General features: G+C 44.8%; 1 protein-coding gene across 1 annotated transcript; it reads right to left on the reverse strand.

Moving 5' to 3' along the window:
• Nucleotides 1–13,220: 13,220 nt before the first annotated feature.
• LOC134934191 (extracellular calcium-sensing receptor-like) lies at nt 13,221–59,425 on the reverse strand. Its single transcript, XM_063929681.1, has 7 exons — nt 59,280–59,425; nt 41,180–41,471; nt 29,723–29,936; nt 29,106–29,599; nt 26,387–26,614; nt 25,191–25,314; nt 13,221–14,122 (listed from the first exon to the last, which is right to left on the reverse strand). Exons 1-7 carry the CDS (start codon nt 59,423–59,425, stop codon nt 13,221–13,223), a joined length of 2,400 nt encoding a protein of 799 aa, XP_063785751.1.
• Between the last annotated feature and the right edge of the window lie 12,664 nt (nt 59,426–72,089).

Consider the following 72,089-nt stretch of genomic DNA (forward strand, 5'->3'; position numbering starts at 1 on the left):
GGGCCATAGGCCCTCATTCCGAGTTGATCGCTCGCTAGCTGTTTTTAGCAGCCGTGCAAACGCATAGTCGCCGCCCACGGGGGAGTGTATTTTAGCATAGCAGGAGTGCGAACGCCTGTGCAGCAGAGCGCCTGCAAACGCATTTTGTGCAGAACTAGACCAGCCCTGTAGGTACTTAATCTGTGCGATGATTGCTGCGACGAATGACACGGTAATGATGTCAGATACCCGCCCAGCAAATGCCCGGCCTGCGTTTTTCCAAACACTCCCAGAAAATGGTCAGTTGCCACCCAGAAACTCCCTTTTCCTGTCAATCTCCTTGCATCCGCCAGTGCGACTGACAGCGTTGCTAGAACCTGTGCAAAACCACGATACTCATTGTACCCGTACAACGCGCATGCACATTGCGGTGCATACGCATGAGCAGATTAGCCCTGTTCTGCCATACTCGCTGCACTGCAAAAATTCGTAGCGAGTGATCAACTTGGAATGAGGGCCATATTTCCATACAGCGTACATCCCTGTGCAGAGAGTGACACATCTGTCACTAGTGACTCTTAATGCTTAGAGAAGAGCAACAGGGGAGGGTAATACAGAGCAGCTTAGTCCAAGTATTGCAATTGTGTCAAAAGGGGGTAGCACCCAGTTATATTTCTGTTGGGGGAGGGGTGTATTTATTAAGGATGCATAAGTCCTGATGGTATATACTTAAAACAGAATGATCATCCTCATCAGCACATATTTTGTTTGATTGCCACTATAAGGTCTGGTAGAGGCACTTTCAGAGCACTACAGCACAAGCATTAGGCTATTTCAGGCTGGCCGGATGTCACTATCACAAGGATACCTGTATAGTGGGTTCTCCTGCTGAAATGTCAGACTTTACTATCATGTTAAATATGGGCCTGAATTACCCAGAATAAATGCACTTGACTTAAAAAGTGAAAGTATACAGTATGTTGGTTAGGGCTTGCTGGGCGTGTCTGCAACTACAGTAAAAATAGCCAATTTTTCCAACTTTCAATCATTTGTTATCCCAACCCCTACAGGGGAAGAGGCCTGTATATTTTTGCTAGCCTGATCCCTACAAGGAAATTAGGGCCATGCATTATAGGTTAAGAGGATGTAGTCATCAGGATATATCAGGGGGATGTAAAAAACACCATTTATTTAAAGGGGCAATACTTCAGTGATTTCCTGGAAAGGTCAAGTGAAATACAAAGTCACCAAAGAATGAGAATGTGTGAGGAAATGAGAGGTCTATGACAATTAATATAGTTTTACCTCATTTCTCACACCAACAAAACTTGTTGAATATGTACTTTTTATCGCAATGTCCCCCTATATAACTATCTATGTATGTGTTCATTCCCCATAGCACATCACTGTTCACCCCCATACTGTGTTAGAATCAGCCTTAATGTAAGTAATATATGAGACTGTGTTATCTTATCTGTTACACGGTATGTAAAGTATTCCTGTTAGGATTAGGGATTCCTTTTGTTTATGCCAAGGGGATAAATCCATGTGTATTCTAGATCTGTGGAGACAATACATAAATAATTAGATTATCAGGTCAGGTAAACCAGACTATTGTTCAACAGAAATTTACACCCTATTGTTTTACAGACAGCCAGGAGTCTGACCCAACAAGATGTCACCTGAGAGATGACACTCTGGGATGTAGAGGAAGTTGTATATTGCAAAGTCCACACCAATCAAGACCTTTGGTAACCCCCCCCCCCCCTGGGGTGGGCATTCCTACAGAGGGATTAGGAGGGTGATAAAGGAGGGCTACCATAAAGGCTGGAGAGATGGGTCACGGCTCCTAGGCTAAGAGGTGATACTCTGCCAGGGATTCATTGTGGGAACTGTCATGTTGGATTGTTTACTGAAGAGGACTTTGCTGTTTATCACCCACTCTGTTCAATAAACCATCATAATTTTTTATCTACTGCTGTGCCCAAGTGATCTGGAACCCTGTACCTTCGCATTTGGTGGTGGCAGATGGGGAACTCAAGTTAAAAGCACTGAAGCCAGAATGGAAGCAAGAATCACTGGATTATGGAGACAGCAGCACAAAAATGCTTACTGAAGGGGTTCTGAAAAGACACAAGCAAGGTGCCATGATATAGGTCCACTGCAAACTCAGCAGCACCAGAAGACATCTGGGAGCCACATTGCCAGGGGCCAGGCTGTGAAACAAGCAGATTACTGGTGAACGTCAGTGTCTGGGAAAGATGGATCCACGTAAGCGGAGAGGGCACCACAAAGACCCTACAAAAGTGGAGATAGCAAAGATAGGAACCTCCTTATGCTTTCACAATCCTGAATGGTCATTGGCATATGAGGTGGAGTGGACCCCATAGCCTTGGGAGTTCTTTGAGGCCACTTGGGAAGATATTCAATTTGAATGGTGGGCAGATAAGTGGCAGCAGATGGTGAAGATAATGGATTCCTTCCTCAGATGCCTAAGGCAGGCTAAAGCTCAAGGTGAGGACCAATGGCCAGCCTAGAAGTCAGTACAAATGCTGGTACAACGAGAGATATTGCAATTGGCCTAATATATCAATGAAGATTGTCCATCCTTCAAGCCAGCCGTGCCTGTATAACTTTTCCCTTCCCTGTCCTTCCAGATGAGACAATGAGTAGTTACTGTCAGTATGCAGAGGACACTGCCCACCAGGTGGATGCTAGGATGCACCACCAGCAACCCCATATCCCATCCATGGGAGAAGGTAACAATGAAACACTCTGTGACCAGCCTGGGCTATTTTACAACTGGCAATTTGCGGGTTTGGAGTATGAGATATTGGCAAGAGAATGGCAGATAAGAGAGGATTTATTGGAAATCTCAGACTAAGGATGTTACAATGACCCATGTGAGTATGAATCCTATAGCTGGGTTGATGTCAGGAAACATCACCTGCAATTTCTTTTTACAGATGAGGGAGAAGTAGCCACACATCCTGTCTGCAACACTGTCACAGTGCAACAGTCATTGAGTTTCCTTTATGATGATTTTGAGGATACAGAAGTCATTGCAGAATATGAGCAGAACATTGGGGTAGAAGTCAACATGATCATGCTACTACCAATTGAGCAACAGAACCTCCAAGGGAATCCCTCAGGTGAGCACGAACCAGACATGGTTACTGAGCCATTCACAGTGTTAAGTATTGGGAAGAGGGAGATGGCTATTGAGGGAGAAGACCAGAACAGGAAACAGACTTCTCTAAAGCCACGTAATGGATATTCTGAGGGAACAGAATATTGATGAGGAAGAGTTAGAAGATAAATTGTCAGATCTCACTACTTTACTCCAGTCTGAGTTTAATTTGTCTTTCGCTCTAGGGCAGGAGCCCCAGCATTTTACTGCCATTGGGCAGATTTTGTAAATGCAATCTGAAGAGGTGGGAAGATAGGCCCACACTGGATCAGTAGTCATGTGCCAGCATGTGTCCATCCTTATGCAACTGACATATTTATGTTTGGAACAGATGTAGAAAATACCTCCTCCTGAAGTACCAGAGGCGAAGTATGTAATGTACTACCAGGAGGGAAACTGCTCTCAGCCAACATCCTACTATTTGCTTGACCTTAGGTTGGAGCCCACAGAAAAAATGTGAGAGGGACACCTATGTACTGTACAAGTGTGTTTTGGACCCAAAATTATTTAATACCGGGGACATTTACAGTAATTGGGAATCTAGTGGAGGACTGCACAATTGTCAACTGCTAATCATAATTCCACCATACACAAAAGGCCATTAACTAGACTCTTCAGGTAGCATGGCCTTCAGTCATTTTGACACAGGTAAGGTTATAGCACAATGTATTTGTACTGTCTGGACACAGGGCTAAAAAGTGTGGGGTGATTTGGATATGGGAACCGTTGATGTGAGGATCCCACAAACTTGGGATAGTGATAAAGAACTTAGGAACGTGTTCAATTTTGGGCAATACATTATAAAAAAGATATCGGGGAACTCAAAAGAGTTCAAAGGCGAGCTACTAAATTGATCAAAGGGTTAGAGGCACTGGAGTACGAGGAAAGGCTTTCTAGGTTAAATATGTATACACTAGAAAAGAGGCGTCTAAGAGGAGACATTATTAATATCTTCAAATATGTAAAGGGTTATTACAAGGAGTTAGCAGGGGATTATTTAGTAAAAGAACTCTGTATAGGACACGTGGGCACTCGCTGAGGCTAGAGGATAGAAAATTCCATACACAATGTAGGAAAGGGTTCTTCACAGTAAGGGCAATACAGATTTGGAACTCCCTGCCGGAGAAGGGTGATAATGGCGGACTCTGTAAATACATTTAAAGATGGATTGGACAAATTTCTAACTGGAAAAGGTACCAAGGCTATAGCATTTAATATATTGACATTAAATATCTGGGAGTGATATGAATTATAGTTGTTAATTTGTACTAAACATTACTACAGAAGGTACATTATAATGTGCACAGCTTAATACGGAATACAGGTAGAACCCGGTGGACATTTTGCCTCTTTTCAACCTCACTATGTTACTATATAACTGTGAACCACTTATTAGCTTCCCATCACAGGAAAATACTTACTGCATTGTCCCTGCAGCTTTGCTTGGACATTAAGGACCGTACCTACAACTTTTACATTCAACATTGGGTCTAAACATAGACAGACTTAAAAGTGGGAAAGAAATGTGAGGAAAGGAGGGGTCTGTGACAATTGATATATTTATGCCTCATTTCCCATGTCAACAGTACCTGTTTTCCCCCCTTGTCTCCCTGTATAACTATCTCCATTCACTATACAGTATGTATTCATGCCCCATAGCATGTCCTTGCTCACCCTCCCATACGGTTTTTGAATCAGCCCTAATATTATTAATAGGGTATTCCTGTTAGCAGAAGAGCTTTCTTTTGTTTAGCTATGCCTAGGGAATGTCTGTGTGTATTATAGGGGATCTGGTCAGCATGATCAGCATTTGGTAATAGAGCCATGAGGGATCTTGATAAGATATTCAAGAGCAGATATTTGTCTTTGCATACAAAGCTATAGTTTTTCCAGTATCATGGTATGGGTATGAAAGCTGGACAGTCAAGAAGCAAGATAGGATTATTGATGCTTTTAAATTATGGTGCTGAAGATGAATATTACGTATACCATGGACTGCCCGAAGAACAAATCAAATGGTATTAGATGAGTTAAAACCTATGCTCTCCCTAGAAGCACAAAAGACAAGACTGTGTCTTTGACACTTTGGACACATCATGTAAGAACAGGATCCCTAGAGAGAGACATTATACTTAGTAAAGTTGAAGTCCAATGAAAAAAGGAGAAAACCAGCAGTGAGATGGCTTGATACACTCACAACAACTATGGATACCACAATATCAACACTGAGCCACTTGACTAAAGATCAAAATTTGTTCAGGGCAACTATCCACAGGGTTGCCAATGACTAGACGGCACTTGACAACACAGAACTTTATTAATGATCTTCTAGCACTGTAGGTAATTGGTACTTGTACAATACTTAAGCACAGGTGTATACTATTATTAAAGCCATGCCATTGGACAATGGACCTTTAAATAGGAAGTCAGAAAGATCAGACCACACACATCTTGTCCATTGAAGACACCGCTGCTGGCTAAAGCGGAGAAATGCGTCAGTTTCACGCTGCTTGCCGATTTCCACAACTTTATTGGACTACTCTTTGCCATGGAGCCGGAGTGACTATTTATGTTGGTGCACTCCCTCCCCTGTGTGCGACCAACCTACCTGCAATACCTTATACTGACAGTGGTACTAACATAGGGTGGTGGCTGTTGTTTCCCCCACAGCTCATATGAATGGCCCTGCTGCTCTTTCCAGTGTGGGATGCTGCCTAGGTCACATCTAAGGGACGGGTACTTACCATTTAACATGGGTAGAAGTGGAGTAAAGTGCACATTGCATGGCTAACCTGGCATCAACTAGAGGTATACACATGTTGATGACAACTGGCATGGATATACCGAGTATTTAATTTTATATAAGTGGAGCAACTTTACATTGGCACCAAAGATATATTGGCTATTTAGTGCCTACATACTTTAAGGACTTTACCTTGAGAATCCACATTGGAGTTTTGCACTTTATTATTTGGATTTCTAATTGGTCTCTGATACTTTTCTGGGACTCTGTGGTTTTTAAATATATTTTTTATTGTTTGTCTTTTGTAATTGATTAAAATGTTTATACTGTCGCCATAAAATGTTACCACTTTTTATAAAAGTCTTTATAACATGAGTATTACTTTGGAGTAGGAGTTGCACAATTAATAGGAGATCATTGGTTTTACATACTTTTTATTAAAATAGCACCTGAATTTATTACAGTAGTTTTTGTATTATGTAAAATAGTTATTTGAAAAAAATTATAGGGAATCACACTGCACAATTGTCAAACTGCTCATCATAATTCCACCAGACCCACAAGGCCATTCACTAGACTCTTCAGGTAGATGGCCCTCAGTCATTTTGACCCAGGTGGGGTTATAGCACCATGAATTTGTACTGCCTGGACACAACAAGCTGGTGAGATGAAGAGCTGTTTCATAGCATGTGGTTACAATGAAAAAACTGTCTCCAAGTCTTTGGTTGTTGCCCTTAAGACTAATATGAATTATTTTTTCCTATGGAAAAAAGAAACAACAATCATTTTAAGTTGGCTTTCACTATATACATCACAACGTTGACAAGTTAGACAAATTCTTAAAAGGCACTGGAATTTGCTAAGGAAGGATCCGGAGATAGCTAAATCCCCAGTATATATATTTTTAGGAGAGCCCCAAACTTAAAAACTCAACTGGTAAAAAGTTTTGTCCACAATCACCAAAAGCTCACACTATAACATCTAAGGGCTTCTATAGATGTGGACAGGCTTGGACTGGCCCACAGGCAGAGCCGGCGCTTCCATTAGGCAGCTTTAGGCAGCTGCCTATGGGCGCCGGGACCTGAGGGGGCGGCCCGCTGAGACTGCCTAGTAGAAAAATGAAGGATGTCTCTGAAATAGAGACACCCTTGTTTTTAGATTAGGGGTCGGCGGGCATAGGAGCAGCGCATGTGTCGTCAGCTGCTCAGGGAGTCAGGCACATGTGACTCCCAGCCATAGAGATCGGCGCCACTGCCAGCAAGAGCGGATGCACAGCTCACAGGCAGACGCCAGGGACAGAGAAGGACAGCGCGTTACCTGCCGCCGGAACTTCCAGGTTCCCTGCAGGCGTCTAAGCGGCATTGCGCTTGCGCAGAAGCTGCAGCTGTACCCGGCCAGCGCTTTCAGCTGCATGTCCTGAATTCTTGGCAGCAAGGACCGCCGGACAAACAGCGCTTGACCTGAGCCGCCCCCACAGCACAGTATAGTCGCCAGGCAGAGGAGGAGAAATGAATCTGAGGTGAGGGTAAGAATCTCACACACAACACTGTATTGCCAATGAAGTGCGGGATCTTGTATCCCCCCGATGCTCTCTTCCTCCACGATGTTCCCAGGTGAGGTCCTGTGTCCCAGCTCCCCCCCCCCTGATGTCCCTAGGCCCAATGTACCTCCCCCCCTCCCCCTGATGTCTCTAGGTCCTATGTTCCTCTCCCCCTCCTGATGTCCCTAGGTCCTATGTACCTCTCGCCCCCCCTGAAGTCCCTAGGTCCTATGTACCACTCGCCCCCCCTGATGTCCCTAGGCCCAATATACCTCTTTCCCCCCCTGATGTCTCTAGGTCCTATGTTCCTCTCCCCCTCCTGATGTCCCTAGGTCCTATGTACCTCTCGCCCCCCCCTGATGTCCCTAGATTTACCTCTCTGCCCCTGATGTCCCTAGGTTCTATTTAGCTCCCCCCCGATGTCCCTAGGTTCTACGTACCTCTTCCCCCTCCCCCTGATGTCTGTAGGTCCTATGTACCTCTCCCCCCCCCTGATGTCCCTAGGCCCCGTGTCCCTCCTCACCCATCCCCCATCTTGTGCCCAATGTCCTGTGTCACCCTTTCCCCCTCATGTACTGTACATGTCTTGTGTCACCTCCCCCCACGTCCTCAGTTCCTGTGTACCTCCTCTCCCTCTCTCCACCCTCATGTGCCCAGGTACTGTCACCTTCTCCCCCTCATGTGTAAATGTCCTGTGTCACCTCCCCATGTCCCCAGGTCCTGTGTCCCACCTCCCTCCCGATGTCCCTAGGTCCTATGTCCCTACTTCCCTTTCCCCCATCTTGTGCCCATGTCCTGTGTCACCCCCTCCCACTCATATTCCCAGGTACTGTCACCCCTTCCCCCTAAAGTGTCCAGGGCTTGTGTCACCCCATCCCCCTCCCATGTCCCCAGGTCCTGTGTCCCTCCTATCCCTCTCTCTACCCTCATGTCCCAGGTCCTGTGTCATCTCCTCCACCTCATGTGTACTGTACTTGTCCTGTGTCACCTCCCCCCATGTCCCAAGGTTCTGTGTCCCCCCTCTCCCTCATGTGCCCAGGTACTGTGTCACCCCCCAGGTCCTGTGTCACACCCCCTCATATCCTTAGGTTCTGTGTCCCTCCATCCCCTTCTACCCGCCTCATGTCCCCATGGCGCCCCTCATGTGACCATGTCCTGTATCACAGCTTCACTGGGCTTCTCCATCCCTTCAGGGGGGCAGAAAGCTCAAATTTTGCCTTGGGTGCTTAGAAACCTTGCACCGGCCCTGCCCACAGGGGTACAGGGGAAACCACTAGTAGACCCCATTACCTGGGGGGCCCTCTTCCTCTAGGGATCAGGTTCTAGACTGTGCACTTGAATTATATATTATACATATGTTACCTTATACTGCACAGGATTGTGATGTATTCTCTACAGTACATTGCTGCCACTAATCTGGCACATTATAATGCATGCACTAGTATTAATTACTATATAAATTATCAAGGAGACCAGACCAGGTACTCTAAAATGGTTAGCCAAACCTCTGTGGTGGCTGGCCACACCCCCTTTGTAGGCTGGCGACACCTCTAATCATGGGCCCCTACCACTGCATACCCCCGGTGGGCCCTTCATGCTCCAGTCCGACACTGGATGTGGATGTTGTATGGGGTTCAAGTATGTAAAAAAACACCTTTAGTCATAAAAAGGTTGAGATTAATGGTAAAATGTGGAAAATGTAAGAGTTCATAACTTGTAACTCTAATAATATTATATACAGTATAGAATGCTCCTGTAACCTATTTTATACAGGAAGAACAAGTAGATCACGTAAAACTCGCATCAGCAAGCATCTATGCAATATTATAAAAGGCGTAGAAACACATACACTATCTTTGAATTTCAAGGAGAAGCATAATAGTGACACCAAATTCATTAATTTCTATGGCTTGAGGAAAATCAGTAGGGACGTTAGATATCAACAAAAGACTAGCCAAGAATGAAATTATATTATTTATCATTTCAAAACACTGGTTCCTAATGGGATCAATAAAGATTGATTGATTTTATTTTATTCTATTATGCTTCTCTGTCTTGTTTTGAAAATGTATATTTTGCTTGGAATGTAATATGAGTTTTGATTAATCTATTGGAGTGTGTTTTATTTATACATTTTTCCTCTGTCCTACTAGAAATATATAGGGTCTTCAAGAAAATGGCCATTGTGGTCATTGATTTTGAGATTGTCCACTCAAAGATGGCCACTGTCATCACATCAATAGAGACACTAGGAACATATCGGTTTGTATATCCACAACCCGCCTGATTTGTGATATGACCGATAGCTCACATGGCATCTGATAGAGGAGAGATGCATCATTATCGTACGGACGCGGCATCTGCTTCCGGCCACGACGAAGATGGTCCTAGAGTGTGGCAGGGATCTATGTAAGCTGAAACACATACAACTTCCGGACGCCGCATTGTGCTTCCGGCCGCAGGGCGGTGTTTTCCGATTATGGTGGGGATGTTGATGAACTGTAGTACAGTCAACTTCCGGTGGGGGCACTTTATGAAAGTGGACACCACCCCTTATAATATGGTTTTGGCAGGCCTTTTTAGAAGTATAAACAGGATGTGATGCAGTGTATTTTTTTTTACCATGAAATTATTTAAAATGTGGAATGGACTCCAGAATTATATTTTTAATTATGGTTGATATATGGTAGTTCAGGTCACATTTTCCATGTCTGATTTTAGTTTTTGCTAAAGTTTAATATCTGTGGGTATAAATTCCCCACCTGTAGAACATTCCATATGCCTTGAAAAAGATACAAGGATATTGAAACGCGTTGGTCAGGAAAGATTTACAGATGGTGGAACACTTACCAAATGATCCGATGGACGATATCCAGGGACATCTGTAATCTCCCATGATTCAAGCTTGTATGTCTACTTACCCAGTGGACATTGCTATCTGGTAGGATTCTTGCCTTCTGTATTTTAACATTCGATAGAAATATATTGTACATTTTTACACTATGGAAAGTCTTTTTTAATGTACATATCATCTGGAGCAATGATGGTTAGAGATCTGGAATAACAGTGTAGGATTCACCCAGCACAGTCAAGATTTGTTCCCGAGTTCACTTTGGCTACCAATACCAAGTGCCTTTACACTCTGGAATGAGTTATTGACCTCTCATATGTTATTCTAAATGAAGTTTTTGTCAGTATTACACAATGTCGTGTGTTCATCTTTTCTTTTTGAGGCACTGAGAAAACATCCAAGGAAGTTAGTGGAAATCTTCCAAGTTCACAATATGCCGCACAGTAGTGGGTGACAGGGAGAGGCAGAAGATGACAGAGTAAGGCAGGGGAGGGCAGAGGGTGACAACAGAATACAAGTGGAGGCAGGGGGCGACAGTGGAATACAGGTGTTGGCAATGGGTGACAGGATAGACAGTGGGTGACAGGGAGAGGCAGAAGATGACAGAGTAAGGCAGGGGAGGGCAGAGGGTGACAACAGAATACAAGTGGAGGCTGCGGGCGACAGTGGAATACAGGTGTAGGCAATGGGTGACAGGATAGACAGTGGGTAACAGGGGTACAAGCACAATGTCCTGTGTGGTGCAGAGAATGGGAGGCATGTACCTTGGTGGGGGCAGGAACACAGTAGCATCTGCTCTATCCCTCACAGGGTTCCCCACCCCTTGTGCTTTTCTCAGTTTGGCATCTCGGTAAGGCAGACTCTGACAGTGCCAGTTACGCTGGTTATGAGCTGCCTTTAATTCGGAGACAACGGTGAATCAGAAACAAATGTGCAGCTGTCTGTTAATTAGAGGCAGTAAGTGGCCGTGATCATCACCATTAAGAGGTGGCAAGATTCCTCCATCAGTCCAGCACATACAAGGTCAACCCTGCCTACCTAAGGTAAGGGGCAGGTCCCTTAGGCACTGGACCATTCATGGGATTTTGCTCAGAAAGGTCTGCGGTGGTGGTGGTGGGGAGGTATGGAATTACTTATTGCCAGTCTGGGCAGCATTTGGCCCCTTAATTCTCAGGGGCCCTGGTGCAATGCACCTGCAGCAACAATGGTGGATCTGCCTCTGGCTGGTTTTATGCTATGGCAAGGGGACTCTATGCTGTGTGATTCCCTATTCTAGCATAGGCCCACCGCCTGGTTCAGCCTGGTGCTGGTTATTGAAAAAAAGGGTAACACCAAAGCTGGTTTTTCCCACCATTTTCCAGTACCAGACTGAAAGGTCCAAGGCAGGTTACTGATTTTAGTGGGTACCCACAATTTAAAAACAAAACAAAAACATTTTAACCATTATAGTAAAGAAGCCTCCACTGACCATTCTGTTTTGCCCCATTTTGGCTGTATTTGCCATTATGGGGGTAATTCCAAGTTGATTGCAGCAGCAAGTTTGTTAGCAATTGGGCAAACCACGTGCACTGCAGGGGGGGTGGGGGGTGGGGGCAGATATAACATGTGCAGAGAGAGTTAGATTTGGGTGGGTTATTTTGTTTCTGTGCAGGGTAAATACTGGCTGCTTTATTTTTACACTGCAATTTAGATTTCAGTTTGAACACACCCCACCAAATTCTAACTCTTCTCTGCACGTGTTATATCGGCCTCCCCTGCAGTGCACATGGTTTTGCCCAACTGCTAACAAAGTTGCTGCTGCGATCAACTCAGAATTAGGCCCATTGTTCAATATGTTGTTGGTGGTATTCTGAAATATGCAATATTAAAACTGACGGCATTTACCGCTGCAATGACAGACTTCAGCGGTTTCAACTGAGGCTGAAACCCAATGGTTAATAAATCTACATTTTGAAATTGACAGCAAACCAACCTTTAGTAAATTTACCCCTAATGCTGGGTACACACTAGAGCGATGGGGATTTGTTCCGACATTGGAACGAATCCACATCAGCCCTAGATCTGGGGCGATGCTAATGAAGGTCAGAACAAACATATTCCGTCCTCCAGTAGCAGAATACAGGACACTAGCGACAACGCTTGGTTGGACGTGCATCACATCCAACCAAGCATCCATTGCTAGCATCCGCTGGAGTGCACAATCCCACGTACACACTGAGCGATGTAGGCAATATGTCGTTACGAAATGTTATATTGTGCCGACATCGTTCTAGTGTGTACCTGGCTTTAGCCTACACTCTAATGAGCTAACATCCACACTCTAATCAACTGCAGTGCAATGCTAAACCAGCTTTTGTTGGTTTGTAACTCTTTCTGTAACCAAAACCATGTACAGTTTTGGACCCTTCTTATATCTTTCTTATATCTCCTGCCATTGACTTTGGCCTGTTTACTAAACTCCTCTTTGGACAGCTACTTGTTTATGACAAAGGTTGACCCAGGCCAGTTTACTGTTCATTGTCCTTACCACTTCCTGTCTTTGAATTCAACTAGTTTGATAAACTCTACATCTGTCCACTGTTTGCTTTGGCCTCAAATTTTTAGTGAATTTTCCCATCAGCACTTCTTGTCAATTTATTTGTCCTTAGACTGTATCCAGCATATTTCTGGAGCTTTCAGACAAACTTTTACCTACTTTCCTGATATGTCTATTCGATTACTCCAGAATATCCAGTTACAACCAGCTCCAACTTCTATGTGCTAAAAATTACGAGGACATCTAAGTGTCTGAATGTCTCTGGGAGAAATCTGGTTTGTTATAGGTGCAGATCTCTTCATGCTTGGTTCTAGTGATCTTATTATCCCGAAATATACTGCTCTTACATTATACTGTAATAGTAAATACATTTTGATAATTTCAGTCTTTAATTTTCATTATGAGAAGTTGAATGTTTTGATCTGGTCTGAACACTATAATGAAACATTTGGGCAGAAACATACAGATCACCAGAGCCCAACTGGAAGCCAAGATGGCAAATATTTCCATGGCTACAGTGTATTTACCCTGAGCACTGAGGGAGGCCGGGATAAAGGACACCCAGACACTGAGGAAGGCCAGCATCCTGAAGGTAATAAACTGGGCCTCATTAAACCTGTCAGGTAGATTTCGAGCCAGGAAGGCAACAATAAAACTAATGGTAGCCAGAAAGAACAGATAACCCAGCATGGTCCAGAAGGCAATAGGGGAGCCCTCATTACACTCAGCAATGATGAGTCCAGGTTTGGTTAGAGTATTATATTGTGGGAATGGAGAAGCTATGGACAACCAGGTGATGCACAAGATGAGTTGTAACAGGAAACAGGTAAAAATAATCATGTAGGACACTTGGGGGCGCATCCAGTTCCTCAGATTGCTGCCGGGTCTAGTGGCCATAAAAGCAAGCACCACCAGGATAGTCTTAGCCAAAATGCTTGAGATGCACAAAGTGAAGGCCAGGCCAAATAGGACCTGACGCAGGAGACACGTCTGGTGGTGGGGGTAACCTATAAATACTAAAGAGCACAGGAAGCAGAGACACAGAGACATCAGCAGAAGACAACTTAGAGAGTAATTATTGGCTTTCACTACAGGCGTATGTCTATGCAGGATGAAAAGCCTCAAAATAAGAGCAGGAATAAGTGAGGATATTATGCTGATTGTAGCTAAATTTTCTCCCAAAGTATCTTCATAGGAAAGAAACTCTATGGATTTTTGGAGACATCTGGATTTCTCTGGATTTGGCCACCTATCCCAAGGACACCTGATGCAATTAGTTGAATCTGTAAGAAAGAAAATATATTGTACTGTTACACATCTGCATGTAATTTACGTGTTGTGTGGAAATAAGTGAGAGTGAGTTTATAACATTATGTTTCTGCCTGTACTGAAACTATAAATGTGACATAACCCAATGTTTTTATTTCCCAATGTTATTAATACTCTTTTAATGCACAAATATACATGGATATTGAACAAATTGATTTAGAGATTATATCTCCTATATATTTGTCTAGATCTGTGACTCTATGACTCAGTTGCTAATGCTGGGCGTGGCTAGGAGCTCTGAGTCATAGAGTCACAGATCTGGATAGGAGAGACCAGGCTAGGCATTGCTAGGAGCTCTGAGTCATAGAGTCACAGATCTGGATAGGAGCGATCAGGCTGGGCATGGCTAGGAGCTCTGAGTCAGAGTCACAGATCTGGATAGGAGAGACCAGGCTAGGCATGGCTAGGAGCTCTGAGTCATAGAGTCACAGATCTGGATAGGAGAGACTAGGCTGGGCGTGGCTAGGAGCTCTGAGTCATAGAGTCACAGATCTGCATAGGAGAGACCAGGCTGGGCATGGCTAGGAGCTCTGAGCATAGAGTCACAGATCTGGATAGGAGAGACCAGGCTGGGCGTGGCTAGGAGCTCTGAGTCATAGAGTCACAGATCTGGATAGGAGAGACCAGGCTTGGCGTGGCTAGGAGCTCTGAGTCATAGAGTCACAGATCTGGATAGGAGAGACTAGGTAAAACACACACTGACTAATTGTAAGAGCTACACCTAGCAGCAGCCAGTGCCCTGAGGATAGCCCCCCAGGGGTAATGGGGCAATTAGCAGTGACCCCGGGACGATACACTGTATCACTGAGCTCCGCCACTGCCCAGGTGGGCGCCATGCTGCTGCGGCTCCGCAAGAACTTCTGTCAGTCCGGAATTGGGGTGGAAGAGGAGGAGGGAGTGATCTCACCTGTCGGGCGGACGCTCGGACACCCGCACTGGGCTCCCCGTCAGCTGTCAGGCCGTGTGCTGCTGCTGAAGTCGGGGAGGGGGGGGGTGATGATGGCCGCCCTCCCTGCCCCCTCCGCTGCAATCCCCCCAGACATCTCTCCGCCAATCACATCTCAGACGCTGCTGTCGGCTGCCTCCCGGTCGCCATGTTAACACTCAGCAGCCGACGTGCAGATCTCAGTCAGCCAACAGGCAGCCGGGACTCTGGGAATTGTATTTCCCAACTCCGCCGGCTGCTCCCGGGGAGCATTCGGAGGAGCAGTGGCCATGGACTACATCTCCCAGGGAGCACTGCTGGGGGATGCGGCGGGCCTGTCTCACCCAACACGGCAATAGACAGTGGAGGGTGTGCATCACCGTGACCTCATGGCAGTGCTGTGGGGAGACTACAACTCCCGGCAAGCCTTGTGCGGCCAGGAAGGAACATGGTGGTTGCTGTTTCTGGTGCTGGTGCAGTGTGAGAGTCTGCAGTGTGCAGTGTGCGGGGACAATGAAGCTGGTGAGAGGCTGATACCATAGACTGTTATGAGGGATAAGTCCCCAGCGCGCACACTGTGTATGTGATGTTATATAGGGGAAGTGATATATATATATATATATATATATGAGAAATAATCTCCCAACACACACTGTGTATGTGGTATTTACCAAACATTGTCTTTATACCTACATTATGTACACATATATAATATTATTAACACACTAGGTCATTCATCATGCCCTGCGTCCGCTCTTCATGCCATCACAAAGGCCTACGCACCCTTGACCATTGCATGCCGTAAAATATTTAACCACTAACAACATTATGCTTGAAGGTAATACTCCATATAATACAAATATTGCCCGCTCAAAGGACGTGCAGGGTTTAAGGGGGCGTAGCCCCTTTTGACGGTGTAAAGAGCATCCGTGGGGCGCGATGCGTCACCTAGTTATTAAGTAATTGAACCTGTGGAAGCCAGTAGTACAAATAAGGATACTGTGACCTCTTTGCATGATTTCTGTCATTTTTTACTCCTTCCAAACTTTGTCATGTTATACATACACTTATAAATCATGACACGTGTTCAAGCTATTGTATTTTGAGAGAATGTTCTCACTTTAACAATATTCTAAAAAGAGTTGTAAAAGATAAAAATTAGGCTTTACTCCAGAAGACATTGTTTGGGCTCAATGGGCACTTTCCGAAGGGCCGCAAGAATATAAAAAGTTTTACACTATTTGGAGCTCTTTTTCATTATATGAATATTGTGGATACGCTGTTTGGAAAAGACCCTCCATGTATAGGAGTCGGGAAGGATTGGGACAAACCACACTGTTGGCCCACCCCCTCACAAGGCGCTATATGTCTACCAATCAGGTAGACTACAAGGCTGGGTACGAGTTCTTTACAAACTTTGTGCGTTATATATTGTGATTTTAACAGTATTGCACTGGTCTCTCCTATCCAGATCTGTGACTCTATGACTCAGAGCTTCTAGCAAGTTTGTTAGCAATTGGGCAAAACCATGGAGGTCATTCCGAGTCGTTCGCTCAGAAAATTTCTTCGCATCGCAGCGTTTTTCCGCTTAGTGTGCATGCGCAATGTCCGCACTGCGACTGCGCCAAGTAAATTTGCTATGAAGTTTGGATTTTTACTCACGGCTTTTTCTTCGCTCAGGCGATCGTAGTGTGATTGACAGGAAATGGGTGTTACTGGGCGGAAACAGGCCGTTTTATGGGCATGTGGGGAAAAACGCTACCGTTTCCGGAAAAAACGCGGGAGTGGCTGGAGAAACGGAGGAGTGTCTGGGCGAACTCTGGGTGTGTTTGTGACGTCAAACCAGGAACGACAAGCACTGAACTGATCGCAGATGCCGAGTAAGTCTGAAGCTACTCTGAAACTGCTACGAGATGTGTAATCGCAATATTGCGAATCTTTCGTTCGCAATTTTAAGAAGCTAAGATTCACTCCCAGTAGGTGGCGGCTTAGCGTGTGCAATACTGCTAAAATCGCCTTGCGAGCGAACAACTCGGAATGAGGGCCCATGTGCACTGCAGGTGGGGCAAATATAACGTACAGAGATAATTAGATTTGGGTGGGTTATTTTGTTTCTGTGCAGGGTAAATATTGGCTGCTTTATTTTTACACTGCAAGTTAGATTTCAGTTTGAACACACCCCACCCAAATCTAACTCTCTCTGCACATGTTATATCTGTCCCCCCTGCAGTGCACATGGTTTTGCCCAACTGCTAACAAATTTGCTGCTGCGATCAACTCAGAATTAGGCCCTATGTCTGTGTTTATGTCATTTTTTTAAGTGACCTCTGAATATTGCCGCACTGGTTTGGACAATTTTCTATGATAACCAAATCAGAATTTGAAGCGCCTGTGACCTGTTTGGTAACTACTACTTTTCTTTACATGGTGAGTACTCAGTTTGCTATGACAGTATATTATTACATATGCATGTTTGGACTTAATTGTTTGAAGGTACTCTCATACTTATACACAGGTAAAGAATTGGCCCTTTAAGTTTTCCGGTATCAAACCCTCTGTTTCTTAACAAAGCAAGTCATGGGTAATTTGCATTTAAACTGAATGTACAGTGAATTCACAAGAAGGTGAATGAATAAGGGACATGAAGCTGTATAAAATGCCATGTCAGACACACAGTACTTTGTCATTTCTCGGTGGTCAAGTCACTATTTGAGGTTTGATTATTCCTTTATGGCAACCCCTGCCAGCAGAAATAAGTCTTTGCAAGTGTGCTATTCTGTGTGATGTTATCCTTTTTATTTATTTAGTTAGAGAATATTTTACAAATCTATATTCTTTGTATGACAATGTATTATTATTTTTATTTATTGTATGCAAGCAATTTGGATGTTTTTAGAAAGTTAAACCAACAATTTAATAAGTTCCAAGTCCACGTTCTTCAGCTCACATGTCAAAGGTTTTTTTTTTTTTAATGCTGAAATTTAAGGCATATATAGGTAGAATAACAGAATTTCTGATTGTAGTATTTTGAAAAAGTATGTGGTGAAGTACAGGTAAAAATAGGATTTTAATTACCTACCGGTAAATCCTTTTCTCGTAGTCCGTAGAGGATACTGGGGATCCATTTAGTACCATGGGGTATAGACGGAGCCATGGGCACTTTAAGAATTTGATAGTGTGGGCTGGCTCCTCCCTCTATGGCACTCCCACCAGACTCAGTCTTGGAAACTGAGCCCGAGGAGACGGACATACCTTGAGAGAAGGATATAAAAGGATAGTGGTGAGATTCGGAACCAGCACACACAAACAAGAGGAAAGTCAGGCTAACCAAACTTGAAAACAGGAACAGCAACGGCTGAACCAAACAACAATACTTAACCAAGTAACAATGCAGGACGTACGAAGCACTGGGCGGGCATCCAGTATCCGGTATGGACTGCGAGAAAAGGATTTATCGGTAGCTAATAAAAGTCCTATTTTCTCTTATGTCCTAGAGGATACTGGGGATCCATTTAGTACCATGGCGATGTACCAAAGCACCCAAACCGGGTGGGAGAGTGCTGAGGTTCCTGCACAACTGATTGCCCAAATTGAAGGTCTTCAGAGGCCAAAGTATCAAACTTGTAGAACTTAGCAAACATTTTCGAACTTTACCAAGTAGCTGCTTGGCAGAGCTGTAAAGCCGAGACATCCCGGGCAGCCGCCCAAGAAGAACCCACCGACCTAGTAGAGTGGGCTTGTACAGATATTGGAACCGGCAAGCCTGCCATGGAATAAGCATGCTGGATAGTGAGCCTGATCCAGCACATGACCTCTCCACGAGCCCGACGACTCACTTTCCCGAAGGTCGGCATGCCGAGCAACAGGGACTATTTCCACTCGTGGGTGTCCATGACATGCATAGAGTTGGAATAGAACCCGTGGCGACCGCAGGTCGCCACCGAGCCCGCAGCCTTGTGAGCACAGCGAGCCCGCAAGGGGCTTGCTGCACTCGCCCCTCCCCGCCGGTGTTGGTATGCTGCCGGGATCCCAGCGTCGGTAAGCTGACCGACGGTCAGGAGACCGCCGGTCAGCCATACTACACCCCATAGTCAAGATGACTTTGTCAGGGATCCCTCTCCGGGCTAGAATCAGCTGTTCAACTTCCATGCCGTTAAACGTAGCCGCGGTAAGTCTTGATAGACGAACGGGCCCTGTTGTAGAAGATCCTCACAAAGAGGTAGAGGCCACGGATCTCTGAGGAGCATCTCTAGAAGGTCTGCGTATCAGGCCCTTCTTGGCCAGTCCAGAGCAATGAGTATTGCTTGAACCTTTTCCCTTTTTATTCTTTTGAGAATTCTTGGGATCAGAGGAAGAGATGGAAACACGTACACCATCTGATAGACCCATGGAGTCATCAGAGCATCTACCGCCACAGCCTGTGGGTCTCTAATCCTGGAACAATACCACTTGAGCTTCTTGTTGAAATGAGAGACCATCATGTCGATTTGTGGATATCCCTACTTTTGTGTCAAGCACCTTAACACCTCCAGGTGAAGGCCCCACTCCCCCGGATGCAGATCGTGTCTACTGAGGAAGTCTGCTTCCCGTAATGAAGACCGCTGACAACGCCACAGCATGTTTTTCTGCCCAGAAGAGAATTCTTCATCACTAGAGATCCCAGCAGTCAATCAGGGAGCACTACGTCATAGCGCTCACCTGATTGGCTGTGCGCTCCTGACCTGTCAATCAGGTGGAGCGCACGGGCTAGACTGAAGCTTCGCGCAGCTAAATTATAACCTATGATGGGAATTTTGCGGTCTGCAGCTAAACGCAAAGTTAATTGGGGTCACCCACAAGAGTGACCCCAATTAACCTTGCGGCTAGCCGCAGACCGCAAAATTCCCATCATAGGCTATTATGGAGCTGCGCGTAGCTTCATTCTAGCGGTGCGCTCTGCCTGATTGAAATGCCAGGAGCGCACAGCCAATCAGGATATCGCTATGACGTAGCGCTCCCTGATTGGCTGCTGGGAACTCTAGTGATAGCAGTCATGGGGGGTCCTGGCATTACACATGGAACCCCTTTAGCGGCGTGGTTCAGGCTTTTCGGTTTATTTTTTTTTTACTCTGTGGATTACTTCAGGAATGAAGTGGACCGATCATCACTGGATAATAGGTGAGTTTTTATTTTTTCACAGGTACCTAATGGAGCTTCATTCTGAACTTGCAAAACCACTATTTTTGATATTTAAGGATTCAGTAATATCAGGTATGGTTCCCAAAGACTGGCGTATAGTGGAAGTAGTGCCTATATTCAAAAAGGGAAGTAAAGCTGAACCAGGTAATTATAGACCAGTTAGTCTTACATCTATAGTGGGGAAAGTATTGGAAGGTATTCTAAGAGATAGTATTCAGAAGTTGCTTGAAGTCAATAAGGTCATTAAAAGGAATCAACATGGGTTTATGAAGGACAGATCCTGTCAAACCAACTTACTTGGCTTTTATGAAACAGTAAGTGCAAACCTAGATCAGGGTAAAGAGGTGGATGTAATCTTTTTAGATTTTGCCAAAGCATTCGATACTGTACCACACATGAGACTTATCTACAAGCTACAAGTATCAGGGCTAGGAAGCACAATATGCACTTGGGTCAAAAACTGGTTAGATAATAGGGAGCAGCGCGTTGTGGTTAATGGATCTTTTTCAACTTGGACTGAAGTGCTAAGTGGTGTGCCGCAAGGCTCAGTATTAGGACCGCTATTGTTCAATATTTTCATTAACGACCTAACAGAAAGTCTAGAGAGCATGGTGTCAATTTTTGCAGATGATACCAAATTGCGTAAAGTTATAAATGCAGAGGGGGATGCTGAGTCGCTTCAGAATGACTTAGTTAAATTAGAAGCTTGGGCAGCGAAATGGAGAATGCACTTCAATACAGACAAGTGTAATGTAATGCACTGTGGTAACAAGAACAAAAATAACACCTACCTACTAAATGGGGTAAAATTAGGGGATTCTGTACTGAAAAAGGACTTAGGTGTCCTCATAGATAGCAAACTAAGCAGTAGTACCCAAAGTAGGACTGCAGCAAAGAAGGCTAATAAGATATTAGTATGCATAAAACGGGGAATTGATGCTAGGGACGAGAGTATTATACTCCTGTTATATAAATCACTTGTGAGGCCACACCTTGAATACTGTGTACAACTCTGGGCACCATACTACAAAAAGGATATCCTGGAGCTAGAAAAGGTTCAAAGGCGGGCAACCAAACTAATAAAGGGTATGGAGACGCTGGAATACGAGTAAAGGCTTGCAAGACTAGGCATGTTTACATTGGAAAAGAGGAGATTAAGAGGGGACATGATAAACATTTACAAATTTATAAGGGGACAATATACAGATCTTGCACAGGACCTGTTTTTGGTTAGATCAACACAGAGAACTCGTGGACACTCGCTCAGGTTAGAGGAGAGGAGATTCCACACAATATGGCGTAAAGGCTTTTTTACGGTAAGGACGATACGTGTTTGGAATTCCCTGCCTGAGGGAGTTGTAATGGCCAACTCAGTCAACACCTTTAAGAATGGGTTAGATAAATTCCTAATGGATAAGGATATCCAGGGTTACGGGGCATAGTCATGCACTATGGTTATTATAAAAAAGAGGGGTTAATCGGAACGGCAGTCAGCAACTTCAGTCAAAATTTTATACAAAATAATCGTGCATAGGAGACCACATTTGTCTTTTTTCAACCTTAGATACTATGTTACTTTGTTACTATGTTACCTCTATTGGATTCTACTGGACAAGGGGATGTGATTGGCCAGCGTGGGATGTAGGTAAGTATATATGAGTGTGTAAGTGTGCATGTATATTTATTAAAGGTTTACTGTCACAGTGTGTGTGTATTGTTTTTATTTGGGTATTTCTTTTGTTGTTGAACTGCAGGTACCAGTGGGCCCGTTTTTTCCTCGCATGCTGGTACTTGTGGTTCTCCAAGTACCAGAAAGCAGGGGAGGATTGATGGGACTTGTAGTTCCACAACAAAAGACAATATTTTTTTTTACACTTTTAAAGGCTGTCAGCCCCCATCCATTGCCCAGGGATGGGGTGGGACAGCCTCGGGCTTCACCTCTGGCCCTTGGGTTCTTGAGGGGGGTGACCCCTTGATTTAAGGTTCTCCACTCCCCCAGGGAACCCGAGCCAGGGGTGACTAGTTGGGGAGGTAATGCCACGGCCGCAGGGACCCGTATAAAAGTGTCCCCTCTCTGTGGCATTATCTCTCTGGCTACTGGAGCCATGTGCTGGTTTAAAAAATGCGGGGGACCCCACATCTTTTGTCCCTGTATTTTTGGAACCAGGACCAGGCAAAGAGCCTGAGGCTGGTTATGCTTAGGACCCCATACACTTTTTTTTATGATTTTAAATTCTTTTAGACCCTTTTCCACAGATAAGCATGCACAGATCTCACTGATACCATTTGCACATCTATCAATGCAACTGCAGTACTCTATCTGATTTTCATATACAGTACAGTATTGTGTTGTACATTTATTGTAACCTGACCTCCCTCCCTGTCTACTGTTTGAACTTTGCAGGCTTCCAGGGGGGAAGGGGGAAGTGTGATGGGGGTAGGAGGAGGTGTTGGCTTAAAACTGTGTTCTGCTATATGAGCATCCATGTCCTTTAACGGCATAAAGGGGAGGGGAAGGGTAAGGGGGGAGGTGGGGATTAACCAGCAGAGTTCAGAGATGCTGTTGAAAATATTAATTGTATGTCGGTACCCAAAAAAAGAAACCAATAAATCAATAAATAAAAGTAGTGTGTACAGACACAAACAAATGTGTTAAAGCAATGGTCCATTGACGTTCCGTCTATTTGAGCTATTACATTCAATTAAAATGGGCTTAATGCTTAATATCTCCGGTTCTGAGGGTCCAATCAGCTCAGAATAAGGTTGGTATGGAAGGGTAGACAATTAACTGCTGGAGGATACCAACCCCAAGTTTCTGTGACCCCCATAAGGCTCCTGGCAAGCAACAGAACATACGGTGGGTCAGAATTAACGGGACAATTATAGTCTATGGGAAAATTGGTCCAATTTGCATACTGATATCTCTGGTTCTGGGTGTCCCAGAGACTCTGGACTGTTACCATACAAAAGAGGAGACTCTTAGCTTTCGGGGCAGATCAACCACTAGTTTATGTGACCCTGCAAAGAGAAATGGCAAGCAACCGTGTGTCGGCTCCCCTCCAGTTGTCCACCCAGCTTGCACGGGATGCAGGGTTTCTGGCAAGATAGAAAATACTGTACAGAAATGCTAAGCATGGTAATTTGGCATCCAGGAACTTAGGGAGGAGTTTTTAGCTCTCCCCATTATACTTATAAAGATAACACTCGCCGCTTTAGCCATTACAGGAGAGTACATTACAAGCTGTTCGTGCTATTTAGTACTCAAATAGAAAATACTGTACAGAGATACTAAGGACGGTGATATGGCATCCAGGAACTTAGGGAGGAGCTTTTAGCTCTCCCCATTATACTTATAAAGATAGCACTTGCAGCTGTAGCCTTTACAGCAGAGTATGTTACAAGCTGTTCGTGCTATTCAGTACTCAAATGCTAAATACTGTACAGAGATGCAAAGCACAGTGATTTGGCATCCAGGAACTTAGGGAGGTGCTTTTATCTCTCCCTATTATACTTAGAAAGATAACACTTGCCGCTTTACGTTACAAGCTGTTCGTGCTATTCAGTACTCAAATGCTAAATACTGCACAGTGAATTGGCATCCAGGAACTTAGGAAGCAGCTTTTATCTCTCTACATTAGGGGTGGGCAAAATACGGCCCGCGAGCTGATCCTGCCCGGCCCGCTACCTCCCATCAGTGTGCAATGACAAGCGGCCCGACTGGCTGAGCTGCTTGGCATTGCACTGCATTACCTCCCAGCCGTGGGCGCCGCTGACAAAGCTTGGTCACGTCGGGTACCGCTGGCCGGATTTCCTGTGACATTAGACTCTGTTGGGCATGGAGCCAAAGGTACTCAGCGTGGATGCGTGCGGCGGCGGCCGATTTGAATACATACAGCAGCACAGGCATGTCCGCTATTGCTTCCGGCTGCCAGCGCCTGTCACTTTGTCAGCATGAAAAGCATCTCCCCCCTCCTGCAGGTGCCACACTGTCCTGCCTGTTACTGCAGGCTGCCGCTGTCAGCACCTGTAACACTTATCACAGGCAGCAGCAGCAGCATGAATAGCGGCTCCCCACTCTCTGCCTCAGCACTGTCCTGCTTGTTGCTGCCGGTGCCTGTCACACTTACAGGCAGCAGCAGCGCCGGAACCATGAAGAGATCTGCAGCCGAAATTTAATTAATATGCGCCGCCCGCCCAGGAAGGGGAGACCCAAGTTCCAGGTGTGACATGCAGCTGCCTCTACCTGAAGATGAGAGGAGGCACTACTAGTACTTCAAATATCTGGTAAGAGAGTCTGGGTAGCTTATAGTCTTTATATGAATGTTTAATCCACACTTGGCTTTAGGGTACTTTATTTATTCTAATAAAGCTATTTTTTTAGGCCCCTGCCCTCACTCTTTCACTGTAACTGCCCCCTAAGTGTGCAATCACCCTCCCCGTAGCTCGCCCCTCAATGTCCCTACCCTCACCCTCCCTGTAACTCCACCCTCAGCGTCCCTACCCCCTGTGCGGCCCTCGAGTATTCGCTGGAAAGTGTTAAGTGGCCCCCCAGCTGAAATAATTGCCCACCACTGCTCTACATTGTTCTTAGAACGATAACACTTGCTGCTGTACGCGGCTTAATGGGGAGAGATAAAAGCTCCTTCCTAAATTCCTGGATTAAACAAGTTCTACAGCTGTCATTGCAGACACCCCTAACCCTAGTGTGTATTAAGACTGTCTATACTGCATGTACAAACACTCACATTACTCAGACTCCAGTTTGTACTAGACCTTCCTGTGGTTCCAGTCCTGTGCCCATAGCAGTACCGAATCTAAGATACTCTCTCATCTGATAGGAGTGTTTTTAGTGAATCTAACACAATTTTTAATAAATGTAAAAATATTTTATTACATAGATCAGAAAGTCATTGACTTACCTGTCTGGTTAGATATTTCTCCTTGTAGACATTGGACACAGTCATAGCAGCAGACGGGGTGTCCTGATCTAGCAGATTTCCTGTATCCTAGAGGACAGCTCTCACTGCAGGCCGAGCGAGGGACCTGGGAATACAGTGATATGTAGTTGTATTTCATGAATGGTATTTTAAGCATATTATATGGTTTCACAGAGATCGCTTGTTAATGCCTTTTTGCGGGGTATCAAGAACCTTGTGTACCTAATAGTAAATAACAATTGGACTCTATCCATACTAGTTACAATTCTGTACTATCCTAATATTACAATGTTTAATAATAATAATGTTTTAATATTCGGTGTAGTTTATCAGCATCTAGAACACTCTTCTTGTACAACCTATGGACAGGGCAATTGTATGACATATAAGAGAGAGGTGGCCATATATTCTGGGCAGACAAGTTTGCATACAAGGCCATATGTTCCAAATGGGACCATCCAGTATGTGTAGTTTGCAGTAGCGGAACACAACAATGGAACAATACAATATTTATGTACTATATGGTATAACGGTGCTACACATTAATATACACTCCATTATAAATCTGCCTAAATTATCAATTAGAATCCCAAAGGGAGGATTGCAGACAATATAAATGGCTAATGAGAATAAAGAGTTAGCAATGCGATAATGCATAAACCTGACTGTAATGATTTGTTAATTAATGTCTAAACAGGATGTCATTAACATCCTGACTGTCGAAATACCGACACCAGAATCCTGACCCCCGTCAAACGCCTGACATCAGAATCCCGATAGGGTCAGGATACCAACACCAGAACTCCAACAGCTGGGATCCTGACCGCTTTAAGTATAGACACCGACCTTGGGCTAGTGGTGGTGGTGGTGGTGGGGTTTAGGTTTAGCCGACACCGGGGGTTAGGATTAAGCTGTGGGAGGTGGGAAGTTAGAATTAGGCTGGGGAAAGGGTGGGTTTGGGTTAGGCACCACCAGGGAGAGGTTATGTTTAGGCACTAAGGGTGGGGGATAGGGTTAAGCTGCGGGGCAATAACCTGTAACCTTTTTGAAATTTTGGAGTCTGACTATTGACTATAGAAGACAGATGAACACTCATTTGCGGATTAGCTGCTTAATTCACATACTGTATTAAAAACTATACAACTGTACAGAAACCAGAGTTGCATCTGTAGCCTCACCTGCTGATTCCCCATTGGCCACAGCAACAGACTTGAATTGATGGTCAGAGCTTCATCAGGAAGTGCAGAAGAATTATAATTGCCAATCTGAATTTGCTTTACAGGCCCTTCAGGACTCAGTTGCCAGTTCACAATACTATAGACAAAAGGTGGGTTTCCATTCTTATCAAAGAAAATGTTATTACCACCACTAAGTGTGAGTCTGACTTTCCTGATATAGTGTGTGAGCTGGGAAGAGTGGGAGAAAAAGGATATTTGTTGACACTATCAAAGTCATAAATTAAATACATTTAATGTTCCACCAATGTTGGCTGTTCTTCCACAATAATTGACCAGAAAAAGAAGGTAAGCAGTGTAAATAAAATATTATTATTTGTCAGACATTGCTGTCACTGGTGTCCAAGCTACTTCTTAGCCTCTGTGTGTTATTGTAATCTGACACAGTTCATCTAGCAAGTCTCTCTGCAACTTAGTTCATACAGGTAGCACTCTGCTTTCAATCAGTCCACACTCAGCACCTGATTGTTCCAGCAATTAACCACTACCTTTCAAACAACTCATACCTCATTGCTTTAGTTACCATTAGCTTTCTGTGAATCCTGCACACTCTGGTACAGAAGTCTTCAGCCAGCATATCCTGCTAAAGCGAACTGCAATTAACTCCTGCTTTGTGTATCTTGTTTTCATCAAGTCCTGCTGTCTTCAGTAACACCAGCCTTGTCTGCATAACCTAGCCAAAGTCTGTTTGTTATTAACCAAGACATTCTGTATCCAGTCTGTCTGCCACTAACACTTGCCTTGTCAGCTGCTACACTCCAGGTTAATCACCTTGTGGTCTCCAGCCTATTGTGCGAGCCCCTACTGCTAGAGGTTTAAGCCCAGATGGCCCCCTAAGTACCAGTGTGTGTTGTGCACTAAGGGAACAGCAGGGTTTCTCTCACCAGCTCCAGGGGTCTCACACACATAGTGCTGGAGTACCCTAACAGTTTCCTGGTCTCTAGAACATCCTCCTGTGCATTGACCTGGTTTGTCCTCTGACCCTCATTTCCTCTTGCAGATTTGGCTCTTAGTTCTGAGTCAGATCGGTAATGTGATTAATTCCTGGATACTCCCTATGTTAATTCTACATTTACTATCCCTTATCTTTTTCATGCTAGGACCCAAGACAGGGGGTAATGAGCTGTGCACAAATTGCAGTGAATACCAAACTGCCTTTCAGGAGACCCTGGCAAAGAGCTAGAGAGTTACACTCATTGGGCCTTATTTATCAATGAGTGATAAATTTCACTGTGACTGATAAATGCACCAGCCAATCAGCTCCTAACTTCCATGTCACATGCTGTGTTTGAAATATGACAGTTAGGAGGTGATTGGCTGGTGCAATTTATCACTCACAGTGAAATTTATCACTCATTGATAAATAAGGCCCATTGTTTCTGTTTCAGGAAATATCAATCCACTTATCTCATTGTATTTTAAATATTATTATTATTATTATTATTATTACTACCTAGCAATGCTAACAGTCATTCCTACCTGTTTCATCATTCTAAGGGGGTATCCAATTAGCCACTATAGTGCTTCACATTTTGGGGGGTTGTGTGGTCAGGTCAGTCGGGGCATACATAGTGTTTTTCATTTATTGGAATTAAACAAATAAATAGTTAAAAACAGCTACTTCTATAGCAGCTCTACTGTGGTGTAGCATGTATAAGGGGCTCTACCATGGCATAACATGTATAAGGGGCTCTACCATGGTGTATCATGTATAAGGGGCTCTACTGTGATGTAACATGTGTAAGTGGCTCTACTGTGGTGTACCATGAAGCCATGCACCTATATTTTGGTTGTGCCCCTTGGCCGTCCACTCTCCATTTTTTACACATGGAAAAGGAAACTTTTGCACTGTGCTCCACAAGGTCTAGAATCGGCCCGGTCAACAATTTAGGAGTTTTCAATATTTTTTCCTTTTCAAATGCAACATGCCACCAAATGTTGGCCAGGTCCCCAATTCAGTACAGGAGGGGGCGCCAAAACATACTCTTGCGCAGGGCACTATGGCGCCTAACTACACCTCTGACTGTATCTACATTTGAAATGTTTTGCTTCAGCCAAACACTGTAATATAATTAGGTATGCTGATACAGGCGCAATTACACACAGAATATAGCTATGCCGCATATCATTTAAATCAGCATAAGATGCTTGTGCACCCATTTGTGTATCAGGCATATTTTCCTGTGCAAAATGGGCAAAAATGACATGTACTATACATGTACACTGAATTTTTAAAAAAAATATTGAAACGTGTTTATTTATTGAAAATGTGCTTGAAAAGTGTATTTATAATTTATTTCCAAAATTTTCATAACCAACTCGGCCCAAAAAACCCCCCTCTAAATTCTTTGAGAGTTTTAGAGCTGTGTTGTGTCCGACTTGCAATATCGGACTCCATTATATTGGCTGAGTTGTACCACAGCAAACACATCTGGAACCAACCTTTTATCGGGCTCTCTATTTAAGAACCGAAAGAATCTGAAAAAGCCACTTTGTAGCCACTAATACGTTAACTGACTTTGTAAAATGCCCGATGTTTGCTGCATTGACCACAAACATCGGACATTGTATTGTTATCTGCTCCCATTACATCCAGGCCATGGTATTTATAGTATATAAAATCAAATTACATGTGACTTCTAAATCTTAGACAGTATATTACCTGCCATGGTTTGAAATTCAAAAAGTTTGAACAGGTTCCATGGGAAAATGGACCATCACCCGCCTTGCAGCTTCTCAGATCATCTAAAGCTTTAGCCAAAACCATCACAGATGAATAAGTGTAATAAGAATATTTTAAGCTGCTGATATAGGTGGAGCTGCTGCTGACGTCATCTAACCTCTCCTCTCCTGTACATTCTTTCAATGGGGCCTCCAAATGCCCAGTAAGGTTTGTCCCATACAGAAATTTGCAGCTGAAAACTTTCTCCCAGTAAAAGTTCACCCAGGTCCCCTCCATAGACTGAGGAGGACGTATCTTGCTGAGATACTGGCTTAATCCTGGAACCACATACTCAGTAGCGGCAAAGCCAAGAGTGCCAGAAAATATGTGAAAATAATTTCTTGTTGATAGTAATATGGTCCTGACCCAACCGGCATTTCCAATAAAAATCCTCCCTGTGATGTTCTGTTTCAACATTTCATTTGCAACAGGAACTGATTCAAAGTCGACAGAGAATACAACAATCACCTTAGCCTATGACTCCTTAATAACCCTCACTATATGTGGAGCATTGCGATCTGGCTGTCCTAGACGTATATGTTCAGTAAAAGCTATACATGCTCCAGCCTTTATTATCTCGTGCTTTATTGGCTGAATTCCCAGAAGACCATAATCATTGTCGGTTGCTAGAAGACCAATCCAGGTCCAACCAAAGCTTAAAATTAGCCAAGCCAGTCCAATAGACTGGAGTTTATCGCTTGGAGCAGTCCTGAAGAAAGATGGAAACATTTTCTGGTTACTCAGTAAAGAGGCGCTTGAATATGGACTGACCTGAAAATAAAGAAAGTCATAATATTAATAAACTAAACTTATGACAGAAACACTTGCAGTTTTATATATATATATAGTACTGTGCAAATGTTTTAGGCAGTTGTGGACTGGAAAAAATTATGCAAAGTATGAATGCTTTCAAAAATAGAAGTGTTAGTTTCTTTTTATCAATTAACAAAATGCAAATTTAATGAACAGGGGAGAAATCAAAATCAAATTAATAGTTGATGTGACCACCCTTTGCCTTCAAAACAGCATAAATTCTTCTAGGTACACTTGCACACAATTTTTGAAGGAACTCGGCAGATATGTTGTTCCAAACATCTTGAAGAACTAACCACAGATCTTCTGTGGATGTAGGATTTCTCAAAACCTTCTGTCTCTTCATGTAATCCCAGACAGACTCAATGATACTGAGATCACGGTTCTGTGGGTGCCATATAATCACTTCAAGAACTCTTTGTTCTTCTTTAAACTAAAGATAGTTCTTATTGACATTGGTTGTATTTTTGGGGTCATTGCCTGGCTGCAGAATACATTTGGAGCCAATCAGATGCCTCCATAATGGTATTGCATGAAGGATAAATACCTACCTCTATTTCTCAGCATTAACCACAAAGAAACTGGCAATGTTGAGGACTGTAGATGCAATGGTCTGCCAAGGAAACAGTATATCAGATGAGAGACACATCATGCTTACTTCCCTTCAAAATTAGAAGATGTCCAGCAGTGCCATAAGCTCCGAACTGGCAGAAACCAGTGGTACACAGGTACATCCATCTACTGTTTGGAGATGTCTGGTCAGAAGTGGTCTGCATGAAGGAATTGCAGCCAAAAAGCTATACCTTTGAAGTGGAAACAAGGCCAAGTGACTTAACTATGCACAAAAACATAGGAATTCGGTTGCAGGAAAATAGCAGCAGGTGCTCTGAACTGATAAGACAGTTTGTACGCTGAAGGGCTGGAGTGCAGTACAATAATGAGTGTCTGCAGGCAACAGTGAAGCATGGTGGAGGTTCCTTACAAGTATGGGGCTGCATTTCAGCAAATTAAGTTGTGGATTTGGTCAGGAGTAATGGTGTCCTCAGTGCTGAGAAATACAGGCAGGTACTTGTCCATCATACAATACAATCATGGAGGCATCTGATTGGCTCCAAATTTATTCTTCAGCAGCACAACAACCCCAAACATACAGCCAATGCCATTAAGAACTATCTTCAGTGTAAAGAAGATCAAGGAGTTCTGGAAGTGATAATATGGCCCCAACAGAGCCCTGATTTCAACATCATTGATTCTGTCTGGGATTACATGAAGACACAGAAGGATTTGAGCAAGTCTACATCCACATGTTCTCCAAGATGTTTGGAAAATCCTCCCTGCCAAGTTCCTTCAAAAACCATGTACAAGTGAACCTAGAAGAATTGATGCTATTTTGAATGCAAAGGGCAGTCACACCAAATATTTGATTTTGATTTCTCTTCTGTTCATTCACTTTGCATTTTGTTAATTGATACAAATAAACTATTAACACTTCTATTTTTTTTAAAGCATTCTTACTTTGTATCATTATTCCATGCCTGCCTAAAATTTTCACATATACACAAACATTTAAAGTCATTTACTACATACTCATATATCTCCTTAGCAATACTGCCAGGGTGGCATCCCAAATGTATCTAGAGAATGTTCCCAATGCGTTATAAGGGTGCACTAACCAGTCAAATTGTATTTACCCATTAAGAAGAGTACATTCATCAATGTTTCTGTCCTGTTTGGACCTTTGTCATCTTCATCATATCAATATCCAAAAATCGATTTTCCTTCAATTTTCCCCTATCACCATTCGTTTCACTACCTATAATATAACAATTTCATATCTCTCACCAGTCCATAAAATACCTTGGTATTTACATTACAGCTACGTTACATAAACTTTATAACTTAAACTTCTCACCTATTATCTCTAATTGCTTTAATAAATAGCGCTGCTTGAGAGTGTAGTTTGTCCCAAACTCTCAGATTGCTTTAAAATGTTCCAACTAGACATTTGTAAAGCAAATGTTCTAGCATGATCTAAAGCCTTTACTAAGTTCACCTGCAATCTAAAAATACAAAGATTTCTCGATTTCTTTTAATAAAAATGACAAAATCAGTTGTCTTAACGTTTTCCAGGTGGCCTTTTCCACTGTGTTGCAGATTGGTTGTTAACTTGTGAACACTTTACAGTTATTTTGAGAAACAAGGCCCTCTTTACCCCTCATACTCCAGTGGGTACTCCACATCTGCAGATCATCTATCCCTCTTAATATACAAACCCAACTCTTCTTTAAAGACACATATGCAGCTTGGCTTGCAGTCAACAGGATATTAGACAAGTATCACAATAACTCCCAATACTAGACCATTTGGGAAAATCCTGATTCCATGAGGTCCGTAAATAATGCCTGGTTTCTAATGTGGAAATATAAAGAAATCAGAGCCATTTCAGATATCTTTGACCTAGGAGGCCATATGTTCTTTTTCAGCAACTATGAGACTAATTTCAACTCCCAATTTTTTATGTAACTACAATGACACTATTTCGCAATGAGTAAATCCCCACAGCCCAATGTTCAGGGCCTCTCTCCCACTGACACAGTTAATTCATTATTACATTTCCTAATCTCAAACATTGGTACATGAATTCTGACTTGATAGCAAAAGACAGTATCTGTCTATGGAATGCTATAATTGGCGGGGTCTAATCATTTACCTTAGATAACTGATCCTTAGGCCATAATCTATCCCACGGGCAAGTTACTAAATGTATTAGATTTCTCTGCTCTTCAAGAGGTCCACTTAGAAAACCTTCATAGAGCTTATGTTTCTCCGTTATAGTGCCATTACATGTTACCAGAGGAATCTGGTCATTGCCCTAACTGTAATGTCTCACACACAGATTATATCCAGAACATGTGGTTGGTTATGTTCAAAGGTCTGTCGCTGATGGAACAAGGTTCTGAATTTTATTACCCAACTTAGTCACCTCCGCTTACCCTTCCATCCTTTACTGTTATTATTTGCTGATTTTAGTGCTTGGAAGGTAGATTTTGATATTGATCATCTCATTACCATCCTCATGCGTATTGTTACGGAAGCAAAGAAAGTTCTGCTCCACAAATGTATAAAGAAAACCAGCCATAACTAATGAGACCACAGAAATGCTTCTTCTGGTATAGAACAATGTGTGCAGCATTTATACAAGAAATGGGAACCACATATTATTACACTCCTATCATCTATTCATACTCAAATTACCAAGAGATTTGAATCAACCACTTGGTATCTGTTGAGCCAAATTCCCCGATTTGGGGTTTTCAGTGCTATGGTTTTCTTACATTGTATTACTGTACTGTCCTCTGTCTGATCCAGGTTACTCCGGTGTGCTTATACCCTTGACAATTTTCACAAGCAATGTACTGTTTTTGTGGTAATTACAATACTCAACATAATGTTAATGTTTACATTCAACTTTTATTGTGAATGACTTGTTATTTCTTGTTACATCGATGTCCTTCCTACATCCCCTCCCCTTTTTTACACAATTCAAATATTCATGAATCTGATATCAAATTAGATACCCGAAAGTTTTATTCCTGTTATAAAATCAGAGGTTGCTAAAACATAATTTTATAAAACATGATACACATAGTTGATATTAGTTCACAACTATTATCCCAACCCGTAAACATATGCCATAGTAATGGTAGAGGCAAAGTATCTGAGGTATGTTGTGGGAAGGGGACAGATTAAACCCCAACCCATTAAAATAAAGGCAGTTGCACTCTGGTCTAAGCCAGAATGAAAGTTTCAGATTGGAACATTTCTCACTCTAGTGGGTTATTGCAGCTAGTTTATACGAGGGATGTGCAGCGGGCACTTTTCGTGTTTTGTGTATTGGTTTTGGATCTGGATCCCCGCTTGTGTTTTGGATCTGCATTGGTTTTGCCAAAACCACACAATATTGTTTTAGGACAAAAGTTTGCACCGAGTTCGCTTGGTGACTAAGCTAAGTCCACTTGTGACTTGTGACTAAGCTAAGCGTCACAAGTGGACGGCACAAACACCTGGCCCATCTAGACGTGGCATTGTGTTGCAGACAGGATGGCAGTTTGAAACACTAGGCCACAAAGAGTACATAATGCAAAGAAAAAAAGAGGTGCAAGATGGAATTGTCCTTGATCCCTTCCACCCACCCGTATGTTGTATAAACAGGACATGCACAATTTAACAAACCCATCATGTCAGTGCCAGGGTCTGCCACACAACTGTGGCTGAAATGATTGGTTCGTTTGGGCCCCCACAAAACAAGCCCTTCAGTATTGTGTACATCCTCATCCTCACAGAGTATTAATTCTTCCCTGCTGGAATCCACCATCACAGGTCCCTCAGTACTTTCTGGAGGCTGGTCTTCCCAGAAGAATTGATAATTCATTTTTGTTAACCTCATCTTCTACACATTGTGCAGAAGTAACCTCCTATGCTTATCATTGACAAGGTTACCGTCTGCACTAAAAACTCTTTCGGAGTACACACTGGAGGGTGGACAACTTAGGTAAAATAGAGCCGGTTTGTACACGGGCCTCCAAATTGCCTCTTTTTCCTGCCAGTATGGGTACAGACTGTCTGACGTGCCTACTTGGATGCTGTCACCCATATAATCCTCCACCATTATTTCAATGGTGACAGCATCATATGCAGTGACAGTAGACATGTCATAAATTATTGGCAGGTCCTTCAGTCCGGACCAGATGTCCAAAGTTGGTCCTGCCTGTCCTGCATCACCACCAGCGGGTTGTTTAGGAATCGGATATCTAAGTTGTTTCCTGGCAGCCCCAGTTGCGGAAAAAAAATGAAGAAGGAGATGGTGCCGTGTCACATTCCGCTTCAGCTGACAGTATTTTTAACAGCAGGTCTTTGCACCCTGCAGCTTTGTATCTGCTTTAAACCTAGGATCAAGCATGGTGGCCAAAATGTATTGGTCTGATTTTAACAGATTGACCTCCCTCGGATCCTGGCAAAGGGCTTCATCCACAAGTCCCACATACTGAGCAGAATCGCTCCGTCTTAGCTCCTCCTTCACTTTCTTCAGCTGTTTCTGCAAAAGCCTGATGAGGGGAATTACCTGACTCAAGCTGGCAGTGTCTGAACTGACTTCACGTGTGGCAAGTTTGAAGGATTGGAAAACCTTGCACAACACGGAAAGCAATCTCCACTGCACTTGAGTCAGGTGCATTCCCCCTCCTTTGCCTACTGTATGTCATAGGTGGATGTATAGGCTTGAATGGCCTTTTGCTGCTCCTCCATCCTCTGAAGCATATACAGGTTGAATTCTACCTCATTAACACCTCTTGCTTCAGGTGATGGCAGGGCAGGTTCAAGAGTGTTTACTGGAGCTCCAGTCTTTGGCACACAGTCGCTGAATGGCGAAAGTGTCCCAAAATTTTTCGGCCCACCAAATTCATCTCCTGTATGGCCCTGTCATTACTCAAAAAATGTTGCACCACCAAATTTATTGTGTGAGCAAAACATGGGACATGCTGGAATTTGCCCTGATTTAATGCCCGCACAATGTTGGTGGCATTGTCTGATATCACAAATCCCCAGGAGAGTCTAAGTGGGGTAAGCCATTGGGCGATGATTTCCCTCCATTTCTTTAAGAGGTTTCGGAGGTGTGCCTCTTGCTGAAACCTGTGACACACTGCGTAGCCTGCCTTGGAGCGAGCTGGCGTTTCTGAGATGCTGCCACCGGTGCCGTTGCTGTTGTTGCTGTGCAAGGCGATACATCTACCCAGTGGGCTGTCACAGTCATATAGTCCTTAGTCTGCCCTGCTCCACTTGTACACATGTCCATGGTTGAGTGGACAGTGGGTACTACCATATTTTTTAGGACACTGAGGACACTTTTTCTGACATCTCTGTACATTCTCGGTATCGCTTACTTAGTGAAGTGGAATCTAGACAGGATTTGGTACTGGGGACACATTACTTCCATCAATTGTCAAAATCCCACTGCTGGCGGATACCGGACGCATGTCTAACACCAAAATAGCTGTCAGGCCTTGGTTATCTGCTTTGCAACAGGATGACTGCTGTCATATTTCATCTTCCTCGCAAAAGACTGTTGGACAGTCAATTGCTTAGTTGACGTAGTACAAGTGGCCTTCTGACTTTCCCTCTGCGATAATGATCAACTCCCAGCAGCAACAACAGCAGAAGCAGCAGCAGTAGTAGGCGTACCACTCAAGGATCTTCCGGAGGAATCCTGGTTAGGAGAGGACTCATCAGTCATGCCAGGGACATGGCCTGCAGGACTACTGATGTTTCTCACTGAGGAGGAAATTGACACTGAGGGAGTTGGTGTGGCTTGCAGGAGATTGGGTACAACAGGAAGTAGGGATTTAGGTGTCAGTGGACTGCTTACGCTCTTACACAAAGTTTCTGAACTTGACAATGACTTCTGATGAATGCGCTGCAGGTGACGTATAAGGGAGGATGTTAACATCCTTACTTCATTACCCCTACGTATTACGGATTGACAAAGGCAACACACAGCTTGACACCTGTTGTCCAGATTTGTGGACAAATAATTCTACACTGAAGAGGTGGCTTTTTTGGTATTTTGCCCAGGCATGAAAATGGGCCTATTTATCCCACAGACAACTGTCTCCCCCGGTGCCTGATTTAAAAAATTACATCACCATCAGAATCCTCCTCGTTAACTTTCTCCTCAGTGCCAGCAACACCCATGTCCTCATCCTGGTGTACTTCAACAGTGACATCTTCAATTTGAATATCAGAAACTGGACTGTGGGTGCTCCTTCCAGAACTTGCAGGGGGCGTGCAAATGGTGGAAGGAGCCACCTCTTCCCATCCAGTGTTGGGAAAGTCAGGCAACGCAACCGCTGACGCACTTGGACTCTCCTTGGGGATTTCTGATACCATATTAGAAATAGAATGCGTAGTTCTTTGCTGTGCTTTTGCCAGCTTAACTCTTTTCATTATTCTAGCGGGAGGATGAGGGCTTCCATCGTCATGTGAAGCTGAATCACTAGTCATGAACATAGGCCAGGGCCTCAGCCGTTCCTTGCCACTTCATTTTGTAAATGGCATATTGGCAAGTTTACGTTTCTCCTCAGACGATTTACATTTATTTTTGGGGTCATTTTACTGAACTTTGGCTTTTTGGATTTTACATGTCCTCTACTATGACATTGGGCATCGGCCTTAGCACAATGTTGATGGCATTTATCGTCCATGTCATGGCTAGTGGCAGCAGCTTCAGCACTAGGAGGAAGTGGTTCTTGATTTTTCCCTATTTTATCCTCCAAATTTTTGTTCTCCATTATTTTTCTGGGGTTATTTAAACAATATGCGGCACAGGAGAGCGTACCCCTACACCACACAGGGCAAACCCTGTAAAAATTATTTGGATAATAACCCTTTTATTTGGAGTTATTATAATAATATGCGGCACAGGAGAGCGTACCCCTAAACCACATACACACGGCAAAGCCTGTAAAATTAATTTGGATAATAACCCTTTTATTTGGAGTTATTATAATAATATGCAGCACAGGAGAGCGTACCCCTACACCACACAGGGAAACCCTGTACAATTATTTGGATACTAATAACAATTTTAGTTGGAGTTATTATAATAATATGCAGCACAGGAGAGCGTACCCCTACACCACACAGGGAAACCCTGTACAATTATTTGGATACTAATAACAATTTTAGTTGGAGTTATTATAATAATATGCAGCACAGGAGAGCGTACCCCTACACCACACACACACGGCAAAGCCTGTAAAAATTATTTAGATACCCCTTTTATTTGGAGTTATTATAGTAATACGCAGCACAGGAGAGCGTACCCCTACACCACACACAGACGGCAAAGCCTGTAAAAATTATTTAGATAACCCTTTTATTTAAAGTTATTATAATAATATGCAGCACAGGAGAGCGTACCTCTAAATCACACACAGACGGCAAAGCCTGTAAAAATTATTTGGATAATAATAACCCTTTTATTTGGAGTTATTATAATAATTGGGGTAATTCTGAGTTGATCGCAGCAGCAAGTTTTTTAGCAATTGGGCAAAACCATGGCCCTCATTCCGAGTTGTTCGCTCGCAAGCTGCTTTTAGCAGATTTACTCACGCTAAGCCGCCGCCTACAGGGAGTGAATCTTAGCTTCTTAAAATTGCGAACGACATATTCGCAATATTGCGATTACACCTCTCTTAGCAGTTTCTGAGTAGCTCCAGACTTACTCAGCATCTACTATCAGTTCAGTGCTTGTCGTTCCTGGTTTGACGTCACAAACACACCCAGCGTTCGCCCAGACACTCCCCCATTTCTCCAGCCACTCCCGCGTTTTTCCCAGAAACGGTAGCGTTTTTCCGCACACACCCATAAAACGGCCTGTTTCCACCCAGTAACACCCACTTCCTGTCAATCACACTACGATCACCAGAACGATGAAAAAGCCGTGAGTAAAATTCCTAACTGCATAGCAAATTTACTTGGCGCAGTCGCAGTGCGGACATTGTGCATGCGCATTAAGCGGAAAATCGCTGCGATGCGATAAAAAATACAGAGCGAACAACTCTGAATGAGGGCCCATGTGCACTGGAGGGGGGCAGATATAACATTTGCAGAGAGTAAGATTTGGGTGGGTTATTTTGTTTCTGTGCAGGGTAAATACTGGCTGCTTTATTTTTACTCTGCAATTTAGATTGCAGATTGAACACACCACACCCAAATCTAACTCTCTCTGCACATGTTATATTTGCCTCCTCTGCAGTGCACATGGTTTTGCCGAACTGCTAACAAAATTCCTGCTGCGATCAACTTGGCTTTACCCCCAATATGCGGCACAGGAGAGTGTACCCATAAACCACACAGGGCAAAGCCTGTAAAAATTATTTGTATAATAACCCTTTTATTTGGAGTTATTATAATAATATGCAGCACAGGAGAGAGTACCCCTACACCACACAGGGAAACCCTGTACAATTATTTGGATACTAATAACAATTTTAGTTGGAGTTATTATAATAATATGCAGCACAGGAGAGCGTACCCCTCATCACACAGGGCAAACCCTGTAAAAGTTATTTTGACTAAATATTAAAAACCATTGTATTTGGAGTAAATAATATATAGCACAAGACAGCACCACTGGACTTATACGGCAGTACCGCTGGAGTTATATAGCAGTACCGCTGGACTTATATGGCAGCACCACCACTGGACTGGACTTATATGGCAGAACCACTGGACTGGACTTATACAGCAGCACCACTGGACTTATGACAGCACAGGACACCACCACTGGACTGATGCAGCACAAGACAGCACCACTGGACTGGACTTATACAGCAGCACTGGACTTATGACAGCACAGGACACCACCACTGTGTCTGGACTAATGCAGCACAAGGCAGCACCACTGGAATGATACAAAAGAGCAGGTCTCCACCCCAGGTGCCACGCCACTTTCCCGCACAGACACTGAGGAGACATGCCCCCTTGCAACACTCTCCAGGACTGGAGTGAAGATGGCAGGGCAGGAGATGCAAAATATACAAAGTCCGGATCTCGCGTGAGTCAGACACCAGGATGATGACGTTTTGCCTCGTTCTGGGATTCTGGCGGAAAAACCAAGCCGTACTTGGTTCTGGACTCGGATCGTGAAGTCCTGGTCAGTTCAGGTCTCTGAGATCTGAACCCGCTCATCCCTAGTTTATACTTGACTTTGCAACCTGAGCAACCCCACTGACTGAGTATTTAAAGAAAAACTCCCCTGATAAAATAATCTGATCTCAACAGGCAGAAGCAGCCTGCGAAATCTAAGGCAAGCTTTATGTATAGAACCTGTGTTGCAGGCACTAGACTTTCAAAAACAGTTTGTGTTGCAGGCTGATGCCTCTTGAACAGGGTTGGGTGCAGTTTTGTCCTAAGTGGTAGATGGGGAATAAAAGTCCATCTTATACCTAAGCCAAACAATTCTTACCCAGCGAGCGAAAGTACTCCACAGTGGAACAGGAGTGCTTGGCAATTAAGTGGCCAGTAGAATACCTGACGTACTACAGTATTCGTTAGGAAGTCAGTTTCTATTGATTACCAATCATGCACCATTACAGTGGATGCACACAAATAAAAAGGTGAATACTCAGGTGACATGCTGGTTTTTGGCTTTACAGCTTTTCAAATGTGTGGTGCAACATTACCCTGGAAGGCTCCACATCAATGCAGATGCTCTCTCCAGGAAGTTTATATCTTCCGATCTTCCAGTCAACCCTATGTTAAAGCTAAGGGAGGGGGAAGAGGGGACTCAGGAGAAGAGGCGTATTTCCGGATGGGTTGGAGAAATAAAGGCAGGTGCAGTAGAACCTTTGCCTGAACAGTTGATAGATTCACCAAGGTGGTTGAAGCTAAGGGGAAAGGAGTGTGACAGGGATTGCACAAATCTGACATGGTTATAGAACTACTGGATTTGAGATCCAGTCTAGGTATTTTGGGCGTTCAAGTCTGAGTAGGGGTGTAGTATGGTATGCCGGCGGCCGGGCTCCCGGCGACCAGCATACTGGCGCCGTAAGCCCGACCGCCAGCACACCCACAGTGTGGCGAGCGCAAGTGAGCCCCTTGCGGGCACAGTGGCGCGTTACACGCGCCACTCTATTTATTCTCCCTCCAGGGGGATCATGGACCCCCACGAGGGAGAAAAACTGTCGGTATGCTGGCTGTCGGGATTCTGGTGCCGGTATACTGTGCGCCGGGATCCTGACAGTCGGCAACCTGAAGACCACCCCTGAGCAGCAGCAGGCATGATTACAGACACCTGTCAGTTTGTCTTAAAAAGGTTTCAGACACAGGAGTCAGGGCTCCTGATGGTGAATCATTCGCCCAGGTGATAGGCCAGGGGGTGGCTAGTATTAGGAGTCCTGGATCTGCTGTTTGGACACTGCTGTTTGTGTTACTTCCTATGACATGTGCTATACACATGTCCTTTTGTAAGGTTTGCCTGTATTGGAAGCTGTGGAGTAATAAACCTGTTAATCGGAACTTTTACATTGGTGTATGTGATCCTTGCCACACAATCATGTTTACTTGTCATTTATATAGTGATTTATTTACAATGGTGGGAACATTTTGTGGTTATTTAATACAGGTTTTTCAAAACTTCTTACCTGTGGGTATCTGAAAGCTCCCAGAACATGAGCCAAGATGATTGAGTTTGCAGAAATTATGGATCCAATAATGGCAGGGAAAGATGGCCGAGAACTACACTGGCTGCTGGAGGTGATCGTGGTGAACTCAGTCAGGAATTGTAACGCTCCTTGTAATTCATAATGTGGTATATTACAGGTGTCATACATCTGGAACCCTAATGTTACATTTGGGAGAAAATTGTCATCCCTGTTGATCACTTCAATGGTGTGGATCATGGTCTGAGTCAGATGGTAGTTGTCCAAGCTGAACCTTTAGGATAAATAACAGAATATAAGATATTTTCCTTTCTTAATTAACCTTAATTTAACATCACAATAAATAGTGTGCATAATATCTGCAAATAAACACGATCTTGATACTAAAATACATTTTATAATTTGTGGTCTAAATGGGAGCTAGTAATGTTGTATATCTACTCAACCTGTATGAGATTACTTACTTTTGCACCCACCTGTCCTATTTCAAGGTACAGGCCCACTTCCTGGTTCTGGAGAACATCTTAGTAAGAGGGTGTCAGGGACCTCAGTAAGTATCCCTGGCAGTCGGATGGTTTATCACTTTAAATATGGACAGAGCACCGTATTTTGAATATCTAGACACCCAAATTCCTCATACTTCCATCACCAATGGTGACTACTCAAAGGGGCCACTGGTCCCCCAACATAATATCTAACAATGTGCATAGGCTCGGCAACACAAGTCCCACACAGTTACCTGCATAACATTTTACACATGAAAATCGGTACAAATTCAAAAGGGGGCGTGGTCACTGGGTAAGGGGGCGTGGTTACTCCCCTTTTCCTATACTTTCAATGGAAGTTTGGAGAGCCAAAAATCGGTACAAACCATAAAAAAGGTTATGTACCTGCCGAAAAGGTACAGTTGGAGGGTATGTACCTGATCACACCCTGCTTCCACCAATTAATAACATTATAGCATTACTCTAGCGGTCTAGTCTTCTCTTCAATAAGACTGGGTTCTGGAGCATATATGAAATGCTAACAAAGAATACTTTACAAAAAGGTACAATGCTCATGAACAAAAATGTGTTACAAAGAAAAACTATTTTCAAAAAGGGTTTGCAATTTCAATAAAAAAATAGGGAATAATTTACAGATAACATGCAGAAACCTGTGCTGAGGAGATACAGATGTGTCCTCATAGTGTAAATCTTGACTGCAGACAAGCCAAACAGCCAACCTTTTGGCATGCCAGGTCCAGTGAGACTCTGCTAACGCCAGGCGTCTTTTTACCGAAAACGTGTCTTAGAAGCAATGCGATGTGGCTAGGATACACCAGGAGACCTCGTAGATTCATTAATGATATGCATAGAGTAGAGTTGGGAAAACAAAAGGATTTTTCCCACGCACTTTGCGAGCTATTAGTAACAAGAACTGTATACTATGTAATAATAGAAAATTTAGAGCTCTTCGTTACATATATTTTGCAAATATGATAAGCCTCCAGGCCACTTCACGGCCGCTCTATTACTGGAGGTACCAAATACTAAGTATAAGTCCAGGTCGTGGACCTGACAAAGTCGGCTCAGGCCCAACCACCCCAGGGCAGCACACCATTGACATACTATAGTGTTAATATTTGTTAATAAGAAAGAAGCAGGATCTATATGTTAGAAAGTGATACAAAAATATGGGTATTAGTAAAATACTCAAAAGAGTAAAATTAGTGGAAAAATAAAAGTGTTACACAAGTGCTAGATAAATATTATGCCGTGCTGCCCCAAGGTAGCCCGGTATCACTTTCTAACATATAGCTCCTGCTTCTTTCTTATTAACACATATTAACACCTGGCCCATCTAGGAGTGGTACTGCAGTGTCAGGCAGGATGGCACTTTTAAAAAATGGGCCCCAAACAGCACATCATGCAAAGAAGAAAAAGAGGTGCAATGAGGTAGCTGGATGACTTTGCTAAGCGACATAAGTGTGTGGCACAAACGCCTGGCCCATCTAGGAGTGGTACTGCAGTGTGGCAGATTTAAAAAATAGGGCCCAAAGAGCACATGATGGAAAGAAAAAAAGAGGTGCACCGAGTTGCTGAATGGCTAAGCTAAGCTTGAGAAGCTGAGCCACCAGTCATGAACATAGGCCAAGGCCTTAGCATTTCCTTGCTAGTTTGTGTAGTGAATGACATATTGATAATTTTACGTTTCTCATCAGATAATTTCTTTTTTTTCCTGATTATTAATTTTTGCTTCTTGGATTTTACATGTCCTCTATGACATTAGGCATCGGCCTTAGCAGACGACGTCGATGGATTTGCATCATCACTGTCATGACTGGTGGCAGCAGCAGCTTCAGCACTAGTGCTAGGAACTGGAATTGGTTCCTGATCGTCCACTATTTTTTCCTACAAATTGTTGTTCTCCGTTTCACTGGACATCACCCCTTTATTAATACAGCACACAGAACAGTGCCCCTTAATTTTCACAGTGCCCCTGTATTCTTACAGTATAGAGGACCCGTGTAATGTTATTTTAACAGCAGTAGCACCCCTGAATATATACAACACACAGGGCCAGTGTAATGTTATTAAGACATCAGCACCCCTATATTTCGCAACATACAGGAACAATGTACTTTTAATTTGTAAGAGAACTGCACCCAAATTTTTATAGCAGACAGGGCCAGTGTAATGTTATTAAGACATCAACACCCCTATATTTCAAAGCATACAGGAACAGTGTGCTTTTTAATTTTTAACTGCACCCAAACTTTTATAGCAGACAGGGCCAGTGTAATGTTATTAAGACATCAGCACCCCTTTATTTCAAAGCATACAGGAACTGTGTGCTTTTCATTTTTAACTGCACCCAAACTTTTATAGCATACAGCGCCAGTGTAATGTTATTAAGACATCAGCACCCCTATATTTCAAAGCATACAGGAACAGTGTGCTTTTTAATTTTTAACTGCACCCAAACTTTTATAGCAGACAGGGCCAGTGTAATGTTATTAAGACATCAGCACCCCTTTATTTCAAAGCATACAGGAACAGTGTGCTTTTCATTTTTAACTGCACCCAAACTTTCATAGCATACAGCGCCAGTGTAATGTTATTAAGACATCAGCACCCCTATATTTCAAAGCATACAGGAACAGTGTGCATTTTAATTTTTAACTGCACCCAAACTTTTATAGCAGACAGGGCCAGTGTAATGTTATTAAGACATCAGCACCCCTTTATTTCAAAGCATACAGGAACTGTGTGCTTTTCATTTTTAACTGCACCCAAACTTTTATAGCATACAGCGCCAGTGTAATGTTATTAAGACATCAGCACCCCTATATTTCACAGCATACAGGAACAGTGTGCTTTTAATTTTTAAGTGCACCCAAACTTTTATAGCATACAGCGCCAGTGTAATGTTATTAAGACATCAGCACCCCTATATTTCACAGTGCCCCTGTCAGGACAGCAACACTCATGTACAGCTGCAGCACCCAGCAGTAACACCAGTGACAGCCAGGACAGCACCCCTAACACAGCACAGATACACTACAGTGACTGCAGCAGCACCCCTACAGACCACACACTAACCCCACACAAAGCCACCTCCCACAGAGAGAGACAGAGATCTATCCCCCTCACTCTCCAAGTCCGGAGTAAAAATGGCGGCGATGCGCAGCTGTTTATATGGGATCCAAAGCCCGCGAAAATCTGACAGTGGGATGATGACGTTTTGCCTTGTTCTCAGAGAACCAAACCCGCTCATTCCTACTGTGTATAAGTAAAAACAATAATACTAGTAAATAATAAAACATAAGGTATAAAAGGCTCATAGCACAATCCAATAAATAGAACATTGATTAAAAAAAAATCAAGACAAATAAAAAAATAAACCTACTATGGACATAAAATACACCTAGGCAATTAAAGCAAAAGTTCATAGAACTACATACATAGAGACCTCTCAGGGCCAAAAAAAAAAATCCATACATACAATCATTCAACTGTCAAAAAGGGATTAAAAAAATAGAAAAATAGAAACATTTTTAAAAGAAAAAACAAATAATCAAAAGTGAAGAATATATCCAGTTAAATAAAGCATCGGTTTAGAAAGATTTTTAAATGGTTGTATTCATTCAGGCCCTCCAGGGCCACTGTGTCCAGATGGTGGTTCTATCTGGCTTCTTTTTTTTTTAGTCATAGTCCCTCTCCCCTCTCTTCAGTGGAGGTACCCAGTCTATGATCATATATTTCAAGGTGGTAATTTGGTGACCCAAATGCAGGAAATGTGTTTCCTTTCTCATATCCCGGTCTTATATCAGACCTGTGCTGTGTAATTCTTCTGACAGAAAGATTTTGTGATTTTGCCCACGTACATTAGGCCACAGGGCTAGTTAAAAAATAGACCACTTACTCCATTAAGCACGTCAGTCGGTGTTGTAGAAAAATGATCTTGGCACTTTGCGGGTGTTGAAATGATTGTCATACAATAAGCACCTACACGTGGTGTGACCATGCCAGCAAAAGCACCTTTTCTTGGTGGTCATCCAATTATCCTCATAGGGTGCTAAAGGCTTCATCTGGGTCCTGTATAACACGTACTTCCGATTTGGACCACATCAGATTGCTCAGCAATGGTGGGACTGTTCCTATCTTACCGAAGCTGGAGTCAGACACCATAATTGCCCATTTTGTCTTTATGGACCACTGTGTAGTGTGTAAATTCATATCACACTTGACACCAGTATAATTCTTTTGGTGGATTCTGCAATCCGTTGGACGTCCTTGACGTATCATCAAAAAGTATTTTGCCCTGGTGAGGCAGCCATCTACAACTACCCTCCTTTAACTGTTTTCAATGAATCTTTGGTTTCCTCCAACTGAGTGTTAGCAAAGTCCATTTTTGGGTTTCTCCTCAGTAGTAAAAATTGTGAAACATGAAGCTTGTTTTTGTATGGCATCTGGATGGAAGCTTGATAAAACAAGGATAGTATTGTGGTCAGTTAATTTAGGATACAGGGTGTATGCCAACCTGTTGCCAACCTGTTTTCTTTTTTGAAAACCAAGATGTCAAAAAAGTTCATAGTCTTGAAGTCAGCCAAGGCAGTAAACTGTATTGGACTGTCCAACTCATTGAGCGCTTCCACCATATAAAAAACAATTCTTCGTCAACCCCGCCAAATGACAAAGAAGTAATCTATAAATAATTTAAAGTATGGAACATTGCTCACATGCCATGGCATGATGTATTCATTGTCATAGTATTCCATAAAAATGTTTACATACGCGGGGGCAGGGTTAGATCTCATTGCCATCCCTGACAGTTGCATGAAGAACTTATCTGCATACATAAAATGGTTACATTCTAATACCATCTAAAGCAATGGGATAATAAATTCAACTGGAGAACCAGACTAGGGACCACTCAACATAAAACTGCATACAGCCTCAATCCCATCAGCATTTGAAATCACAATATAGAGGGAACATATATCTATCATTGCCAATAGGCAAACACCAGGTAAAGTAGTAGATGTATTAAGTGTATTAATACCCTTTAGAAAATCTTCTGTGTCCTGGATATAATTCCCAAACAGCTGTGCCAATGGCTGCAATACCGACCCTCAGGTGGGGATCCACTAAGGTTTTGTGGTTTTGGTTTGTGGTAAACCAGAAAACCAGATACTCTACAGCATTTTATATAAACATGAGAAAGGTTACATTATCCTATTACTCACCATGCTCTTCTGGGGCATCTGTGTCCTGTACATGGAGCACATGAGCCACCTCTGGTGGTATTATGGTCCTCAGTGGCTCTTCATACTTCAGCCATTCCTGCTGGAAGGGGGAGCCAGTGTCACTATGCCTACTCAGCCTGGACTCTGTGGCAATCTTACGCTATATGCATTGAAGTGCTTTTTAACACCACAATGCACCTCAGTGTGCTGGAACAGTTGACCTCTACCGTGATCTGCTGCCACAGAATAGATTACTTGCTACTACTGGCCCTGCAGTAGTAGTGACCATAAGGGTAGTCATAATGGTGCAGGACTCCCTTGACCAGGGCTACATTCTCCTCATATGTACAGATGTAGCCATGTTCATCTTTGTTGGGATGCAGCATGCTGCATGGCGTGCCAAGCTGCCACTGATGAATTAATGGAGTGATCATCAGCTACAAATAGTTACTGCCTGGTATGCTATGCAGCATGTTGCAATGCAGCAAAGATGAACATGGCTACATCTATAAAACACACACATGTTGCGTAGAGCCGTAAGTAGACATTTTGGTGCCCTGTGCCAGAAAGTGAATTGGTACCCCCTCTCCCTCGTAAAAAAAATATGGACAATGTGCACCAAAAATATATTGGAGTGGCTTCATGGGGAAGGGGCGTGCCATAGGATAGTACCAATTCACATTACACCGCACAGTTGTGGCCGTTGGTCACATTACACCACACAGTAGTGTCCGTTAGTCACATTACACCGCACAGTAGTGTTCGTTAGTCACATTATACTGCACAGTAGTGTCCATTAGTCACATTACACCACACAGTTGTGTCCATTAGTCACATTATATCGCACAGTGTCCATTAGTCACATTACACAACACAGTTGTGTACGTCAGTCACATTACACCTCACAGTAGCGTCCATTAGTCACATTACACTGCACATTAGCGTCCATTATTTGCATTGCACCGCACGTTACTGTCCATTAGTCCTAGTACTCCATACGTTAGCTTCCGTTATGCGGTTTGCACTGCACAGTATTGTCTGTTATTCACATTACACCACTTGGTAGTGTCCGTTTACACATTACACTGCACTGTTGTGTCTGTTAGTCACATAACACCACACACTAGTGCCCGTTGTTTGCATTACATTTCTTGGTAGTGTCAGTTTTTCACATTACACCACACTGTAGTGTACATTAGTCACATTATACAGCACAGTAGCGTCTGATGGTCCCATTACACCACATAGTATCATCCGAAAGTCACATTACACCCTACAGTATTGTCCATTAGTCACATTACACTGCACAGAAGTGTCTGTTAGTCACATTACACTGCACAGTAGTGTCTTTTATTTACCTTACACCACACAGTAGTGTCCATTAGTCACATTGCACTGCACAGTAGTGTCCGTTAGTCACATTACACCGAACAGTAGTGTCCGTTAGTTACATTACACCACACAGTAGTGTCCATTAGTCACATTACACCGCACAGTAGTGTCCGTTAGTCACATTACACCACACAGTAGTGTCCATTAGTCACATTACACCACATAGTAGTGTCCGTTAGTCACATTACACCACACAGTAGTACACAGTAATGTCCGTTAGTCACATTACACCACACAGTAGTGTCCATTATTCACATTATACTGCGCAGTAGCATCCGATAATCCCATTACACCACACAGTAGCGTCCGAAAGTCAAATTACACCACACAGTAGTGTCCGTTAGTCACATTACATCGCACAGAAGTGTCAGTCACATTACACTGCACGGTAGAGTCCGTTATTTACCTTACACTGCACAGTAGTATCCATTATTCACATTACACCACACAGTAGTGTCCGTTATTCACAATACACTGCATGGTAGTGTCTTTTATTTTCCTTACACCGCACAGTAGTGTCCGTTAGTCACATAACACCACATAGTAGTGTCAGGTATTTACATTACACCACACAGTAGTGTTGGCTAGTCACAATACACCACACAGTAGTGTCCCTTATTCACATTATACCACATTGTAGTGTCTGTTAGTAACATTACACTGCACAGTAGTACTCCTTATACAGGTTATGCCACATAGTAGTTCCACTTATACACAATACACTACACAGTACACGTAATATATGTTATGCCAAATAGTAGAGCCACTCATACTCGTTATTTCACAGTAGCGCACCTTATACACATTATGTCACAAAAGAGTCCCTTTGTCACAACTGAGGGCCTGAGCTGACGGGAGGCAGCCTCAGTTGTAGGGGCTGAGATGTACCGGAACCTGGGAGGTTGTATCAGACCCCTGGACATGTAAGTAACATGAATAATAACTGCCCGAAGGCGTGACCACGACAACTTGGATAAAAGTCAATGATGTTTATTATGACAACTCCGCAACACAGCAGCAGTAAAAGAAAACGTAAAAGTCAGCAAATAAAAAATACAGTTCCTGGGTACTACAGGATGGCAAGAGCCACAGGGCACTGGTAGTGTGAGATAGTTCTTATGATCTTCTAGATGGAAAGTCCTTACCAGGCCCGACTGTAGCAATGGAGATAACCCAGGATTGTGCCAGCTGGTGTTCCAGGAAAAGCTGGGTTGCTGAAGGTAAAACAGCTGCTGTGGATACTGGCTGGAACCAGACTGTTGTTAGCACGGAGTGGATACTGGCTGGAACCAGTTAAATAATAAATGAACTTGGGAGCGATGAAATATGAACTGAAATGTAGAACTTGAGAGCGGAGAAATAATAATACCGGTGGAGAGTGGTAAAGTGTAGAAAGGACACCGGCCCTTTAAGGGAAGCTGTACTCTGCTGGAAGCTGAGCTGGAAGCAGGTAATGTTGTAGCTGGAAACAGATGAATCCACAATGGATTGGAGAGTCAGGCTACACCGCAGGTGGAATGCTGGTGCGGGTCTCTATGGTGGAAGTCTTGAGACAGGAGCTGGAACCTGGAAGACAATCACAGGAGAGAGACAAACAGGAACTAGGTTTGACAACCAAAGCACTGACGCCTTCCTTGCTCAGGCACAGTGTATTTATACCTGCAGCAAGGAAGGGATTGGCTAGGCAATTATGCAGATTAACAATACTGACAACAGATTGGAGGAAATGATCAGCTGACAGAATCCAAGATGGCTGCGCCCATGCAGACACTTGGAGGGAAGTTTGGTTTGTAATCCATGTGGTAATGAAAACAGTAATGGCGGCGCCGGCCACTGGAGACAGGAGACGCCAGGCTGACAAGTGCACATCCAACCACGCGGACACAGCGGAGGCCGCGGCTGACGTAATCGCCACTCTGACACTCTGCATGCAGAAGCTCAGGGACGGCGGCGGAGGCCGCGGGAGACGCCATGCCAGATGTAATAAGGCGTTACTGTGACAGCGTCTCAGAGAGACAGGAGAGGATGCAGGAATGTGAACATTAGGATAACAGATGGGATCCGGTCCTGGAGCGCTGAGCCAGCCTTAGGAGGCATCTGATGGGTAAGAAATGGCGTCCAGATACCCGGATCGTGACAGCACCCCCCCCTTTAGGAGTGGCCCCAGGACACTTCTTTGGCTTTTGAGGAAACTTGGAATGGAATCTCCGGACCAAGGCAGGAGCATGGACATCAGAAGCATTGGTCCATGAACGTTCCTCAGGACCATAACCCTTCCAGTCAATAAGATATTGTAGTTGACCGTAACGGTGACGTGAGTCCAGGATCTTGGCCACTTCATACTCAACGCCTCGTTGAGTTTGGACTTTCGGAGTTGGAGGAAGTGAGGAATGAAACCGATTCAAGATCAGCGGTTTCAACAGGGAAACATGGAATGTCCTGGGTATTTTTAAGAAGGGAGGCAACTGGAGTCTGTAAGCAACAGGATTGATGACTTGTTCAATCTTGAAAGGACCGATATAGCGAGGTGCAAACTTCATACTGGGAACTCTTAACCTCAAATTCTTCGTGGATAACCATACCCGATCACCCACCTTGAGAGCAGGAACTGCTCGACGCTTCTTATCCGCAAACTTCTTGTACCTGAACGATGCCTTGAGCAGAGCTGATCGTACGCTCTTCCAGATATTGGCAAACTGATGCAAGGTGATATCCACTGCGGGAACAGAAGTTGCTGGAAGCGGTTGGAACTCAGGAACTTTAGGGTGGAATCCAAAGTTAGTGAAGAATGGTGTTGAAGCAGATGAAGAATGATACTGGTTGTTATGACAGAACTCGGCCCAGGGAAGTAATTGAACCCAGTCATCTTGAGAGGAGGACACATAGATGCGGAGGAAGGCCTCCAAGTCCTGATTCACCCTCTCGGTTTGACCATTGGTCTGAGGATGGTAAGCCGTGGAAAACTTTAGCTTGACTTGGAGGACTTGACATAAACTTCGCCAGAATTTGGCTGTGAATTGAACTCCTCGATCTGAGATAATTTCTTCAGGAAGACCGTGGAGTCGGAAGATCTCTTGTATGAATACTTGAGCCAACTTGGAAGCTGACGGAAGACCGGTGAGAGGAATGAAGTGTGCCATCTTGGTGAACCGGTCAACTACCACCCAGATGGTATTGAACTTGTTGCACATGGGTAAGTCTGTAATGAAATCCATCGACAAGTGGGTCCATGGTCGACGGGGAACGGATAGTGGAACCAGTTGCCCCGCAGGCGACTGGCGGGATACTTTATGTTGGGCACACTTTGGGCAAGATGCAATAAACTCCAAGACGTCCTTTTTCAGAGTTGGCCACCAATAGGACCTAGAGATAAACTCCAGGGTTTTTTGGATACCTGTATGTCCGGCAAAACGGGAAGCATGGGCCCAATGCATGAGCTTCTTCCTTAGCATCGGCTTCACAAAACTTTTCCCTGATGGGGGCGTAGAGTCCATCCCTACCGTGGAGAATGCCAACGGATTTATAATAGGATGCTTGTCTGAAGACTCTGACTCATTTTCTTGCTCCCATGAGCGGGAAAGGGCATCGGCCTTGTGATTCTGAGAGCCCGGACAGAACTGGAGTTTAAAGTCGAACCTGGAAAAGAAAAGTGCCCATCTGGCCTGACGAGGGTTGAGACGTGCGCCCTTCAGGTATAAAAGGTTCTTGTGGTCTGTAAGTATGGTGATTAAATGAGAAGCTCCCTCCAACAGATACCTCCACTCTTCTAGAGCGAGCTTGATGGCTAGCAACTCCTGGTCGCCAATGGCATAGTTGCGCTCAGCTGGGGAGAACTTCCGGGAGAAGAAACTGCAAGGATGTAAATGGCCATATTTAGCCCTCTGAGATAACACCGCTCCTACTCCAACGGAGGAGGCATCCACCTCTAGGATGAAAGGAGAGTCGATGTCAGGCTGTTTCAGGACAGGCGCAGAGATGAACCTCTGTTTTAAAAGATGAAAAGCTTGCATGGCTTCTTCAGACCACTTGGACGGGTTAGCACCCTTCTTGGTGAAAGCAGTAATAGGCGCCACAATGGTGGAAAAGTCTCGTATAAACTTTCGGTAATAATTGGCGAACCCTAAGAACCTCTGGACCCCTTTGAGGGTTAAGGGTACCGGCCAATTCTGAATTGCTTGTAGTTTCTCAGGATCCATCTCTAGTCCGGAACCGGACACAATGTACCCTAGAAACGGAATGGACTTGACTTCAAAGACGCATTTTTCTAATTTGCAATAGAGATGATTGACACGGAGACGGGACAGAACCTCTTTAACCCAAAAACGATGTTCCTCTAAATCGTTGGCAAAAATGAGGATATCGTCTAGATAGACCACGACATGACGGTATAGAATGTCTCTGAAAATCTCATTGACAAAATGCTGGAAGACAGCTGGAGCATTGCTCAATCCGAAGGGCATGACGAGGTACTCATAATGTCCGTCACGGGTGTTAAAGGCGGTCTTCCACTCGTCACCCTCACGGATCCGGATGAGATTGTATGCACCTCGCAAGTCCAGCTTTGTAAAGATGGTAGCTCCGCTAACTCTGTCAAAGAGCTCAGTAATCAGGGGTAAAGGATAACGGTTCTTGATGGTAATGTCGTTCAAACCTCTGTAGTCGATGCACGGCCGCAGACCACCATCTTTCTTTTTTACAAAAAAGAAGCCTGCGCCGGCTGGGGAAGAAGAAGGTCGAATGAACCCCTTTGCTAGGTTCTCTTTAATGTATTCCTCCATAGAATGCGTCTCAGGCAGAGACAACGGATAAGTTCGGCCCCGAGGTGGAACCTTCCCTGGAACGAGATCAATCGGGCAGTCCCATTCTCTATGAGGAGGAAGGATATCAGCAGAAGCTTTACTGAACACATCCGTGAAATCTTGATATGGAGGAGGTGGAACATCAGACGACCTGGGGGAGGAAGAACAGACAGGCAATACTTTAAACAAACATGTCTCTGCACAGGAGGAACCCCATGCCAGGATTTGCGTAGTCGTCCAATCAATTGTAGGATTGTGAAGACGGAGCCATGGAAGGCCCAGGACCACAGGATGTGTGGCTCTTGGAATCACTAAAAGTGAAATAAGTTCGGAATGAAGAACTCCCACTCTCAGACGAACTGGTAGAGTCCTTAGAGCAATAACAGTATCAAAAATTTTACTGCCATCCACGGCAGTTAAGGAAAAGGAGGAAGGAAGTCTCTCGGTGGGTAGGGACCACCGTTTAACATAGGCTTCAGTAATAAAGTTCCCAGCTGCTCCGGAATCAAGGAGAGCAATGACGTTCCGATAACATTGAGCAACTTGAAGCGAGACTGGGAGATTACAATCATGAGGAGATGGAGAGGAGATCATTACTCCTAGCCGGCCCTCTCCTGGGCGAGCTAGGGTTTGGAGTTTTCCCGGACGTTCGGGACAGGCATTGATGGTGTGAGACGGAGCTGCACAGTAAAGACAAAGAGACTCAGAGAGACGTCTTCGGCGCTCAGCAGGAGTTAAACGGGAACGGCCAATTTGCATGGGCTCATCTTTAGATGGTGACAGTTGACGAGGAGGAGGAGCAGAAGATTTTGGAGCAGATGATCTTCCACGCTCAGTTGCTCTCTCTCTGAAACGTAAATCAACTTTCGTGCAGAGTGAGATTAGCTCATCTAACTTAGAAGGTAAGTCTCTGGTAGCTAACTCATCTTTAATAAGCTCAGATAAGCCATGCCAGAATGCAGCATACAGGGCCTCGTCGTTCCATGCCAGTTCGGATGCCAGGATCTGGAACTGTATCAGATATTGTCCTACAGTACGTGACCCCTGGCGTAAACGGAGAATCTCGGATGAAGCTGAGGTTACCCGGCCTGGCTCGTCGAAGATGCGCCTGAATGTTGACACGAATGCAGTGTAAGAAGATAGCAGGGTGTCGGACCTCTCCCATAACGGTGATGCCCAGTCAAGGGCGGAGCCACTGAGAAGAGAGATGATGTAGGCAATTTTTGTACGGTCACTGGGAAAATTGCCAGGTTGTAGCTCAAACTGAATCTCACACTGATTGAGAAATCCCCTGCAGAATCTTGGAGATCCGTCAAATTTTGCTGGCGTTGGAAGATGAAGACGTGGAGCAAAAATGGGTAAGGTGGGTGGGGTTATAGCTGGAGTCACTGTGGTTGACGCACCAGATGCGCCTGATCCACGGAGAGTTGTCTGAATCCCATCCAGCCGAGTAGAGAGATCCTGGAGACAGCGGATGATGTGGCCCTGTGCAGCCTCCTGATGTTCTAGTCGGGCTGCCAGTTCTTGCATCGGCCTGGCCGCTTGATCCTGGTCTCCGGCTGGATTCATTAGGTCAGTGCTTACTGTCACAACTGAGGGCCTGAGCTGACGGGAGGCAGCCTCAGTTGTAGGGGCTGAGATGTACCGGAACCTGGGAGGTTGTATCAGACCCCTGGACATGTAAGTAACATGAATAATAACTGCCCGAAGGCGTGACCACGACAACTTGGATAAAAGTCAATGATGTTTATTATGACAACTCCGCAACACAGCAGCAGTAAAAGAAAACGTAAAAGTCAGCAAATAAAAAATACAGTTCCTGGGTACTACAGGATGGCAAGAGCCACAGGGCACTGGTAGTGTGAGATAGTTCTTATGATCTTCTAGATGGAAAGTCCTTACCAGGCCCGACTGTAGCAATGGAGATAACCCAGGATTGTGCCAGCTGGTGTTCCAGGAAAAGCTGGGTTGCTGAAGGTAAAACAGCTGCTGTGGATACTGGCTGGAACCAGACTGTTGTTAGCACGGAGTGGATACTGGCTGGAACCAGTTAAATAATAAATGAACTTGGGAGCGATGAAATATGAACTGAAATGTAGAACTTGAGAGCGGAGAAATAATAATACCGGTGGAGAGTGGTAAAGTGTAGAAAGGACACCGGCCCTTTAAGGGAAGCTGTACTCTGCTGGAAGCTGAGCTGGAAGCAGGTAATGTTGTAGCTGGAAACAGATGAATCCACAATGGATTGGAGAGTCAGGCTACACCGCAGGTGGAATGCTGGTGCGGGTCTCTATGGTGGAAGTCTTGAGACAGGAGCTGGAACCTGGAAGACAATCACAGGAGAGAGACAAACAGGAACTAGGTTTGACAACCAAAGCACTGACGCCTTCCTTGCTCAGGCACAGTGTATTTATACCTGCAGCAAGGAAGGGATTGGCTAGGCAATTATGCAGATTAACAATACTGACAACAGATTGGAGGAAATGATCAGCTGACAGAATCCAAGATGGCTGCGCCCATGCAGACACTTGGAGGGAAGTTTGGTTTGTAATCCATGTGGTAATGAAAACAGTAATGGCGGCGCCGGCCACTGGAGACAGGAGACGCCAGGCTGACAAGTGCACATCCAACCACGCGGACACAGCGGAGGCCGCGGCTGACGTAATCGCCACTCTGACACTCTGCATGCAGAAGCTCAGGGACGGCGGCGGAGGCCGCGGGAGACGCCATGCCAGATGTAATAAGGCGTTACTGTGACAGCGTCTCAGAGAGACAGGAGAGGATGCAGGAATGTGAACATTAGGATAACAGATGGGATCCGGTCCTGGAGCGCTGAGCCAGCCTTAGGAGGCATCTGATGGGTAAGAAATGGCGTCCAGATACCCGGATCGTGACACCCTTATATACGCCAGGTAAAGCCTTTACACCTCGTTGCTCCCCCTACTCCTTCCTCCATCTCACCATCCCCCCACCAAGTGTAGAGTAGACAGTGAGCAAAGTGTGTGTGTAAGCAGGGTGTAGTGTCAGTGAGCAGAGTGTGTGGGTAAGCAGGGTATAGTGTCAGTGAGCAGAGTGTGTGGGTAAGCAGGGTGTAGTGTCAGTGAATGGAGTGTGTGTGTGAGCAGGGTGTAGTGTCAGTGAGCAGAGTGTGTGGGTAAGTAGGGTGTAGTGGCAGTGAGCGGAATGTGTGTGAGCAGAGTGTAGTGCCAGTGAGCGGAGTGTGTGTGAGAGAAGGATGTAGTGTAAGTGAGCGGAGTGTGTGTGAGAGAAGGGTGTAGTGTGTGGGTAAGCAGGGTGTAGTGTCAGTGAGTGAAGTGTGTGTGTGAGCAGGGTGTAGTGTCAGTGAGCGGAGTGTGTGTGAGCAGAGTGTAGTGCCAGTGAGCGGAGTGTGTGTGAGAGAAGGATGTAGTGTGAGTGAGCGGAGTGTGTGTGAGAGAAGGGTGTAGTGTCAGTGAGCAGAGTGTGTGGGTAAGCAGGGTGTAGTGTCAGTGAGTGAAGTGTGTGTGTGAGCAGGGTGTAGTGTCAGTGAGCGGAGTGTGTGTGAGCAGGGTGTAGTGTCAGTGATCAGAGTGCATGTGTGAGCAGGGTATAGTGTCAGTGAGCAGATTGTGTGTGTGTGAGCAGGGTATAGTGTCAGTGAGCAGAGATCAGGGCCGTAACTAGGTGTTGGCGGATGGTGCTTAGCACACAGCGCACTTGTGCTATGGGCGCATCATCCGCATACACCCCGATTGGCCACCGCTAGCACCAGCACCGTAGCACTGCACCTGGCTCCCTCTCTGCCGGAAGCTAACTGGCAGTGCTCGGCAGCAGTGTCAGTCTCCCACGTGTGCTCCGCCCAGAGCCCCCCTCCCTACCTGCTGCAGTTTGGCATGTGGTCAGTCAGGAGGCATTGTGGCTGAGCAGCGCTGGATGGGTGGTGGAGCCGAAGTGCGGTGATCTGAGGCGGCAGGTAAGCAGCTGTGGGCTGGCAGGAGGTGACGGTACATGGCTGTAGAGTACGGCTGATGTGCAGGCTCTGGGAGGGGGAGCGGTATCAGAGCGGCTGGCGTGCTCACTCAGGTGAGGGAGGGTGACGGCGTCATGTGTCTCGTAGGCCGGTAACGGGCTGCATGGTGACCTGTCCACATGGTGACCTGTCCTAGCCGGAATGTGGCCAGTCACTGTGCCCCCTGCCCGTGTAGACATCTGATCCTCTCTTGTTCCCTCTCTGCTCCAGCATCCCCTCACGGCCATTCGCGGCACCCCCCACGCCCCTCCCCCCAAACAGGTTCCACTCTTGTTCCCTCACTGCTCCAGCCTCCCACCCGTGTCACCCCCCGGCCCCCCCTCCCCTACACAGGCTCCACTCTCGTTTCCTCACTGCTCCAGCATCCCCCTCACCCCCATTTGCAGCAACCCCCCCTTTCCTGCACAGGGTCCTCTCTCGTTTCCTCACTGCGCCAGCATCCCTCTCACCCCCATTCGCAGCCCCCCCAGCCCCCCTTTCCTTCAAAGGCTCTTCTCTCATTTCCTCACTGCTACAGCATCCACCTCACCCCCATTCGCGGCACACCCCATCCCCCCTCCCCCGCACAGGCTCCTCTCTCATTTCCTCACTGCTCCAACATTCCTCTCACCCCCATTCGCGGCACACACCCTCCCCCCCTCCCCCACACAGGCTCTTCTCTCATTTCCTCACTGCTCCAACATCCCTCTCACCCCCATTCATGGCATCCCCCAGCCCCCATTCCCTCCCCCGCCCAGGCTTCTTTCTCATTTCCTCTCTCCACCCCCATCACCCTCACCCCCAAGCCCCCTCTCCCTGGCACAGGCTCCTCTCTTGTTCCCTTACTGCTCCAGCATCCCACTCACCCCCATCTGCAGCACTACCCGGCTTACCCTACCCAGCAAAGGCTCCCTTACTGCTCCAGCCACCCCCATGTGTGCCCTGCCTCCCCCACACAGGCTACTCTCTCGACTCTGATATTCCCTCACTACTCCAGCCCCCCCCCCTCCCTGCAGTCCTCTCTGTTCCCTCTCTGATCCAGCATAATATGTGACAGGGGCTCTACCTGGCGTAATATGTGACAGGGGCTCTGCCTGGTGTCATTTTTGTAAAGTGGCGCCACTGTGTGGCGTAATTTGAATAATGGAGACTACTGTACAGCGTAATATAAATTGGTTTCATTTTGTTGCCCCGCCCCTTCCCCATGAAGCCACGTGCCTATATTTTTTACGCTTGACTGCGGCGCGCACTGGCCCTGTTTTCAATATGGGAGGGGGCCCTGATGCGGTTTCTTGCACACAGCGCTAAAATTTCTAGTTACGGCACTGGCAGAGTGTGTGTGTGAGCAGGGTGTAGTGTCAGTGAGCAGAGTGTGTGTGTGTGAGCAGGGTGTAGTGTCAGTGAGTGTGGGGAGAGAGAGGTGTGTGTGAGCACCCCACTTCCAGAGCATGTGTAACTGTACTGAACAATAGCAGGCAGAGCCGGCTCTAGGCATAGGCAAACTAGGCAAATGCCTAGGGCATTTGGTATGCCATGGGGCACAAGCAGCTTCTGCTGATTAAAATGGAATGCAGCCTGCCTATATTCTGTGTGTTACTGCGGCTGTATCTGCATACGAAATCCAGAGGTGGAACTAGCGGTGGTGCTAAGGGGCACCAGCCAAAATCTTGCCTAGGGCATCATATTGGTTAGGGCCGGCTCTGGCAGCAGGCACAAGGCAGCATGGGTTACAGTACCCATAAGTCAGTGTAAACAGGAGATGAGGAGGGAGCACATAGCAGAGCATATGTGGGGATAGAGAGGATGATGTGTGTGTGTGAGGGAACCCCCCCACTGTGGCTTACTTTAACTGTCAAGAGCAGCAGCAGCAGCTGGCACCAGCACACAGAAGTTAGTGTAGAAAGGAGAGGAGGATGGGGCAGCGCACACAGGGGAGAGATGCTCTTTGACTGCCCAGCTCTGCCTGCTGTGATGTATATTAGCAGTGGTGGATCTGGTAGAGAAGGAGCCAGGCACAATTGCTACTATTATACATTACAATGGGCAGTGCTGCAGCTGGCAGTGGCGGTGGCCAATCGGGGTGATGCGGATGGTGCACCCACAGGGCAAATGTGCTGTGTGCTAAGCACCATCTGCACACACCTAGTTACAGCCCTGACATTGTAGTCTTACTTTATATTGCCTACAGCTTCAGACACCTCATCATTATCATCATCATCCTCATTCCACACTGTGTCAACCACAGGCTGCTGCACAGACCCCTCCTTCACATTTGACCCCATCTCCTCAGCCCTCCTGCTCCCACTCTCCTCTTCCATCACAACAGAAAACTGCAAACACTGACAAATCAAAGAAAATAAAAAACCTCCGCCACCGCCGATCTCACACACACATAAGACACTCTCACAGCACAGTCACCCACAAATAATGACACACAACAAAAACAAGACAAACGTTACATAGACCAAAATAACACAATAAAACAAGACAACTTTCAATCCCAGGCAATAAATCACAAAATGAACTCTCCTCTCCAACAATTGTGCAACCACCTAAACACACACTCCACCATGCATGTTAGTAAATGTGCCGCTTACTGTGGTGATTAGGGGCAATATTGGAGGATTAAGGCAGATTTGTTATATTAGCCGAGTTGATTCTTAGTACATTGCCCCCTACCTGGTGCAATAAGTATAAGAGTCTACCTGGTGCAATGTGTATAAAAGTCTACCTGGTGCAATGTGTATAAGGGTCTTCCTGGTGCAATGTGTATAAGAGTCTACCTGGTACAATGTGTATAAGAGTCTACCTGATGCAATGTGTATAAGAGTCTACCTGCTGCAATGTGTATAAGGGTCTGCCTGGTGCAATGTGTATAAGGGTCTACCTGGCGTAACATGTATAAGGGGCTCTGCTCTACTGTGGTGTAATGTGTGTAATGGGCTCTAACATGGTATAAGGGGTGTAATGTGACTAAAGGACCCTACTGTGCGGTCTAATGTAAATTGGTACTATTCTGTGGCCATGGCCCTTCTCTATGAAGCCACGCCCCTATTTTTTATGCATGCCTTTGGTGCGCATTAACACTATTTTGCTTGTCGGGGGGCGCCAAAGAAAACTTACGCCCCGCGGTGCCACAATGTCTAGGACCTGCCCTGTCAGTACAGTGTATCTTTGGTAATGTTTATCTTCTAACTATATGCTGGACTTTTTATATGGATGCAGGTGTATTGTCAGATCTTAGTAACCAGTATATAAACTGAAGACAGGTACAATACCTATTGATAGATGACACTTTATTTTTTGGAACTGCAGAGGAATACCCAACAGAACAGAAGCATTGTCAGACAAATATGAGAACATCAGTAATATAGGACTTACAGTGCGCACGAGGTCTTGGGTGGTTTCTCAGTGAATGTCAGCTTTTGGTATATTCTGTCGATATGAACACTGATCAAGACTCCGATCATGATATCTCCAGGTTGTGTTATCCCCTCCAGCACTGACATAGGTGGAAGTCTGCATCTCTGATCCATGGAACAGAACATTACAGTGATTAAGAGGGTGATATTTATATAAATGGTATACGTATGGTCCATGATGTGTGAATTAGCCAGTAATCACCTGTAAATAGGAAATATGCATCAAACTTCATTTTCTAATTTACCACGATCATCAAATAGGCATGGCCGTAACTAGGGGGGGCTAAGGTGTCACGTGCCCCGGGCGCTGGACTTAAGGGGGGCGCGGAGAACTCTTCCCAGCTCCCTCACCCAGTTGCTCCTCCCCACGCGCCTGCTGCGATCACCTCCTGCAGCCGTGTATGACATGGTCCCGCCGCGGTCCCGTCACTGCTGCAAAGACTCCTTCTCCCTCTGCATGTGTGGCCGCTGGACTCCGGAGCCTCCCTCTGCCCTCCCGCCCTACAGCGCCTCCGCAATCTCTCCTGCCCGGCTGCCTGACTGCTTGCCAGGACCTCCGGAGAGAAGCTGGGAGAGGACAGAGCCGGCAACAAGGTAATCACATACCCCACTTTGGGATGAGGCATGTGGGCATTGTGAGCGGGGAGGCTGGGCAGGAGGCTTTACAATATATGTATATATAGTATTTCATTTTATATATATATATATATATATATATATATTACATTTTTATTTTTTTCTATTTTATTTATTTATTTTTAGTATTATTTTTTCTTTTTTCTTGTATTGATTTATTTATTTATTATTATTATTAAAAATTTTTTTGGGGGGGCACTAAATTGCCGCCTTGTCCCGGGTGCCGAAAATCCTAGTTCCAGCCCTGAAATAGGTGAATGTGTCTCTCCTCACCTCTCCTAACCCCAACTACCTCCAACCACCTCACTATAGAGTACCCTCACACTGTGCTCGGGAGGTTTTGAACTAGAGCCGAAACTGATTTGCAATAACATACATGTAACAGGTGTCTTATACTTACTTCACTATGTTTCCGTCTGTCTCTTCCTCACTGTTATCTCCCCGGTGTTATAGAGATAACTGGTATTACATGCACTAATGTGATTCAATAAATACTGTATGTGGATTCTATTCATAGTAACATTCCTATTGGGACGGTCCCAGTGGTGTATTTCCATATAACATCTGTGGATATTTTAACTTAGGGAAAAGTAATTACACATACAGTAATTGTGCAGTTGTGATTTCCCAGGGGTGAGCAGTGATACGATGTATCCAAATAACCAAGACTCCAAAAGTGACAGCAGATGTTATTTATACAGTGACAGAAGTACTGTATATGAAAGATTTATTACATAAAGATGATGAAACTGTTAATTAATACGTACTCAACCCATATGGTTATTCCATAGCGATGCCTATTTGTATAATAAACTTTTATTGTTTTTATTCTTATGTTTTTGCAGTCTAGGAACCCGCAGATGAATAGCACTTGGAAACACATCTTGAAAAGATATTCAAGTGCAAATATGTGTCTTTGCATCGAAATCTATAGTTCAAGCTATGGTTTTTCCAGTAACATGGTATGGGTGTGAAATCTGGACAGCCATAAAGCAAGATAGAAATATTGAAAAAACAGGTACCTGTGGCGCTACTTGATATCTTAAAATTCAGTAATAACAGTAATAGCATATAGGTTTGTTCTTTTATTGTAAAAATCTGTTTAGTGTAAACATAGTAGATCATAAAAATTCACTGGGTGGTTATTATTGATATGTACATCTCTCAAGTTCATAAAGCTATAGTAAATATAACAGTATTCTGATAAGGCAAATATTTGGGTGTGTAATGCAGTAAAAAACACTTTGTAAAAAACACTTGGTAAAAATACTTGATAAATTCTCCTAATGAGGAGGAGAGCCCAGTTTACTGAGTCCAAATGAGTGAGCGCGCTCTCTCTCCTTTCTGCAGCAAAAAGAAAGGAAAATGTTTCTTTGCGTGGGTCCGGGTGTTTGTCAAATGAGTTTCTTTGGGTCCAAATTGTTTGTAAAAAACGGAAGAAAAGTCTCTCACTTACGTATCTTCGTCCCGCTCGGGACTCCTGGTGTTTTTCACCTTGGGCGGTGTGTCAGTCTCTACCCCGCGGTTGCGATGTTGCTGCAGGCGCCTGCAGTGCTTTTTCCTCTGTCCTCTTTGTACTTGCGGCCATCGCTTTCCATGGGATCTGGAACTCCGGGTTGGGGGCGGATGTGAGGGGGTGTGTCCAACGCGTTTCACTCGGCTTCAGAGTGCCGGGCTTCGTCAGGGACTGACGAAGCCCGGCACTCTGAAGCCGAGTGAAACGCACCCCCTCACATCCGCCCCCAACCCGGAGTTCCAGATCCCCTGGAAAGCGATGGCCGCAAGTACAAAGAGGACCGAGGAAAAAGCACTGCAGGCGCCTGCAGCAACATCGCAACCGCGGGGAAGAGACTGACACACCGCCCAAGGTGAAAAACACCAGGAGTCCCGAGCGGGACGAAGATACGTAAGTGAGAGACTTTTCTTCCGTTTTTTACAAACAATTTGGACCCAAAGAAACTCATTTGACAAACACCCGGACCCACGCAAAGAAACATTTTCCTTTCTTTTTGCTGCAGAAAGGAGAGAGAGCGCGCTCACTCATTTGGACTCAGTACACAGGGCTCTCCTCCTCATTAGGAGAATTTATCAAGTATTTTTACCAAGTGTTTTTTACAAAGTGTTTTTTACTGCATTACACGCCCAAATATTTGCCTTATCAGAATACTGTTATATTTACTATAGCTTTATGAACTTGAGAGATGTACATATCAATAATAACCACCCAGTGAATTTTTATGATCTACTATGTTTACACTAAACAGATTTTTACAATAAAAGAACAAACCTATATGCTATTACTGTTATTACTGAATTTTAAGATATCAAGTAGCGCCACAGGTACCTGTTTTTTCTGTATTTGCTATTGCTTAATGAGGAACCCTTGAAAAGAATCCCTCTTAGGCACCTGGGCTGCACTGGTACAATTTACCCCACATAAACAAATTCCATTTGAGGGAGCGCAGACCACACCCCCATCTGTATAAAAGATAGAAATATTATTGATGCTTTTGAACTATGGTGCTGGAGACAAATATCACATATACCATGGACTGCCCGAAGAACAAATCAATTAGTATTAGATGAGATAAAACCTAAGCTCTCCCTAGAAGCACAAAAGTCAAGACTGCACCTCCTACTTTGGACACACCATGTAAAGAACAGACATTATGATTGGAAAAGTTGAAGGCCAATGAAAACAGGAGAAGACCAGCAGTGAGATGGCTTGATACAAGCACAACAACTATGAGTACCTCACTATCAGCACTCAGTCATTTGACTGAAGCTCGAAATTTGGCCAAGGCAGTTATCCATAGGGTTGCCATTGACTTGACGGCACTTGACGACAACAAACTTTATCAATGATCTTCTAGCGCTGTATATAATTGGTACTTGTTCAATACTTAAACACAGGTGTCTACTATTAATGATCCATGCCATTGGACAATGGACCTTTTCATATGAAGTCAGAGAAATCAGACCACACGCATCTTACCCATTGAAGATACTGCTGCTGGATACATCTATTTTATTTATTAACGGTTTCTTATATAGCGCAGCAAATTCCGTTGCTCTTTACAACTGGAGACAACAATGATATAACAAAACTGAGTAATAACAGACAGACATAGAGGTAGGAAGGCCCTGCTCGCAAGCTTACACTCTATAGGGAAATAGGCATTGATATAAAAGTATAGGGGCTATCTATTGTATAATTGTCCACCAAATTGCAAAGATTCTTCAGTAGTGATGAGCGGATTCGGTTTTACTCGGTTTTACTCGGTTCTCAAAACGGCATCTTATTGGCTCACGGATGTCACGTGTTTTGGATAGCCAATAAGATGCCGTTTTGAGAACCGAGTAAAACCGAGTAAAACCGAGTAAAACCGAACCTCGCTCATCACTAGATTCTTGGTGGGATGCATGATATGGTCACATAGCAATGATGAAGCGGGGTCAGGAGGAAGGGAATATATAGAGATAGATACCTGCAATAACTTAATACTGACAGTGGTAAGAACATAGGGAGATAGCTGTTGTTTCCCCACAGCACATATGCAGTAGCACTGAGAGGGGGAGGGGTACTAATAACTCGGGCAGAGGTCTGATAGAGGAGCCCAGGTGTCCCCTTTACCTGCAGCTCTTCTCCTCAGCCCAGCACGCACTGCTAAATAATGGGCTGTAGTGTGGCCATGAAGGCTTCTAAGGGTGCATGGCCACGCCTCCTGTGATTAGGCCACCCCCCCTGAAAAGTACCTGGGCCCATCCAGGCTCTCTATTGCCCTGCTTGCCGGGCACTCACACAGTCTCATCTGCACATCTGTTGTCTCTGCTAGTGTGCAGGCCCTGTCTCCAGCTCCCATGCAGAAATATATAATTTGGTGTTATAAGTAGAGATGAGCGCCGGAAATTTTTCGGGTTTTGTGTTTTGGTTTTGGGTTCGGTTCCGCGGCCGTGTTTTGGGTTCGACCGCGTTTTGGCAAAACCTCACCGAATTTTTTTTGTCGGATTCGGGTGTGTTTTGGATTCGGGTGTTTTTTTCAAAAAACCCTAAAAAACAGCTTAAATCATAGAATTTGGGGGTAATTTTGATCCCAAAGTATTATTAACCTCAAAAAACATAATTTACACTCATTTTCAGCCTATTCTGAACACATCACACCTCACAATATTATTTTTAGTCCTAAAATTTGCACCGAGGTCGCTGTGTGAGTAAGATAAGCGACCCTAGTGGCCGACACAAACACCGGGCCCATCTAGGAGTGGCACTGCAGTGTCACGCAGGATGGCCCTTCCAAAAAACCCTCCCCAAACAGCACATGACGCAAAGAAAAAAAGAGGCGCAATGAGGTAGCTGACTGTGTGAGTAAGATTAGCGACCCTAGTGGCCGACACAAACACCGGGCACATCTAGGAGTGGCACTGCAGTGTCACGCAGGATGTCCCTTCCAAAAAACCCTCCCCAAACAGCACATGACGCAAAGAAAAAAAGAGGCGCAATGAGGTAGCTGACTGTGTGAGTAAGATTAGCGACCCTAGTGGCCGACACAAACACCGGGCCCATCTAGGAGTGGCACTGCAGTGTCACGCAGGATGTCCCTTCCAAAAAACCCTCCCCAAACAGCACATGACGCAAAGAAAAAAAGAGGCGCAATGAGGTAGCTGACTGTGTGAGTAAGATTAGCGACCCTAGTGGCCGACACAAACACCGGGCCCATCTAGGAGTGGCACTGCAGTGTCACGCAGGATGTCCCTTCCAAAAAACCCTCCCCAATCAGCACATGATGCAAAGAAAAAGAAAAGAAAAAAGAGGTGCAAGATGGAATTATCCTTGGGCCCTCCCACCCACCCTTATGTTGTATAAACAAAACAGGACATGCACACTTTAACCAACCCATCATTTCAGTGACAGGGTCTGCCACACGACTGTGACTGATATGACGGGTTGGTTTGGACCCCCCCCAAAAAAGAAGCAATTAATCTCTCCTTGCACAAACTGGCTCTACAGAGGCAAGATGTCCACCTCATCTTCACCCTCCGATATATCACCGTGTACATCCCCCTCCTCACAGATTATCAATTCGTCCCCACTGGAATCCACCATCTCAGCTCCCTGTGTACTTTGTGGAGGCAATTGCTGCTGGTCAATGTCTCCGCGGAGGAATTGATTATAATTCATTTTAATGAACATCATCTTCTCCACATTTTCTGGATGTAACCTCGTACGCCGATTGCTGACAAGGTGAGCGGCGGCACTAAACACTCTTTCGGAGTACACACTTGTGGGAGGGCAACTTAGGTAGAATAAAGCCAGTTTGTGCAAGGGCCTCCAAATTGCCTCTTTTTCCTGCCAGTATAAGTACGGACTGTGTGACGTGCCTACTTGGATGCGGTCACTCATATAATCCTCCACCATTCTATCAATGTTGAGAGAATCATATGCAGTGACAGTAGACGACATGTCCGTAATCGTTGTCAGGTCCTTCAGTCCGGACCAGATGTCAGCATCAGCAGTCGCTCCAGACTGCCCTGCATCACCGCCAGCGGGTGGGCTCGGAATTCTGAGCCTTTTCCTCGCACCCCCAGTTGCGGGAGAATGTGAAGGAGGAGATGTTGACAGGTCGCGTTCCGCTTGACTTGACAATTTTGTCACCAGCAGGTCTTTCAACCCCAGCAGACCTGTGTCTGCCGGAAAGAGAGATCCAAGGTAGGCTTTAAATCTAGGATCGAGCACGGTGGCCAAAATGTAGTGCTCTGATTTCAACAGATTGACCACCCGTGAATCCTTGTTAAGCGAATTAAGGGCTGCATCCACAAGTCCCACATGCCTAGCGGAATCGCTCCGTGTTAGCTCCTTCTTCAATGCCTCCAGCTTCTTCTGCAAAAGCCTGATGAGGGGAATGACCTGACTCAGGCTGGCAGTGTCTGAACTGACTTCACGTGTGGCAAGTTCAAAGGGCATCAGAACCTTGCACAACGTTGAAATCATTCTCCACTGCACTTGAGACAGGTGCATTCCATCTCCTATATCGTGCTCAATTGTATAGGCTTGAATGGCCTTTTGCTGCTCCTCCAACCTCTGAAGCATATAGAGGGTTGAATTCCACCTCGTTACCACTTCTTGCTTCAGATGATGGCAGGGCAGGTTCAGTAGTTTTTGGTGGTGCTCCAGTCTTCTGTACGTGGTGCCTGTACGCCGAAAGTGTCCCGCAATTTTTCTGGCCACCGACAGCATCTCTTGCACGCCCCTGTCGTTTTTTAAAAAATTCTGCACCACCAAATTCAAGGTATGTGCAAAACATGGGACGTGCTGGAATTTGCCCATATTTAATGCACACACAATATTGCTGGCGTTGTCCGATGCCACAAATCCACAGGAGAGTCCAATTGGGGTAAGCCATTCCGCGATGATCTTCCTCAGTTGCCGTAAGAGGTTTTCAGCTGTGTGCGTATTCTGGAAAGCGGTGATACAAAGCGTAGCCTGCCTAGGAAAGAGTTGGCGTTTGCGAGATGCTGCTACTGGTGCCGCCGCTGCTGTTCTTGCGGCGGGAGTCCATACATCTACCCAGTGGGCTGTCACAGTCATATAGTCCTGACCCTGCCCTGCTCCACTTGTCCACATGTCCGTGGTTAAGTGGACATTGGGTACAACTGCATTTTTTAGGACACTGGTGAGTCTTTTTCTGACGTCCGTGTACATTCTCGGTATCGCCTGCCTAGAGAAGTGGAACCTAGATGGTATTTGGTAACGGGGGCACACTGCCTCAATAAATTGTCTAGTTCCCTGTGAACTAACGGCGGATACCGGACGCACGTCTAACACCAACATAGTTGTCAAGGACTCAGTTATCCGCTTTGCAGTAGGATGACTGCTGTGATATTTCATCTTCCTCGCAAAGGACTGTTGAACAGTCAATTGCTTACTGGAAGTAGTACAAGTGGGCTTACGACTTCCCCTCTGGGATGACCATCGACTCCCAGCGGCAACAACAGCAGCGCCAGCAGCAGTAGGCGTTACACGCAAGGATGCATCGGAGGAATCCCAGGCAGGAAAGGACTCGTCAGACTTGCCAGTGACATGGCCTGCAGGACTATTGGCATTCCTGGGGAAGGAGGAAATTGACACTGAGGGAGTTGGTGGGGTGGTTTGCGTGAGCTTGGTTACAAGAGGAAGGGATTTACTGGTCAGTGGACTGCTTCCGCTGTCACCCAAAGTTTTTGAACTTGTCACTGACTTATTATGAATGCGCTGCAGGTGACGTATAAGGGAGGATGTTCCGAGGTGGTTAACGTCCTTACCCCTACTTATTACAGCTTGACAAAGGGAACACACGGCTTGACACCTGTTGTCCGCATTTCTGGTGAAATACCTCCACACCGAAGAGCTGATTTTTTTGGTATTTTCACCTGGCATGTCAACGGCCATATTCCTCCCACGGACAACAGGTGTCTCCCCGGGTGCCTGACTTAAACAAACCACCTCACCATCAGAATCCTCCTGGTCAATTTCCTCCCCAGCGCCAGCAACACCCATATCCTCCTTATCCTGGTGTACTTCAACACTGACATCTTCAATCTGACTATCAGGAACTGGACTGCGGGTGCTCCTTCCAGCACTTGCAGGGGGCATGCAAATAGTGGAAGGCGCATGCTCTTCACGTCCAGTGTTGGGAAGGTCAGGCATCGCAAACGACACAATTGGACTCTCCTTGTGGATTTGGGATTTCAAAGAACGCACAGTTCTTTGCGGTGCTTTTGCCAGCTTGAGTCTTTTCAGTTTTCTAGCGAGAGGCTGAGTGCTTCCATCCTCATGTGAAGCTGAACCACTAGCCATGAACATAGGCCAGGGCCTCAGCCGTTCCTTGCCACTCCGTGTGGTAAATGGCATATTGGCAAGTTTACGCTTCTCCTCCGACAATTTTATTTTAGGTTTTGGAGTCCTTTTTTTTCTGATATTTGGTGTTTTGGATTTGACATGCTCTGTACTATGACATTGGGCATCGGCCTTGGCAGACGACGTTGCTGGCATTTCATCGTCTCGGCCATGACTAGTGGCAGCAGCTTCAGCACGAGGTGGAAGTGGATCTTGATCTTTCCCTAATTTTGGAACCTCAACTTTTTTGTTCTCCATATTTTATAGGCAGAACTAAAAGGCACCTCAGGTAAACAATGGAGATGGATGGATTGGATACTAGTATACAATTATGGACGGACTGCCACGGTTAGGTGGTATAAAAAAACCACGGTTAGGTGGTATATATTATAATAATAATACAATTATGGATGGACGGACTGCCTGCCGACTGCCGACACAGAGGTAGCCACAGCCGTGAACTACCGCACTGTACACTGGTTGATAAAGAGATAGTAGTATACTCGTAACAACTAGTATGACACTATGACGACGGTATAAAGAATGGAAAAAAAACCACGGTTAGGTGGTATATATTATAATAATAATACAATTATGGATGGACGGACTGCCTGCCGACTGCCGACACAGAGGTAGCCACAGCCGTGAACTACCGCACTGTACACTGGTTGATAAAGAGATAGTAGTATACTCGTAACAACTAGTATGACACTATGACGACGGTATAAAGAATGAAAAAAAAACCACGGTTAGGTGGTATATATTATAATAATAATACAATTATGGATGGACGGACTGCCTGCCGACTGCCGACACAGAGGTAGCCACAGCCGTGAACTACCGCACTGTACACTGGTTGATAAAGAGATAGTAGTATACTCGTAACAACTAGTATGACACTATGACGACGGTATAAAGAATGAAAAAAAAACCACGGTTAGGTGGTATATATTATAATAATAATACAATTATGGATGGACGGACTGCCTGCCGTGTGCCGACACAGAGGTAGCCACAGCCGTGAACTACCGCACTGTACACTGGTTGATAAAGAGATAGTAGTATACTCGTAACAATTAGGATGACACTATGACGGTATAAAGAATGAAAAAAAAACCACGGTTAGGTGGTAGGTATATAATAATAAATAATACAATTCTGGTCGGACGGACTGCCTGCCGTGTGCCGACACAGAGGTAGCCACAGCCGTGAACTACCGCACTGTACACTGGTTGATAAAGAGATAGTAGTATACTCGTAACAATTAGGATGACACTATGACGGTATAAAGAATGAAAAAAAAAACCACGGTTAGGTGGTAGGTATATAATAATAAATAATACAATTCTGGTCGGACGGACTGCCTGCCGTGTGCCGACACAGAGGTAGCCACAGCCGTGAACTACCGCACTGTACACTGGTTGATAAAGAGATAGTAGTATACTCGTAACAATTAGGATGACACTATGACGGTATAAAGAATGAAAAAAAAAACCACGGTTAGGTGGTAGGTATATAATAATAAATAATACAATTCTGGTCGGACGGACTGCCTGCCGTGTGCCGACACAGAGGTAGCCACAGCCGTGAACTACCGCACTGTACACTGGTTGATAAAGAGATAGTAGTATACTCGTAACAATTAGGATGACACTATGACGGTATAAAGAATGAAAAAAAAACCACGGTTAGGTGGTAGGTATATAATAATAAATAATACAATTCTGGTCGGACGGACTGCCTGCCGTGTGCCGACACAGAGGTAGCCACAGCCGTGAACTACCGCACTGTACTGTGTCTGCTGCTAATATAGACTGGTTGATATTTAAAGAGATATTAGTAGTATACAACAATACTATACTGGTGGTCAGGCACTGGTCACCACTCCTGCAGCAAAAGTGTGCACTGTTAATTAATATAATTGTACTCCTGGCTCCTGCTAACAACCTGCAGTGCTCCCCAGTCTCCCCCACAATTAATTATAAGCTTTTAATTTATACATTGATGACTGTGCAGCACACTGGGCTGAGCTGAGTGCACACAGACTGAGTCACACTGTGTGACTGACTGTGCTGTGTATCGTTTTTTTTTTTCAGGCAGAGAACGGATATAGCAGAGAGAAGTGAACGGATATATTATATTAAATAAAAGTTAACTAGCAACTGCACTGGTCACTGACTGTGGTAAACTAACTCTGTCTGCGACTCTGCACAATCTCTCTCTCTCTATCTAATCTATCTCTATTCTAATGGAGAGGACGCCAGACACGTCCTCTCCCTATCAATCTCAATGCACGAGTGAAAATGGCGGCGACGCGCGGCTCCTTATATAGAATCCGAGTCTCGCGATAGAATCCGAGCCTCGCGAGAATCCGACAGCGTCATGATGACGTTCGGGCGCGCTCGGGTTAACCGAGCAAGGCGGGAAGATCCGAGTCGCTCGGACCCGTGAAAAAAAACATGAAGTTCGGGCGGGTTCGGATTCCGAGGAACCGAACCCGCTCATCTCTAGTTATAAGAAGATGTGATTTGAGACAATGAGTAATTGCCCATCCTTTCCAATTTAATCATGGGAAATACTCATTTTGTTATGACAGCATATTATTACATATGCATGTTTGGACGACGTTTTAAAGGTACTCTCATACTTATACACAGGCAAATAATTGGCTCTTTACATTTTTTGGTATCAAACCCTTTATTTCTTAACAAAGCAAGTCATGGGTAATTTGCATTTACACTCAACGTACAGTGAATACACAAGAAGGTGGATGAATAAGGGATATGAACAGGGCCGTCTTTTCATATGGGCTCAATGGGCTCTTGCCCAAGGGCCCTAGGAGCATAAGGGCCCTATGCTGATAGCTGAGGGTCTCCTCTTTCCAGGGGTAGCAGATTTTTTAAAATCGGCCCTGGGGAACCAGAGATATTCGACTTGAAAGCAGTGGTCCCCATCCAAGCCAGGTTCTGCCTGACAGAGTTTTTCTGATGGTATGCTCCAAAAGCTGAGACTCTTCCCTTTTGGTGGACACTGATATGTCCAGATCCAGAG

The sequence above is a fragment of the Pseudophryne corroboree genome, chromosome 6 (genome assembly GCF_028390025.1).
Source record: "Pseudophryne corroboree isolate aPseCor3 chromosome 6, aPseCor3.hap2, whole genome shotgun sequence".
Lineage (NCBI taxonomy): Eukaryota > Metazoa > Chordata > Amphibia > Anura > Myobatrachidae > Pseudophryne > Pseudophryne corroboree.

Excerpts from the sequence above, each read along its gene's own strand:
- LOC134934191 (XM_063929681.1), bottom strand. The coding sequence starts at position 59,425 with ATGGAAGAGGAGAGTGGGAGCAGGAGGGCTGAGGAGATGGGGTCAAAT. Across the intron at positions 41,472-59,279 it reads GAAGCTGTAGGCAATATAAA|GTTCAGCTTGGACAACTACC; the intron begins GTAAGACTACAA and ends TTTATCCTAAAG. Across the intron at positions 25,315-26,386 it reads GGCCAATGGGGAATCAGCAG|GTCCCTCGCTCGGCCTGCAG; the intron begins GTGAGGCTACAG and ends CTGTATTCCCAG.